Genomic DNA, 72089 nt, shown 5'->3' with positions numbered 1-72089 from the left:
AAGTGGAAGAGGCTCTTGCCTTTGCAGGAGAAACGAGTCGTCCCATCTGGCATCAAGCCTTTGCCCTGAGTGAGCCTAGAGAACAAGACATGGATACAACCGTTCAGAGGTGCTACACAGGCAAAGCCAGATTTTTGCTGTGGAGCTGCACCGAGGGAGGTATAACATTTACCTGACTTTTTGGCACAAGTTGGTTTTGGGATTTTTGCAGAACTTGCACTCTCCGCATTGTGGGACGTATAACGGTATGACTGTGTCCCCTAAAACACAAGCACATTGTTTTACAGGGGTCACATAGCTTCTTAATTATCATCTTCAAGGATTTATTACTTATTCTAAAAATAAATCATTTAGAATTTGGGGATCCATGGGAGCCTAGATTATATTTGAGCCAACAACAAGGCACTTTGCAAAGTAGGGTCAAGACCATACAATATTATAGAGAAACCAAACAGATCCTACAATGAGCAAACAATTTGGCAACTCTGCAGAGAAACAAAATCCTTTTATACAGGTAAAAAGCTCTAGAGCCTGAGTGAATGTGTGTTGTTGTGAGGGGAGAAAAGTGGGGGAGGAAGGGTTTTTAGTGTGATATAAGAGAAGAGAACCTGGTTGAAACTTGACGACTCCCTCTCCGACACTCTCCACGATACCGGCTCCCTCATGGCCCAGCACCACGGGGAAAACTCCCTCAGGGTCTGAGCCGCTCAGTGTGTAGGAGTCAGTGTGGCAGATCCCTGTGGCCACAACCTGAAATGACGGAGCAGCATCGGATCAACGCAGGATCATTTAAACTACAGACGTCGTTATTTGAGGATAAATATTTATATCAGCCGTGGACTACAGTGAAGTGATTTATAGGCGAACGTCGTCTATACAACTTTTAGATTTGATCACTCTGCCTTAAAATTCATCCCTAGTGACGCACATTAAACTCTTCATTGTGATACCCATAGGTCTTAATTTTTCTATCAAGCTGACTAATTTTCAATTCTATCAGAATAACTCTAACAACCACATGGACTTAATCACACCCATTCAACTAAATGGCTTTTACTTCAAGTCCCAGGAGTTTGCTCTGAACTTGGAGAATCTTCTCAAATTAAGTACAAGTCTACCCTCTGGACATTTTAGAAATTTGATCTTAAACCTTCCAACTTGTTCCAACAAGTTGCAATTGTTTTATTGAATGAGTATTTTTTATTTTATATATATTCTAATGTTTTGGAGATAGTTATTATGACTGTTATTTCACCAAAAACTGTGTTTGTTTTTTTCAAATTTTTGATAATCTTGTTCCTCTAATTTCCCTTATTTGTGTAAAATGTGAAAATGTTTATTGCTATACCCCTCTGTTGTTGTTTTTCCTTTTTTAACTCTTGTTTTTCTGCCTCAGGTCCAGTGTGTAAGATTTAGGTCAAAGGAAACTATCAGCAGATATTTAATGTAGAATAATCCTCATGATGTTTTCACTAGTCTGTTTCATCTAAATTGTATGAATTGTAGTTTTCTGTTTAAATAACAGCAAAGGACACTCCTACAACATCAATCTAGACTCTTACAACACATAGGAGGGAGGGTGCAAGGTGCACTGTAGGGTTGGAGAATAAACACAGAAAGTAATAAAGTAATTGATTGTAGATAATGATTGAAAAGTGGCTGTTAATCATATAAGTAGCTTATAAACAGTGTATATATAGCACACAGGTAGAGATAAAGAAGCTAATCTGAGATATATTGTTATCAGCGGTGTTTGGTGTGAAGGGTTTATTCCAACACTTTTATCTACTACACCCACCAATGCAGATTACGTTTTAATACTTATTAATAGGGCTACTTATTAATAAATGTGAGTGTAAACCCTGAGTCTTTACCTTGAGCCGAACCTCCCCAGCTTTAGGTGGCGCCACCTCCACCTCCTCCATCACGAGAGGTTTCCCAGCCTCCCATGCTACCGCAGCTCTGCACCGGATCACCTACAACACAACACAACATCTAAGGGCATCAGCTGGTCTGGTATCTGTCATCGCAACAAATCACTGCACACTTCGCCCACTCACTGCACCACAGGAAGTCGTCCAATTAAATGGATGAAGGAGGATAAAACACAGCTGGCTTCCTTTGGACGACAGACAAACAGGATATTGGACTGACTATCAGTTCTTCTACTCTGTTCTTTCCCACATTCTGACTATAACTGAACCTTACAGAACTTTCAGAGAGACTTTGACTTGTTGTGGAAATGTTGCAACGACACACAAACCTTTTCAATGGCATTGTCTTTGTGTGCAGATTGTGAAAGAGTGCAGCAGAGGGTCTGTTCAGATTCAGAGCCACCCTCCATGTCCGTCTACTGTAAACAATCCCTCTGCTCCATAAACATGACACTGAGCCGTGGAAATCCCGGAAGGGTTTTTTATGTTGACTGACTTGAATCTATTCCAACACTTACTGAAGTTCACTGAGCAGATATATGTGAGGAGAAGTCAACATGCTTACCTTCCCTGCAGTTGCCATGCTGTTTCATGAGCTGAGCCTCGCCCCCAGGCTGAGTTGTGGATCTTATCAGTGTGTGGACCAATCACAAAGCATGTCCGGATCTTTACACAATGTCCGTTTCCTTCCTTATATAAGATATGAGATTTCTTTCTCTATTGTTGCAAATTAAAATACAAGACTGTGTCACTTGGTTTGAAAGGTTGAAATTCTGGGATTTAAGATGTGGAAATACAGTTTAATTTAATAATTTATTTAAAGTAAAGTTTATCTGTAGCTTGTGATTTCAGAGTGTTTTAATAGTTATTACATTTTGTTATAATGCAGAACAGAAGAGAAGTATCTTAAGTTTTGCTCTTTATAATTGGATAAATACTAGAAACCATAAATACTAGAAAATGTGGAAAGGTAGGAGACCACACACATATATTCTGGAACTAGAGGAAATTCCATTTTGAAAAAGTATATTTCTTTAGATCCATAGTGGTTTTTGTTGGGAGCGTTAGCTAAAGACAAGTATAACATGAATCAAACATATTATGGATTATTTTTCTGACTGCCAAGAAAATGATAACTGTGAACTGGAAGGATGAAAAAAACCCACTATAAACCGGTGCAAAGGCTAAAACAAGTTTCCATAATGTAACAAATGACTCTAGTCTGCAAATAAATATTGAAGTTTTTATACAAAGATAGAACTGGATGAATTTATACCTGGATGCTGCTAATTGAGATGGGCTCCGTCAATGGCTGACATGTTTCAATGTAATGAACTGTGCTGTGGGGATCTCTCCTTGTGTTAACATTTGCTGATTTGACTATATACATATATATATGTGAGGGAGCAGCAAGCCAATTGACAGATGCAGAGCAGAGTGGACAGGACAGGTAATATAGTAAGTTACTGAATTCATAGAAAGCAACACAGTGGTCTTATGGTCACACCTATTGCACATCAAAGTTCCCGCTATGGTTTTACTTGCCTCTCGCTAGCACAGATTGGAAGTGAATGCGAGGCAAAGGTTCACATAGGTGTGACCAGGGCCCTCATGTGGAGAAATAGTCTACACTGCACCTATAAATCTACCACTGGCAGCTCTTTATCGGTTCAGTGACGTCATAGACCTCACATGGTTATTTTGTGAGGGATAAACTCATCCAGCAACAGCTTCTTGTTCAGGTGGGCTCAGGTACATCAACCTTACCAACTAGATAAAGAACTGTAGAATATAATTTAGTTTCCAGTGATTCATTTGTTTGTGATAGGATTCATATGAGTCTCACCTCTAATCAGAGAGTCCTTCCATGTGTCCAGAAGGCTTCTTAGACACTGTGAAGGATGAGGAGGTCCTGTTGGGGTCATAGTTATATAAATAAAATGATGCAGAGAATGGTGCAGACCAATCACATCCCTTTCTTTGCATCCTCCCTAATATTTTCACCGCATGAAGAATCCCTGGCTTAGAACACAGGTTATTATGTAATAGTTACATGAATGTATTGACCAGATGAAAACAAATCTCAGAGAGTAGTCCACTCCCCCATCATCTCAGCCACAACTTGACTGATAGTGTTATTATGATCCCTGTTGTTCCCAGAGTCGTGCCGAACACCTTGGCCTCCTCAAACTTCACTGAATCAATGTCAGTTGTTAAAATTCTCTTGGCTCCTGCAGCCTTGCAGCCGATGGCTTCAGCCAAACACAACACACGCGGAGCCTGATTCCACATAAAGATTTTGTGTTTAGTCAGTGTGGCTCTTAAGGTTTGAGGGTTAAAGAACGAGGATTTTCCTTTCAGAGCAGGAAGCATAACAGAAACGATCTTTCCTTTGTTTTCTATTCTGTTGTTTCAATCTTATACATGTATCAAAAATGAAACTTGCACAGCAGAGCAGTATTAACTGTCTCCGTATATAGTGCAAATCCCACAGATGAGGAGACAGCGTGTGCCCAGGGTCTGTGTATGAAGTACAGAGAATGGAATATAGTATTACCCGACAGGCTTCAAAGTGTTGTTTTTACATTTCAGTCAGACAAATCACGTTCAAACGTTTATTGCCGCAGTAGAACATAGTTTGTGTTTGGCGTCTAGGCTCCGACTTAATCACTCCCCCGATATGATTACACAGATATGATGGGAGTGACATACAGATAGTTGTAACCCCTCCGTCGGAGCCTACAGGTGGCTGCTGGGGTGTTGGAGGGGCTGAAGCAACTGGCAGCAAAATTGACGCAGCAGTGCGAGCAGAGGGGTTGATGGGAAATTTCTCTCTGCTTAAATAGGCCGCCTAATAAGGTGGGTGTGTATAATAGATGATTGTGGAGAATGGGGTGTGTCGGGTGATTGGAGCAGCGCAGCTCCAGTTGGCTGCCTGAACTAGCTCGCAGGGTGTCTGCAGGATTACTGAAAACCTGCTGAACTGATTTTTTTAAATTCTTTTTGTGGCGGGTTGGTGCATGACCCATTACATTTAGGAGCAGAGGTGGATAGATGGCAGAATTGGCAAAAACAGCCCCCTTGTTTACAGATGGTTCAATAGAACGTACTATAAATCAGTTGTACCTGTTGTTCCTTAAGGCTATTGCAGTTCATTACTTTCCTTGATTACAGTATTATTCCCTCTTGTTTGAATGTAAGTGACACTGAAGGATTTACCTTATTCATTCATAGGCTGTGTGTTGGCTATTTCAGAGGTCTGTTAAGCATCTGACACAATATTCAGACCTTAGTTCACAACTGTTTAGAATAAAATATTTTGAATTCAGCTCAATATAAAGCATTACAGCAACAAATTGAACGTTGGGCTTTTACTTTTAAGACAACTTGGTGATTCAGTGAATGTTGCTGCCATGAAGGAGATCAGCACCATGGACACCCATGAATGTCTGTGTTAGTCCCTGAAATTCAAATAATCAAATTATCTAAATGATCTGGTGGGACCGATATGAGCATTAATATTATTATTATGTTAATATTGACCGCAAGCCAACCACTGCTGTAGTGTATCCAAGGAGAAGACAACTCGGTCCAGAGACAGAGGCAGTGTGCCTGCCCTCAGACGGATACAGAGCACCGGTCACCTAAATTTAAATGAATTCCTTAATAAAACTATTAATATTGAAGGTATTGTATGTCCAATTCACACCACACTCAGCACTGCTCTTCCTCAGGCACATACCAAGCACAAGTGTGGAGTTGATTAGATGAATGGCTCGCTAGATAAACGTTTCACATACAGACAGACATTTAGAGCGGCCTACCAAATCCATTATCATATCAGGTGCCCAATGGATTTGTATTGCATATTCTGTGTTACACATTCTATCTCTAACAACATGTTGACAGCTCTGGTTTGGATTTCTCTGATGCAGTGCCTCCTCAAGAGTTATTTGGCCAACATGAACTTTATTTCCATATTACAAATGTATGTAGGATTAGCAACCATCAACTGTGTAAAAATGTAAAAAAGAACATGAGATATTTCTCATTGAGAGGCAGCTGGGAAAAGAGACAGAGAGAGTAAGCTGTCCTCAACCTGAGTTATTACATAACAGTTACATATGTTATTGCAGTAAAGGTAAAAAAAGTTTACGTAAATATCTATAAATTGATATGGACATAGTAAAATATTGCACATGAAGGCAGTGATACACCTAGTTACATTGCTTTTTGATGTTTTGATGGATTCTTTCCTATTTGTAGTGTGTATGTGCATAAATTCAGTGTATCAAAAATGTTGGCGATGCAGATATGTTGCATAAATAAAAACAACTGAAAACACACACACCTGTTTTATCAAGTGCGCACAAGCACATTATATTTACCTCAACCAGCTGAGGCCAGTTTTTGCTGAGAGGGGACTGAAGCTGCAGGGCAGGTATTAGGAGGAAACCGCAGTAGCTCCTCGACTGTATGATACCCTTTTGACCCAAGATTTATTGCTGCAGTATAAAACAGTTTGGCAAACACTGAAATTGGCAAGGACTGCAGCCATGTTATGAGCTCCCAGTTACCCAGATGAAGATGTGGAGGCTGTGTGGAAAAAACCAGCTGCAATCTAGCCACCATGCATGTTCCAGTCATCAGCAGCATAAGCTACACTTTCTAATAGCTACTGAGATTTACTGACTTATTGAAATGGAAGTTGGACAGGCAGGTCAACAAATTGGGGAAAAAAGCATATTTGCTTTCTTGCCTAGTTAGATGAGCAGATTGATGCAATGTTTGTTCTGTTGGTCTTCAGTCCGATAGTATTAAAGCAAAAATTTGAACGACTGTCTCTCAATAGTTTACCATAAAAATGTTCACAATCCACCATCCATGCTGCACATGGCCCATGAGACAGTAGGTCCCACAATTCCTAAATACAAAGTGAGCCTAGGATGTGCTAGCACCAAGCCAAGAGTCATTTCTACCCAAAACAGGTGGTGAAACCTCAGAGGGAGAACGTGTGAAGGAGCCTTGTGGCTGCTACAGAACTGTAAGAACCAGACAAAGTCAAATTGTTCAAAGCCTCCTTGGACATCTGAATATCCTGGTTAGTAACTGAAACTCCTCAGGCATTTGGCGAGCGGCTTCAGGAAAAAAAATTAAACAAAATAAACTGAACAAACAGTACTTGCTGAAGTTGTTCATCCTTATGTATGAGTCATAATGAGCTGTTTGTGTGAGGTGCCTCTGCTAGTCTCTGAAATAATGAGAGAGAAGTTTGATAAAATCAAATAATGAATACTTACTATGTTGGAGTGGGAACTAGATAGTTGAAATGGAGAGCTGGATTGAATGCCACATTATGGTATGGGTAATACTAACACAATATAAAATGATGAATACTGTCAATATCAGGATATTGTAAACATTTACAAATATCAAAAAGTTCCTAATTCAAATTACAAAGTAAATACATATAGGTCATTTCAACCCATGTCAGTAATTTGGATGTTGAAATACAAAACCTATTTTTGTACAGAAAGTAAGTAAGGAAAAATATAACTGATGAATTGTGGGCTTTTTAATATCGACCTGGTATATTAAACAATAATATAAAACAGGAAATTAATATGGCTTATTTTTGAGCCACGTTATTAGAAGGATAGTGATACAAATTTTTTTTTTTTACAGAAATGGAATTCTGAATCACAAAACTTATTGCAAATAGAAAACAAAAGCTAAATTGCTTCACTTTTAATACGTGTTGTTGATCAAAAGGGTTCCATCAGTTTGGTTTCAGAACATTCACACGTGTCCGGATGCTGTGGAGAAAAACAAAACCGACATTTGTCAAATGTTCATCTGTGTGGCTTGCTCGTAAACCCCAGAGGAAAGTATAAACCTACCATTTGCCCTGCTTCATCAGTTCAATGGCGTCATTGATCTGGTCCAAGGTCATGCTGTGAGTGATAAACTCATCCAGCTTCAGCTTCTTGTTCAAGTAGGCTTTAACCATCTCAGGCACAGCATCCTTACTCTTAAATCCTGAGCCACAGAGAACACACACTTAATACATTAAATACCAATCCAGTCATATCTTAAAAGTCCAGTGTGTAGGATCTATTTAAGGAAACACAATTAAATGTCCATAATCATGTATCATGTAACAATCAGTCTGTTTTAATCACCTTACCCTTCATCTATATCGGAATTCAGTCTTGTTAACACATTCCACCATGTTGTGCTGCCTTGTTACTACAGTAGCTCAGAATGGACAAAATAATTTGCTCTGGAGAGGGGCTTTTGTGTTTTCAGAGTAGGGTCCAGCTGCAGCCGCAACACAAACGTGAAGGAAGTTGAACGACAAATATGATTCATGGACTGGGTTGAGAAGAGATGACGAATATATTCAATTGATAGATATGAATAATGAACAACTACTATTTTTTTAAATATGTATATACAATTTGTGTTCTGCACAGTTCAGTTAAAGTTCATCTTGTGCATTTTAAAAGCAATGCTTTCTAAACAGGTATCCTAATGCCAATCAAGCTAACAATGAAGCATGTACATGTTTTTTTCTAGTTATGGTAGGCAACAATGAAATATTTAATCTACTATGATGTACAGTTATACATGAGTTTTTCTTTTTACTAATTAAATGTATAACCTACATTTGGATGTTGATGATTATACAATATATTTTTAATATTTGGGAAAATGCAATCAATGACTTTTTTCCTAATTTCTTTTTACTAATTGCTCGAAATAAAAAAATGTAATTGTTTCACTGAGCCTCTCTCCTCAGCTCACGTTAATATCAAGAAGGTGGTCCTTACTATTTTTAGAAAATGACATTTAAAGTAGTGTTTTAATTAAAGTGGATGGTCATGTCTGACTGAGATGGGTCTCACCTCCAAACAGAGAACCCTTCCAAGTGCGTCCGGCGATAAGCTGAATGGGTCGGAAAGCAATGTCATGCTTGTCTGTCCAGCCAACCAGCACACTGACACCCCAGCCTTTCACACAAGACTCCAAAGCACTGCGCTGGATGGAGAAACAGCACAAAGTCAGAGGGCAAGTATCCATGGGGGCTCAAATCCCCAGAGTAGAGATGCTGTCAAAATATGGGCTTTCATAAAACTTTAACTTTTTAATGCTTGAGTTAAAGTTCTTGAGAAATACTACAGATCTTCATCTCGGTGCCTCACCATGACTGCCACATTCCCAACGCATTCCAGAGAGAAGTCCACTCCTCCATCAGTCATCTCAGCCAGAACTTGGCTGATAGGTTTATCTTGATCGTTGGGGTTCAGGAAGTCAGTCGCACCGAACACTTTGGCCTTCTCAAACTTCTCTGGATTGATGTCAACAGCAAAGATCCTCTTGGCTCCAGCAGCTTTGCAGCCCATGACTGCAGCCAACCCCACAGCTCCCAGGCCAAACACAGCACATGTGGAGCCTGGTTCCACCTGAAGTGTCAAAAAGTCTGGTAAACATGGTTCTTTAAACAGCACTTCCTCATATTCCATACAATAATTAACACCAGTTAGCCCTGAATACAGTGGAGCCACAGATAGTTTAATCCATTTCATATGTCTTTTGTAGTAGTTTGACGGATTTCATTACCATGTTGGACTGTAAAACATACACACACCTTAGCAGTATTAACTGCTGCTCCAAATCCTGTGCAGACTCCACATCCAAGGAGCCAGACTTTGTCCAGAGGGGCAGCAGGGTCGATCTTAGCCACAGCAATCTGCTTCACCACAGTGTACTCTGAGAAGGTGCTTATTCCCACAAACTGCAGAATCTTCTGCCCCTGACATGTAAACCTGGAGTTTTTTATTGCCATCACATCATGACGATCAGCAGCCCTGTACAGAATTGCAATATGGCAAAAAAAAAAGAAAAAGACATGTTCTGTCATCAGATAGCACCGTATGTTGTGCCAACATAATTTGAGAGTGAAAACATGATTTGTGTTAGAAGGTCATTATATTTTTAGTTTCTATTATTCTGTTTGCAAAGATAAGCTCACCATCCACGAGCACACCGGTTGGTCTTGGGACTCTTACAGAAGTGACATTCTCTACACTGGGATATGTATAGAGGAATCACCTTGTCTCCTGAAATAATAATACATTTTGTGTAATACAGTATTATTGCCAACAAGTAAAAGGCAGATGTGAAGCTAAAAACAAAATACACCACTGTCACAAGTGTGGCCAATTTTTCTTTGACACCCTGCTTTCTTTGTGCCACAGTGGATCAACAAATTCATTTCTGAGATGTCCGAAAATTTCATCTGCTTAGTTAGAAGTTGACTCCCCAATCTCAGCTCCTTTTTTTTCTCACTGCGTCTGCGAAAATGTCAAAGCACATCAGTAGGAAATGTGGTGAAGTTTAATTTATCCACTTAACGTAACAAGGTGGGTTTTTCATATCATAGGATAGAACACACAATTTCTACCCCCAAGCCTTATTTCAGCAATCTAACCAAAGATAAGACATGAAAACCACAACAGCAAAAAAACCCATCTTATTTCTGGTGTTTATAACTCATCGTCGTAGCACTCTTAATGATTTGATCTAGGTATTGCTACAGCTACTTCTCCAACAGGGAACGAAACCTGAGTTAGTGGACAATTGAAAATTGAGAATGAATGCTTTAACTGACCTGACTGGAATTCAGTCACTCCAGACCCTACACTCTCAACAATGCCAGCTGCCTCATGTCCAAGGACGACTGGGAAGCCATCTTTATTCATGCTCTCAAACAGGTGGTAAAGGTCTGAACGACACACCCCAGTTGCCAGAATCTGCACAAAAGAAAATATTCAAAATATGAAAATATGCCAGAAAGGTATTGTTTGTTCTTTGTAGATGCACTGGCAGTCGAGTTCTATCCTGAATACAGAGAGGGTGGGATCGTAGACCGCGTTTAGACCTGGTATTGACAGAAGTAGGGAGATCGTATGGGATATGCTCTTTTAGCGGTGTGAAAAAAACCCCAAAACATCCCATTCACAATGAAGAATGGAGAACCACCTTCTCCGCTGCCATCCTCTGACAGTTTCCACCCACACATGTAAACAATGGACAAATCTGTATGGTGTGATTTGCTTAAAAAAACAATTTAATCTTCTTGATCAGAAATGATGTGTCTTTTTTTAGTCTAGTGCATCTTCTAAACCTGCCTGTTCTCTTGGTCTGTGTTGGTGCTCAGGAGCGACTTCAGAATTATTGGTGAGGTCAACAGACCTACACATACTGCAACTTTTGTATTGTTTGTGTCCTGAAAGTTGTGTGCAATGAAGATGTTTTTCATAAAATCTATCAGAATTGTCTTTATCACTGTTCACGTGTGTGGTTTATATAAGTTTGAATTATATATTTCAATGATATTATTCCTGATGGGGCAGTTTTGACTCGCTCACTGCTGTAGGTTATCAGAGGACGTAGAAGGAGACATGTTCAAGTCGGTCCACACGGTAACTCTAAACTCACCTTGATGCGGACCTCGTCGGCCTGGGGTGGGGCTACCTCTATCTCCTCAATCACCAAAGGCTTGTTGGGCTCCCAGGCCACTGCTGCCTTGCACCTGATGACCTAGAGGACCGTGACCCGACAAGAAATACCCAGCATGAAACGTCACACTCCTGCATGCTGCCCCAGGTAAACTACACTTGGATGGGTTTCTGAAAAAGTGCTATAAGGCAATTTCCAAAAAAACCCTCAAGCTTCTAACCCAAAATTTTATACATTTCAAGTGTCTTTGCATTTTATTTTGTCAATGTTGAGCTGAACAGTGGATACAATGTAACTCTGTGTGATTTCAGGTCAAACTGTCACCTGAAGGTGTCACTGTTTTATATTTTACATTTGAGTCTGCCATGGTGATTTATTTACAAGCATTTTAAAGACCGACTTATCAGAGAAATGTGAAAGCATCATGACCAACTAAAAATACATTTTTACACTGTGTGACGACTGTGCTTCTGAATGATCACACACAGAGATAAAATGCACCAAAGTTTGAAAACATAATGGTCACTTAAAAATGACATAATATTCCATAAAATATATATGAATGTAAGGTTTGTTGCATTGTTTTCTTATGTTTGTTTTCTTGCCTGACTTGACAATGCTGTGAAAAATTCATAAACACATCACAGCTGAACATCAAAGTTCCATAGAGAATAATGTTCCTACCTTGCCAGCTGTGGCCATTTCTGCAGCAAAGAGAGAGAGAAGTTGATGAAGAGTAAAGAGAAGTGCAGCCCTGCAAGAGAGACACACTATACTGGAATGAAAGCTTTTATTAAAGCTGCGGTGAAGAGCAGTTATGTAAACTTTCAGATGGGCTGGGACTTTGAATGTTGCTGATTCATTGTCAACATCTTTCAAGACAAATAAGTTCCAGCATAATAAGAATTCCTTACACCAAGATCTGGACACCAGATGAGAAGAGGCGAGAGAACAAAAACTTCTGCAGATCAGAACTGTATCAATCATGCAGATCCAGCATTTTCAACCTGAAATGTTTTCTGTTTTTCTGTTTTCTAAATCATTAGATTTTAAAAATAGTGACAACATATAACAACAGCTTAGCTAAGTATGAAACAATCATTCTGGAGAGAGTTTAACTCATAGTTGTAATTAAAGTAAAATAGTCTGATGAACTTTTACTCAAATGTTTTAAAAGAATACTGCAAACCAAAACCTTTCCCTTTGAAACAGGCCATTTCAAAATACAATGACCCGCCTACAGTGTTTAGGGGATTGTATTAGAGATGGAAGGGTGCATATGTTTTTTATTTGCTTTGCCTCAAAGTTACGACCCTAGCTCGTAGAGGGAAAGGGAAGTATGTAAACCAGTTGGAATTAGTAGTTGAAATTAAAGTTGTTTTTTAACATATAAGGTTTCAAACTATAGAAATGAGGCAAACGGAAACAAAAGCCAGCAAGTGTTGCTCAAACAAACATATAAATATAACCGATAGAGGACTCTAGCCTAGAGCCTAGAGCTGAGGATGCTTATAAAAAAAAAACAAATGCAAAAATAATCTCGACTAATAAACACTAAACCCTGTTATCAAAACACAAAGTGAGCAGCACCATGGAAACTAGTGAGAATTTACAGAAACACACTAAGTTTAACAGTCATACAATGAATTCACATCTGATGCCTGTAAAGACAAAACCAAGAACTAGTCAATAAGGACATTGGAACAATGATCTGTGACATGCTGCTAATCAACCACCCAAGTGAAGCATCAGCTGGAGCTTATATAGGGCAGATACTCTCTGGTGATTGGTTCGGCGTTATGGTGATCCGCCAATCAGAAAGAGGGAGATGAAACGCCGGTGTCGCTGAGTGAAGGCAGGCCACGCCTCCACCTGTTGGGCCCAATCCTGCACTGCACAGCCTACTTAACATAAATACACACAGAAGTGATATATGCCAAGGGGATAAACTGGCTCTCAATCAAAAAGAAACTACACAAATGTGTCTAAATAAAGATAAGAAAAGGCACATAAATCATTTTCAGAAATGTATATTCATATAATATTATGTGTCTGTTTTTCCAGACACCAGGGAGTTGTGTATTTGTCTGTTTTACGCAGGATTATGCAGAAACTACTCAAATGAACTCAACATACATGAACTTTCGTGGAGGGGTGGAAATCTGAAGTGACCAAGGTTACCTGACCCAATGTTTAAATATAAATAGTTATTACTTTTTTTGTAGGTAATGATCCTTACAAATGCAAATGTGTTGAGTTTTGAAATGTGTGGCTGGCAGATAGTCTGTTCCTTACAGCAAACATTTACAAAACCAAAAGTCATGGGTCATTTTTGATACACAAATTCTTTTTATTCAAAATGCAAGCAAAGAAAAATGGAAAATAAGAAGTTGTGATGATCTAAAACCAGTGATCAAGAAATCCATGGAATACTGAAACATGAAATTCATTAATTGCAAAGAAAACAAAAAACTAATTTCTCACTTTTGATCTTCGTTGTGTATCAAAGGGGTAAACATTTTTTGGTGCCCCAGTGGTGTCGTCACGGAGAAAAACTCACAACTGTCCGGATGCTGTGGAGCAAAATCCAAAAAGATACTTGTTAAATTTTCATTTGTATGACTTGCAAGTAAACCATGAATATAGAGGAAAGTATAAACCTACCATTTGCCATGCTTCATCAGTTCAATGGCGTCATTGATCTGCTCCAAGGTCATCTTGTGAGTGATAAACTCATCCAGCTTCACCTTTTTGTCCAAGTAGGCTTTAACCATCTCAGGCACACCATCCTTACTCTTAAATCCTGCACCACAGAGAACACACACTTAATTTATTAAGAACCAAAAGAGTCAATCTACAATCTATGAACAGGAACTGAAAATAATGTAAATACATGTTTTCATTACTGTATAATCACCTGGAACTAATAATCTGTTTTTGTCACTTTATGATGACATTCTTATACGTACATTATAAGTGGGTCCTATGTCCGCTGTGCTGCACAGTTGCCCACGCTAGCCAAAGGCTCTAGAGAGGGCCTTTTGGGTTTTTTACGTTACTGAGGACAACCATAGGCTCATCTACTTACACACTTGAAAGGGGAGTGAGAAGTGGGGTGTATCAAGTTGTCTGCAATCTGCAATTTCTCACAACTGGCTGCTAACAACAACCACATTACGAGGCAAATCTTTGCTTCTAATAAAAATAGCTTCTAAATAGCTCCAGTGTGTTTGTGCTCAGAGCAGACCAGTGGTTTTTAATCCATGCTGTCCTCTGGTTTAAAATGGAGACGACAAACTCCAAACTCTCTTCATATGTGGGGTTGTGTGCTAGTTATCAGCTGCGTATCCAGATACTGTTCTAGAAATCACTGATAGCTTACTCATGTCCTCTTCTGCTACCTGTGCTCGGAAAGAAATTACAAATCAAAACTATTGTGACTAAAAACGTTGTTTTAACACACGGTGTATTGAGCCCAGGTTTGCCAGATGGGAAATGTTCATTGTCACAAGCACGATTGGCTGAAAATACGTGATGTGAGAAGAGATGCGTAAATACAGACGTAATACTTATTTTACTATCCAGACTGCAACTGATGATACGAAGTTTCACAAAATTATCGTATTATCGTATGCAACACCTCGGCTCACGAATTTTCTTCCTCCTTTCTACTGCACAGATGCACAAGTTTTATTAGAAGGCACATCCGCCAAGAAGTGACTCACTTCTTTAAAAGGCATTAGGAGCTACAACAGCTGTCATCAATAAATACAAGAACGGCCTTTGGTTGCCAGTTGGCAAGAAAAGAATGCTGGCCTTACCTGAAACCTGAATGAACTCCCTAACTTTCCATTGTTGCTCTATTTGTTCCTTTCAGTGTTAACAACAGATGGAAACTTATGATGAGAATTATTTATTTTCCTTCTTGATCTTAACTAATATTTGCTCTTTGCATCGATTCATCTTATGAATTTATATCTCTTTTCATGTACTCTCTCCAAAGCTCACGTGAGGTAAGGACCACCTTCTTGTTACTGACAACTTTTAGAAAATGACATTTAAAGTAGTGTTTTAATTAAAGTGGATGGTCATGTCTGACTGAGATGGGTCTCACCTCCAAACAGAGAACCCTTCCAAGTGCGTCCGGCGATTAGCTGAATGGGTCGGAAAGCAACGTCATACATGTCCGTCCAGCCAACCAGCACACTGACACCCCAGCCTTTCACACAAGACTCCAAAGCACTGCGCTGGATGGAGAAACAGCACAAAGTCAGAGGGCAAGTATCCATGGGGGCTCAAATCCCCAGAGTAGAGATGCTGTCAAAATATGAGCTTTCGAAAAACTTTAACTTTTTAATGCTTGAGTTAAAGTTCTTGAGAAGTACTACAGATCTACTTCATCTCTGTGCCTCACCATGACTGCCACATTCCCAACGCATTCCAGAGAGAAGTCCACTCCTCCATCAGTCATCTCAGCCAGAACTTGGCTGATAGGTTTATCTTGATCGTTGGGGTTCAGGAAGTCAGTCGCACCGAACACTTTGGCCTTCTCAAACTTCTCTGGATTGATGTCAACAGCAAAAATCTTCTTGGCTCCAGCAGCTTTGCAGCCCATGACTGCAGCCAACCCCACAGCTCCCAGGCCAAACACAGCACATGTGGAGCCTGGTTCCACCTGAAGTGTCAAAAAGTCTGGTAAACATGGTTCTTTAAACAGCACTTTCTCATATTCCATATAACACCAGTTAGCCCTGAATACAGTGGAGCCACATTTCATATGTCTTGAGCTAGTGAGGATTTCATGTCCATTGTTGGATTGTAAAAAAGTCTGCCTTTAACACATGCACAACGCAGGGGGAGGTTTTCTGCACAGACGCGTTTACAACACCATCAGATCCTCGAAATTATTAAGGCAAGTGGTGGAGCTGCTGGGTGCAGCAGACAGAGGAAGGAAGTGATGTGTTAACTCTGCTGTGGGATCACGTGGTTTTCATTACCACGGACAGACACTGGTAACAGCTCTTATCGCCACAAACTACATCCTCTGTGTTTTCTATTCACACATGCAGGATCTGCGGAGTTCAGTTCATGTCTGATAGCAGCAGTAGCGATAGACACACACCTTAGCAGTATTAACTGCTGCTCCAAACCCTGTGCAGACTCCACATCCAAGGAGACAGACTTTCTCCAGAGGGGCAGCAGGGTCGATCTTAGCCACAGCCATCTGCTTCACCACAGTGTACTCTGAGAAGGTGCTGGTTCCCATAAACTGCAGAATCTTCTGCCCCTTACAGGTTAACCTGGAGTCTTTCATTGCCATCACATCATGATGACCATTAGCCCTGAACAGAGAAATGATTCATTATTTAGATGTGGATACAATCACAGACCAAATTTGCACAAATATCTGCAAAGGAAAGCTAAATGCAAACAAATTAAATGTATTTTTCGTTTCTGTCATGTAACAATAACCCGTAGCTCAAATTTTTGTATCAGCTGAGCGGGGGAGCATTGCTCAGGCAGCTCATGGCAGTTAAAAAGAAAAGTGAGCAGGCGGAGCAGAGAGTTTGTAAATTAAAGTGTAATGACTTGATCTGTGTTTAATTAAGTTTTGAGAAAAATCCACAATGTGTTGACTGATTATTTTGTACTCTCTCATCAATAACATTCTATTGAGGGGTATGAAAAATACAACAGATAAGCTCACCATCCATTTTCACACTGGTTGGTCTTGGGACTCTTACAAAAGCGACACTCTCTACACTGGGATATGAACAGAGGAATCACCTTGTCACCTGGAGTTCACAAAACGTGAATTTTAGGTCAATTCACAAAATTACATAATCATATTGCCGCCACTGTGGAAAAAGAAAAAAAAGCAGATTAGTAGCACTTTATTGCATCATCAGAACATATCAAATTACAAATATATCAAAATGAGGTATCTTATAACGTGAAAAATTACAACCAGACACTGATACGTTTTTTATTTTTCTGCCATGGCAGCTTCCTCCATATGAAATAACAATTGAACTGTGAAAAGGTTTGTTTTCTTATAATGGGCATAACGGCACAAATTGAGGGGTGCAGAGAAGTATTTTTGTACCCTAACCTGGAATTTAGTACCACCTTGCTTTCCAATGCCTTTTTTGGAGTTTACCATTGGCTGTTGGATTGAGGCAGAAATCTGTAACAAACAAAACTTAAAAATTTTGATCAGTTCTTCATAAATTTACCATTTCTTGGATTTTTGAAGAACTAAATATAACCGCCAGTGGTAAAAAGCTAATGTGAAGATTGTATGAATTGCCCTCCAGGGACAAATCAGTTGTTTTGAATTGAATTAAACTAATTCCACCACTGTCACATGACTTCAGCATCACCACCACTTACAAATTGAGAATGCATGCTTTGACTGACCTGGCTGGAATTCAGTCACACCTGGCCCAACGCTCTCGACAAAACCCGCTCCCTCATGGCCAAGGACAATTGGGAAGCCATCTTTATTCATGCCCTCAAACATGTGGTAAAGGTCCGTGTGGCACACCCCAGTTGCCAAGATCTGCACAAATAGAAGATATTCACAAAATGGGCAATTGAAATATAATCAAACAGTTATTCTGAAGGATTTTGAAGGTGGTGTCTCTTCAAAAACACACATACAAACGTAAAAGTGTGCAGAATGGATTAAACTTTATCTACATTGCCTCCAGGGTCAAGAAGCATATATTTGTGCATTATTTGAAAAAAAGAAGTGAATGTTTCTCACCTTGATGCGGACCTCGTCGGCCTGGGGTGGGGCTACCTCTATGTCCTCAATCACCAACGGCTTGTTGGGCTCCCAGGCCACTGCTGCCTTGCACCTGATGACCTAGAGGACAGTGACCCCACAAGAAATACCCAGCATGAAACGTCACACTCCTGCATGCTGCCCCAGGTAAACTACACTTGGATGGGTTTCTGGAAAAGTGCTATAAGGCAATTTCCAAAAAAGCTTTTAACCCAAAATTTTATAAATTTCAAGTGTGTTTGTATTTTATTTTGTCAATGTTAAGTTGAACAGTGGATAAAATGTAACTCTGTGTGATTTCAGGTCAAACTGTCACCTGAAGGTGTCACTGTTTTATATCACTAAGCATTTTTTATGTTAGGTTATCACTGTAGGGAGCAAAAAATTCTTGTTCTTGAACCTTTGTCAGTCTACACCCCCATTCATGCGTGCCAATATCAACAGCTGTGTGAACATGTCAGGATAGTTTCAGACTGTGTGCCAAGTCAAATCTGGACAAGAAATATAACTGATGCAGAGGGGACAGAAATAACTGATTTCACTATTATAAATGAATTATAGCAGTGAAAATAATCATTCTAAGCTAATAATTCACAAATCTTCAAAAAGAATAACATTAAAACTCTGCAGAGGAGGGCACTGCAACTGTTTACACCCATGCACACGTTGGCAACTGAATTATCACACACACACAGATCAAATGCATTCAAGTTTGAAACGATCTCTGTAAAATTACATTATATTCGGGTAAAATGTTTTAATGTGAGTTCTGTTGCATTGTTTTCTAATATGTGTGATCTTACCTGCCTGACTTGACAATATTGTGAAAAATTCATGAAAACATCACAGCCGAACATCAAAGTTCCATAGAGAATAATGTTCCTACCTTGCCAGCTGTGGCCATTTCTGCAGCAAAGAGAGAGAGAAGTTGATGAAGAGTGAAGAGAAGTGCAGCCCTGCAAGAAAGACACACTGTGCTGGACTTTAGCTTTATAAGGCTGCAATGAAGAGCAGTTATGCAATCGTTCAGATGGGCTGGGACTTAGAATATTGTTCTATCTATCGGTTCTCTGTGCGTCTGAAATTAAGGACATGATCTTTCAAAAAGGTTTATGAGGATTTTAAACTAAAACTAGGCCAGAATTCAGCTGTACGGTAGATTCCCTCAAATGCTCGTATGGTTAGGGTCGGGCTAGTGATTTTAAATTTACATTAGAGGAGATAAACACACTGTTTAAACTTATTACACCTTGTCAGTTATTTTCAAGATTCTTTTTATTCTTTTTTTGGTGTTGTGCTACAACCCCATGCCACCACTTCAACAAGTGGAAAAATGTTGTTATTATATATTTACATGTATTATTTTAAAAGGTCCTATACCTCAAAATCCTGCAAGGAGCTCTCACCAGCATATCAACCCAACCCTGATAAGCAACACTCTGACAGTGCTGAATGGTTACACCTACATCGTCAACAGTAAGACACTTAAATAACAGAGTTTCTCCAAACACAAAGCAAAATAAAACCGGATTAGACTAAACAGGTGGGACATTGGCCTCTTGCTGGATTACACAGTAGACTATTATGTTAATTCAGAAAAACTGAGCAGAATTTACTTTGCAAAATTCTTGTTAAATCAGAAAAGCATCTGTGTTTTTCAGAATTAACAAGAAGATTTTCATCATTATTTCAAAAAAAGCAGGCAGATTCTTCTTTTTCTCAAGTGAGTGCAATATGCTTCCATCAGTGCAGCGTGTGCCGGGGAAGGACTATCCCTCCTTTCAGACCTTCTGAAAGTTCTGTGGTCAGACGGGCATGAATCGGCAGCTTCCATTCAGAATTGGTCTCTTGTTAAAGTAGGCTACAAATATTTGTACCTTCAAGGGCCTATGATTCTCTTCATGACTTCTGACTCTTTATGAAAGAACTTTATTGTCCTGTCATGATTGATGTGAACATGCGTGACAGCCTCTTCAAAATTAACCCTTTGTATCATCAGGAAACTAAAGACGCTTTGTTCTGTTACATATAAACTTCTCAATTTACGTGATATTTGAAATCAATGCCTTGGGCCGGGTCATTAGCTCAGTTTAGTCCGCACTGCTACAGTCCTGTCTTGGGTGGGTCACCACAAAAGAAACGATAACGTTGTGAGGGGTAAAGTCTATCGTCCACAGATGACAGACAGAGGAAGTAGTCAGCATCCCCTCCCACAAAATAGTTCTAACGTCCCTCAACTCGATTATCACCCTAAATCAATCATGTAGAGGGCAAAGCAGCTCCCTCGTGCAACTCCAGGTGTAATGTCATGTTTCTCTGATACTCAGGGCCCAAGATGAAGATAGCGTGAAAACATATTACTGAAATTCTGTCTCTCATCACAAACAACATCTCCACATTGGACTATCACAGCACTGTTACCCACCTCACCCAGTGACAATTATCACCTCCACCTAAAGTTAAGGAACAAAAGAAATGGCTATAGGCAGCCGGTCAGAACCCTATAAACAAGGAAACTATTTAAACCAGTGGTGTCAAACTCGATCACAGAGAGGGCCAAAATTCAAAACTGGGACTACGTCGAGGGCCGAACAGGGTCAACATTTATTAAACAGGATAGACAGGATATTGGATAAACTGCAAAATAAAACATCTTTAGATTGGCTACACTCTTCTTTTACATGTGACAGAACCAGATGTTTGGCATCCTTTCTTGGCTGCTAGTTCATTAATGTTTGGGGTTAGGATCTGTCCTGTGGAAACCTTCAAGATGGAGTGAAGGTGTGCATCAGTGAGACGACTATTGTGTCTAGTGACGGGGCGCAGACAGCAGCACTCTGGAACACTCGAAAAATAATTTACCAACACCAAATACTTGGCAGGTGAGGAGGGGCACTCGTTCCGTGCGTGTCTAGCCGGGCATTGTGCATCGGCGGGCCAGTTAAGATAGACGTGATATTTTCTCGCAGGCCAGATATAATTGTACCACGGGCCGGAAGTGGCCCGCGGGCCTTGAGTTTGACATCTCTGGTTTAAACGTTTTACAGCTTCTACTACCTTGGAGAACACAGGAAACAGTACACAAAGGAATTACAAAAAGAAGCCACCAAAGATTATCTGTCATCCACAAACAGCCCACATCCTCTTCTACTGTTGTACAAAGGTATCATGCAACACCTTCTGCTTCACTGTTCCACTTGTCCACTGTTAGTCCAACAACACTAACACATGCATCCTCGAACTGCTCCCAAAATAACAGGTTTTACCACACCCAACCCTTCTGAGCTCAGTGGTGAGGCCATCGCTTGCATCGCGACCTTGGACGCACACGATGTCACTCACCCACTCAACTGCCTCTATAATGCCATCAAGACACAGGAACTGGTCGATAAGTTGCTGCTGTAACCTGCAGTCATAGTAGCACTTAATGATTAAACCTGCCGCTAACCTTAGGTAGGATTAATGTTTACGAGATGTCCTCTTTCTTATTGCTGCTGTTTAATGTGTACTGCTTGTTTGTCTCATGGGATGTGTTGTGTGGCGATGAATGTGCTCAGGTTGTACTTTTATCATTTGGTATTGGGTTTAAAAATTTAACAAGAGCACAAAACAGAATCCTGGAGTTATTTATATCTTCTGTCACAATCTTAGAAAACTAAAACCTTCTGGTTATGTGTGTAGCTCGCAGGAGAAGGAGAGGTTTTCTGGTGGAGACTGGAACTAACCAGAAGTGGATTAGAACATGTTGACGATAAATTGTTAGCCCAGGTGCTCTGTAACCTACTACACCTGTCATTTTCTGGGTGTAAAAGTCTAAATGAAAGACATTTAAGTGTTAAAGATTATCAAGATTATCAGACGCTAAACCCAAACCCACGCTAAAGTCTTACATAAAAGACAACACGCGGGCCTTTGAGCTCCTGATGGAGCCACATACTCCCATTCTCTACTTTAAAATTAGTCAAGATATTAACCATTAGCAGACCTGTTAGGAAACCTAACAATCCGTCTTGACCTCGCCCATTGAGCAGAAGATAAAACTCATGTCCAGCTCATCAGGTTGTCAGGGGCGGAGCAGGTAGACCAGAGAGACGCAAGGAGTTTTTTATTAACAAAAAGGCAAAAATACATTTCACAACAAATCTGGGCACATAAGACTAAAATAAAACTATAAAACTAAACTCAGGCAGCAACTGAAGACAAGTCAACAGAACAAACTGACACACAGGGGAAACATGAAACACATGAAGTGGCTGATCAGGCCACTCAAACACACAGGGAGGTAGACTGAAACATACTAAGAAACTAAGAAAACATAAATATCAAAACAGTAGTCACAAATGTAACCACTAAAAATCTGAATAAAACAATGCCCCTCCCCATGATTATGTGGAACATGGTGCAGTCCAATTACTAATCAAGACCATTTAAGTGTGTCCGCCCGGGCCTCCCTGGACCTCCAGCCAGGAACTGATAACTCAAAGAAAACGTAATTCATTCCCACAATATAAATACGTCGATAAAGAATGTTGTATAAAACCAAAATCCCTGTGCCCAGTTATTTATCTGTCCGTCGGTCAGTGTGTATTTTAAGTATGTACAAAAAGAAGTAAATTAAACAGATGAAAGAAAGGTGTTGCTGAGGCTCAGTGTGTGAATGAAGTTTTTTTTCCTTCTTACGGCTCTGTGTGTTTCCTGTACTGTGTCCCTGTTTTTCTCTGGTCTCTCCTGCAGCCTGATTAAACCGATCAGTCATCAACGAGGAGCACCTGCCAGTGGATTGAGGTTCTTTCAAAACCTGTGTCAGGATCAGAAGGGAGGCTTCCAGTGTGGGGACTGCTGGGCCTCAGCATGGGATTTGAACCTTGTGTGTATTGTGTTGTTGGATGATAAGACTTTATGATGTTGATTCGTGTCAGTGGTGGTCAGTGATTTTACATGTTGTTTACCTCATAGGGCCACATTATCGTGGGGTGTAACACATCTACATTTGCATTTATTATATTTATTTTTTGCTTACCTGCATTTGGCGTCAAATTGGATTAACAACAGCGTTTCCTCGCTTCCTTTTGCCCTTTTCAACTTCAATTTGTATGAAAAGTTCTACACAAGTTCAGTAATTGCTGAATTATATGGGTTTATGGTGGAGGATGTGAAAGCAACTAAAAAGATAAGGGAATGTGTGTTTGTTGTCATTTTTCTATTCATATAAATGATCAATGACTTTTAATTCATATGTACCAATTTACATTGAATTGAATTAAACAGGTTTCTTATATTTCTGTCCATGAACGTGATAAACAGTAGATCATCTTATTTCCTTGTGTTGAGTCAACAAATTAGAACACAATGCAAAACAGTTTTGTTTTTATTCGTTTAATGATTTAGTATCATTAACATGGGTGACACTTTACAAACAGTTTTCATTATTTTTTGATAATTATCATTTGCTGATATGTCGCAAATAGTGCGTTTACTATGATCAAATGCATGGCCATTAGTCAACACAGAACACACCCAGCACTAATAAGCACAGTTGTAGTAAAAGAAACCAATTAGACTTTAAGATGAACAATCCAAGTAAATGACACTTACTCTTGTCAGAATTCTTAGAAAATCATTGGCATCAAAAGGCACTGTATCAGAAGATACTTATCTCTGACGTGTGATAACATGCCGATGGAATAATTGCCTCCGTTATCGGCACGGCTCTGGTGCTTTCGAGAAATGCTGCCTTTAATAGTGGCGACAATCTTTCTCTGGTTACTTCATGGTAAACAAAATACTGTCATCAACCCTAACCCGTGGCAACAAAATAAACTTTGTACAAAATAGTGGGGCCCTCTTCCACAGTTCTCTTTCACCAACAAAGCTCACAGACCTTAAAAAAGGCAGGAAGGTTAATCTGCTTTGTTTATTTTAGACCAATGTGGTTTAATTGTTAAGATCATCTGGGAACATACTGTGGAAGTGTCACAACAGTACATCTTCTTATTTTTTGTGTAAGTACTAAAAATTCTGAAGGATTCTCTAAATTATATTTAAAGCTGCTTCATAAATCAGACATGAGGCGGTGAAGTTTGGAGACTTAACATATTATGTAAAGGACATTTTGATATTAAAATATGTCGTCAACGCCTGCTTTCCTCAGTACGACATCGTCACACTTTGCTTCGAGGATAATAACAAACAAATTCATTTCTATGACACAAGCACCACAGTTACAGTGACATCAATTTGAAATCAAACTAATTTAAAAAATCAACCTTCCTGGACCCTGACAGACACGTTAACTCAAACTTTCTCTGGAACTAAGCAGATTTGGATCACAACATTCAAAACAGGTCATCATAGCAGAAGTGTGTATATCACAGTATCTGGCTGTGGTGTAGAGCAGCTGTACATGCAGCGATACATGGAACAAGTGCTAACATGATATTGGCCAGATTGCACACGTGCAAGAGTAATTGTATGTATGTGGGACTTTTTTTTTTTTTTTTTTACGTGTATTTATTTATTTTTTTTACAGCTGCCTTCATATGGGAGTTTAAAATCTCCATAGCACATTGTAAAGATAACCCGAGAGTTCAATAGACAGACGGGTGTGTACATGGAAGCAAGAATAAAAGTGCAGCAACACACACAAACACTTTAAAATTATCAATGACGTTTGAGTCACAGCAGAAATATAACACTTTGTTTTGCAAGGCATTTTAACAATATCACAAAGCAATGAGGTCAGTACTAATAAGCACCAAGTACAGAGGCCCTTAAGTCCCAAACGGTGATTTTTTTTTTTTATCTTGTGCACGCAAGATAAATAACTTGTCCGCACACAATACATTGCTTTCATATGCATCTATCGTGGTTTAAGATACACACGGCCACCGTGATAGAGCGAACTCAGCTCATCAAGTTTTATTTTCACATGTCGTATAATGAAAGCTTTAAAAAGCTATGAAGCAACTTCCCTGGTTTAAATAGGTGCAGAATAGACTATACAAACATTAACTGTTTCCACACGGTTATCTTGTGCAAACAAGATATTTATCCTGTGCAATAAGGACACTTACTGTGTGGGAACGAGTCAATATCTTGTATTAAACATAATAAACTAGACCACGTTTCAAAATGCTTTACCGTGTCGGCAAGTAAAAAAACAGACTAGTCATAAAACCTGTTTTGAAATAGAAGAAATAAATAGTTTGATGTGTAAAAACCAATACAGGATGACAAATCAGAAATAGGGAAATTAAAAACCAAATCAAATCAGGGAAGGCTTCACGACATGTGTGTCCTAAAAAGAGATATCACTGACTCCCCCCTGCACCAAGATATTTATCTATACATATAAGTTATTTTGTGGGCACAAAAATCACACAAACATGTATATATATATATATATATATATCAATCACCTTTTAGGACTTTTGCGGCTCCGTACCCAAGACATGAAGTGGAAATGCAGGAAATGTCTATCAATGCTGAATTTCACCCAGTCTACTTTAGTCCTCTTAGTATTGTCCTGTCGGGCCTGGAGAGATTAGTATATAAATATAATTTTTTCTTCTCCATACCTCAAAATGACTAAACTGACCCTCTTACACTTACATAACACTGAGCCTTCCAATCATAAAAAAGGCTATTTTGACAGTTACAACTCCGCCCTTGTGATCTGTGAATTACGTTAAATGTAAGACTCTAAAATGGTACAAACAAGAACAAAAACACTGGATACACACAGGATGCCAGTGATGGTGACATGTAACAGAAGTGGTGAAAAGAGGCGGAAAACGTTCATGAGCATTGGGGATCAAATTTCATTTCTTACCATTTTTCAATGGCAGCAAATAAAAAAACTGAACTCAACTATACTCTACTTATAAGTAAATGTTCTAAGTTTGGATTGGTGGGATAAATATCAGCTGTAAATCTGATTGTTATTCTTAGTGAAAATGTCAGTGATCAATATTTCTTACTTGAAGGTCAGAAAAGACACTTCGTGTTTGGAGGAGTGGCTGGAGATTTGTCGGTTTCACTTTTCCCACTTAGAATCGAAACAGACATACTTGATGGTTTTTAATGGACGAAACCATGTGCAGCTGATTTTGGTTCAATTTGCATCCCAGCACCTCTACAATTTATTATTTTGACAGGTTCGAAGTTTTGTGTGTTTGAGACAAAAAGTAAAAATGACAGTTGACAGACTCGAGCTTCATCTAATTTCAGTAAAAGCTTTGACGGTATTGACTTTGGAACTTTTCGGAAGAAAGTAGATATGTCTATTTCCTGAAAGGTTTGCATTCCAAAAACTATTAATTGCTGTTCAGCACCTAATATTTGGCAATTGTTTTTGCACGCAACATTAATTGTCAGGAATTCCAGACATGGATGGAAAGTGAAGTCTTTCTATTTCAGGCACATTTCATTTTGTGTCATTTTATGTTCCAACAAACAGGCTCTGACTTTGTCGGTGGAGCTAAAGGAGCAGGGACTTGTATGGAATTTTGATTAAGGAACAATATCCCAGAAACGCAGAGGCATTTGGAAAGCTCACATCTGTCCACTTCACATACGTAACAGTAAGGTTTGACGTGATGAATGCCACAAGCACTGCAAACATACACACAAACACACATGTGCCACCCCCCTGAAACAAAATCTTAGATGCACACTTATAAAAGAGAAATAAAAAGTTCACAAACAAAGGCAGAGGTGCAGTTTTTTCAGTGAGTTTTCCACAGGTTTTGCATGTTTGGGTAAGGCAAAGTAGAATTAGTTTTAAATATTTTTCCTCTTGTATGAGTGGGGAGGGGTAAATTATGGCAAGCTAGTGACAAGGGGCACCTGTGCACATCTCGCTCCTTGTGGAAGACTTGTGATCCGTCTTGACCCGTTCGGTATTTTCTGGGGCAGCCGAGGCTCACGCCACTTGGTGAGAGGAGCGGACAGTCAGTCGTCAATGTCCTCGTACACGTTGTCGTCGAGAGGCCGCGCCAACGAGGGCTGTATTCTGTGCCGGGAGTACTTGAGCTGAAGCAGGTCTCCTACCTCACTGATGACACTCAGAGCCTGTGGAGACATTAATACAAGAAAAAAAAGCTGACAACGTGAAGGGCGATATGTGGCCTGAGCAAATTTAAAGATGCACCAAGCAGGATCTGGACAGAAAACTGTCTCAGAAGATTAAATCACAAACAGAAAAGACTTTAATGCTGCAGATGGACCAACTATTTCTAACCTACTGATAGGTGAGTCCGTTTTTATTCTTGCTGAAACTCAGAGTTGTAGTTTATTCAGAGTTAAATTAAAACGTCTCTGCATTCCAAGCTGTTAAACAGTTACAATTACAAAAACACACAAGGGCGACAAGGCAGATGTTACACCCGTCTAAAGCTAACACCCTGGAGGGATGATTTAAAAATGATTTGCCAGGGGAGGTGCACATTTACTAAAGTTCAGTTATGCAGGTTGCTTTTACAGTTTCAGACAGAAAACTGCAACCAGCATCACCACAGACCAATCAAACAGCTTGTTTTTTTCACTTAAAGCTGCATTTATAGGGTTTTGGCCACTTGGGGGCAGTGCAACAAGTTGGCAACACAACAGGCATGTACAATCACATTTTAAAGCTGATGTGGTGAATGTGTCAGATCATTTACTACTTGATTTTTAAACCAACATGTGTGCACAGACATTAGCATTGACTGTAATGCTAGCACCATAGTTCACACACTTGCTTAGGAACCCTGTAATCTAGAGTCTGCATCTACTACTACATACAAATCATCTCTGGACAAACACAGGAAATCTGAAAACAAAGACCATGACACCATTTGAGGACGTTATGGTGACACAGCTGGTCTGACAGGTAAATACTTTGTGCTTCAAAGATCACTAAGTGCGGCCGGGCGGACTTTCTGAGACTTCCACCAGTGGTCATGTGCTGAACTGAACCTCATGGACAAGTACTGTTCATTTACGACCAACATTTCCAGGGAATTAGGGGGATGCAAGGTGGCCAGACTGTGCAAGAGAATGTGGGATTAAATCAGGTAAACGAGTGACCATTTTCCTCTCTAGCATTCACTTGGATTATTGTATCTGACTTTCTAGTTAATGCATCTTGTACTCTACCTTCAGCTCTGCTTTAGTTCTGAGAAAGAATGTTCCCAGGCTTGTTTCTACCAGTGTGTGTCTGTTTGGTGCTGGACAGGTAGTGTACCGTGGTTCTCACAGAGAACACTTAGTTGTGGGCTATTTGTGTACTCCTACTACTACTATCCCACAGCTGAGGAGAGCTGCAGAGTCAGCTGATAATTATCCGTCTCCTTTCTCCTCACACATTGGAGCCATTAAGTCCACTGCCAGAAGTGATCAGTGCAACTGGAAGTGGATGCAGCTTCAAACGGGTTTGCAGCAACTGTGTCTATTCATCTCCATCCTCGTCTCTCCATTAGCTTTGTGTGTATTTCTGATTTGCACATGAAAAAACCAAAATCCAGTGGTGGAGAGAGTACTCAAACATTTGACTTAAGTAAAAGTACAAATAATTAGATAAAAAAGTAATAAAATAATTCTGCTGCGGAGATCACGTCATGTTTACGGCACCAGACATTGACATCTTCGCCGGTGTCTTCTGTGTGTATGAGGCCACTTTTTCACCCAGAGATATCTGTTTTCATTTTTGCATCTGTCGTGTCATCAACCCCCCCGACTCACTTGCGGTGGATCCCCTGCTGTGTTCACATATCGAATTCTCCTGACTCTCTATGGACGTATCTATAGATCAGTGTACGTCTGAAAACAGCTTTACTGTGACACTTGTCTACATGAGATGTTTCAGCTCAAGCACTCGGAGCTCAAACATCTCGTCCTGTACATCCTGTACCTCACACCTCAAATAGACAAGAATCTAATTTTAAGCTGCAAACCACGGCTCACTTCGCTGTTGTAGGTTACTCTGCTCATTTCATGGTCAACATCTGTTGTCACTTACTTCCACTGAGGTTGTGTTTCCATTGTGTGGCTTTTTTAGTTGTGCTGTAGCTTTTGCAGCTGTGTTTTCTGTTATTGCACTTTTGTGACACATCTCAGCTGCTGTAAACTCCCATCTCCTTACTGATTACTTTAAAAAACATTACAACAATGTGAACATGTAACACAACTCATATATGTTGCCAAGTAAAAGTGAAATAAATACCCCAAACAGGAATCTAAATGAATGGGTAGATACGTGAAAAATGTACTTAAGTACTATAACAAAGTAAATGTACTCGTGTTACAATCCACTACTGCCAAAATTGGAACAATGACTTGCCAACTCAGTAAATCGGTTCTTCCAAGGAGTACTTGTGTGTGATTGTCATGTGTTTAAAACTTGGATTTAATGGTCTTGACAGGGACAAAAATAAAATAAGTGCAGTAGTGAAGTAAGGAGAAGAAAAACCACAAGTGAAAATGACATATCAAAGTGTGAGGGAGTGACACAGAGGAAAGGTTAGTTTTTAACAGAAGTTTTAGCACCAGGACAGACAGACACCCCCCCCCCCCCTTTTTTTTCAATTCAAGAAGAACGGGAGCTTATAACAGCCCTGAATAGACACACAGACGGCATCAGAGGCAGCTGAGCCTCAAGGACACCCCAATTAGATATGAAATATAGGAAAGGTTCAGCCGCTGCGTGAGATGATCTATATTTATGTTTGAGTAAGACAAGAACTGAGGAGAATCTTAGTTTGAGGTGGTGAGTGGAAAAGGAAGAGCGGTCAGCTCTGCGGTGAGCTCACATCAGTAAAGTAGAGCGTCCCTGGTTGAGAAGAGTGGGCGGCTGTTTGATGTGATGCCAAGACCAATCAAAGCTCCGCGCTCATGTCGAGCAACACAAGTTAATTCATTTCAACTCCTAAAACTCACATCTCATATTGTGACAGGGCCTCCCTTATAATGATGTCAGAGCCAGAGAGGCGAGAGCGAATCAGTCTATTATATAATATATAGTACATAATACTGTGTCACCCAGCAGTGAGAAGTAATGTTTACCTTGTCCAGTATCTCTCTTGTGTGGGCGGCTGAGATGCAGAAGCGTGCCCGGGACTCGATGATGGGCGTGGCTGGGAAGCCCACGACCACCACACCGATGTTCCTCTTCAACATCTCCCTCCCAAACGCTCTGGTGGAACAAACATGGAGGAGATTAAAAAAAGATTAAAAAAAAGGGTTAGTCAGTTGTACAGAGTGGAGGATTTCAACAGCACTTCTAACAAAGAAGGGAACTGTCATGTTAATGTCAAGTGTATTGTTCATATTTCTTTCTCTTGTACTCGTGATTTAGTTTTTTCAAACTACTGTTCCCAAAGTCAAAAACTCAACTTTCACCTTTAAAGATAGAAAATACACAAATACATGAATACAAATACATAACAAACGTACTTTAGTCATTTCGAATGAAAATCTGTATTCTAGATTTCATGTGATGGTCATTTATTAGAATCTATGTCATGTGATAGATTCAAATCTGTACATAATGTGCTCTGTATTTAATCTGCCGGAAATGATTATTTCTTTTAAAAACAAAAAAAACATGGATCTCACAACTCTCACAGCTATGAGCAACAATTCAATTAAATCAAAGCGGCATCTGAAGAAATGAAAGTAATTGGAAACCGTCACTACTGACATTTCATTCAAACTAATTATTTTTTTAGAGACATCATCATTTTTCAAAAGGCACAGCTCCCCACTGCTATTTCAGAGAAATGAATCAACTGATAATTATTTCATCACTCTGATAATGATGTTATCAGAGACATTAAAAATAATTGTGTGAAATCCGGTTATTTTATTAATCACTGTGTATTGATGTAAACTGTCCAGAGGGAGTCGCCCCCCCCCCCTGAACAGCAGCCAGTTAAGAGCTCCAGGCTCACCCTATCTTGGCAGGCATGTAGAGCATCATGGGCACGACGGGAGAGTCGTCGTTGCCGTAGATGATGAAGCCCATTTCTCGAAGCCTCTTGCGGAAATAGACTGTGTTTTCTGCCAGCTGCCGAACACGTTCAAGGCCTAGAGATGATACGAAGAACACACACACATAATGTTATTAGAGGATATAAAACTACAATTCATACAATTTAGATGAAAGGAACTAGTGAAAACATCATGAGGATTATTCTACATTAAATTTCTGCCAATAGATCTCTTTCACCTAAATCTTACACACTGGACCTCGATAAATAGTCGATAAATACAGCTGACAATCGCAAAGACTTTTTTTTTTAACAAAAAAATCCTATAAGTATCCTGAAATGTTGTCTTCACCTCCCGTTCACTTCCAATCCGTGCAAGTGAGGAGGCGAAGACAGACAGACAGTCTGGGTCTGGTTTCAGTCAGCAGTAGAGGAATTACAGAAAACCTGGATGTATTTCACTAACTTTCTTTCTTGGGTTTGAGACCTTGTGAATTAACGTTAACTTGTTAAAGAGATCGGATGTTGTTAGAAGCAGATTGGGTCTGTGTCTCCCTGCCGGGTTCGGGCCCAGCAATTCTCGGTACTGCACAGGTCTGGGACACAGCTCACAAATGAGGGACGGGAAGGCGTTGCTGGTCTTTTTGGGTTCAGGTACGAATTTCTGGATGCATTAAGAGCTCTCAGCCTCAATATGATACATTCAAAGTCTGATTGATACCAACGAAAGTGAAATAGGTTTTACCACAGACACATGGACCTGTGACATTAGTTAGTAGGCTTAGTTTAACGTGTCTCAGTGGCTGGATGAAGACTTAAGACATGATGTCATTAATGAACGCACAGAAGTGCTCCGGTTCACACACAATGGCAGCCATCGGGTTATATAAAATTATTTTTTAAATGTGAGATAATTAATCTTGAAAAAATCCGTATTGTGCATCCCTCTTTAACTCATGTAATGCACACAGTCATAAAGGTTAGGGTGAAAACCTTTAAAAAATATATATAACCCTTTCAAATATGTTTTTCTTTATCATATTTGAAATCTCTAGAGATAAACAGAAAGGAAATCCTTTATAGCTCGGCTGATGATGCTTTGAAAAGAAGAGAATTGACAAGCAGCAGAAAACAATCACATTCATGAGATGCGTGTGAGAAAACATCATCCTCAAACATCCAGGCACCACTGGGAGGTATAGTTCGGAGCTTCGCTGTAATGTTTTTCTTCTCCCACAGGAGACTTCTTCACTGCGTTCTTTGAAAAGCGACGGTTGCATCAAACACAAGGCGCCAATCTCTGGTTTAGTGTGCACACATTTAGGTCCCTGACTACACACAGAGAACTATTACATGCTGACTGTTGCAGGTGAGAACAGATGACAAAGTCTACACCAGCTTCCAAAGTGAAAAACATTTTGGGAATAAAAAAGTAGCACAAGGGCAGATTCTTATCTAACTAACATTTATTTGAATGAGCTGCGCAACAGTGCAACTGAAGCCTCAAACAATCAAAGTCCAGGCTATTACTTTACACCTGTGTGTGTGTTTGTGTGTGTGTTACACATTGTTTGTGTGATCTCATTTTAATTCTTTATCTAAATTACCAGCCTCTTTTCTTACAGACTGACACCAGGGACATCAATTCAACCCAGTTAACTGAAATTACCTTCTTGAACTGACTTGATTGCCTGAGAGGGACTTCTATCAATGTGTTGCCTTTAGGTTTAAATTATAGATGTTTGTGAGACATTATCAGGACTGTCCTTATAACGACATATGGCCTTGGCTGACTTCAGCCAGTGGATGGAGATGGACTTGTGCACAGCCGGGGAGGATCAGCTCGAGAGAAGACAGTCAAATGGTAAATGATACAAATGTTCTGTCTTACTTTTCCAGTAAAACCCACTCAAATCACTTTCCTGTACAAGTGCATTCACACACACGCACGCACACACCCACATACACGCACGCACACAAACACACACATGTACACACACACGTACACACACGTACACGTACACACACACACAAACAAACACTCCAACAGCATTTCCAGACATACACAGCCATCAAGAGCAATTAGGAGTTCAGTGTGTTGTACAAGGCCGCTTTGAAATGCAGACTGAAGGAGCTGGGGATCGAACTAACCTTCTGGTAAGTGGACCACCCTCTCTACCTCCCTAGACACCTGCAAATATACACCAAATAAAATGTAGGACCCTCTGGTCTCTGACTGTTTCGGGGTGGTCGGTACACTGGTGTCACAGTAAAACATGACATGAATAAAGAGCCGACTTATATCAATAAGAAAAACATAGTCTAACATTTTATAGAATATAAGGACAAAACCTCATCAACGGACACGTTTTCTGGTCCACTGAAGTTTAAAGAGAAGAATGGAGGGCTCTAATGTTCACACATGGAGTAGACTACAGTATTATGCAATAGAGAGCAGCTAGGTTCACATTTTTCTGTACAAACCCAAGGAAAAAAACGCTTTTCAGTTTTGTTTCTGAACATAATCAGTTTGAAACATATTTGTCTTGTCTGTCCCTCACATGCCCAGTTATTGCTTGGTCCAAAACCCACATGTGGACAACAGGCGCCAGTGGAGCACCTCCCTAGAACTTGTAGGCGATGGAAAGACATCACGAGACACGTCAGGTTTAAATAATACCCTGATATTTATTTTAGGTCATATCCCTTTGACTGTTACTAAAAAAGAATCAGAGGTTACAGGTTTATAATAAACCTCCTGATACTAACTTCAAAGTTTCCTGCAGTGGGGAGAGGGATAATATGAACTTTACTTCTCCTGTTTGCAGAATAGCTGCTATCAGATGAGGTAATCCATGTAGGTCCATGTAGAATTGTACTGGTTTGCACTGACACCTGGTGGCTAATGATGACCATTGCAGAAACTAGGATTTAATTTATGTAAAGGTTATAAACAGCTTACATTACGCTGTGCTGATCGTGATGTGAACGTATAAGTTTCTTGAGAGAAGGATGATTTAGTGTTAATTTAAATAACCTACATTTTTAATTAATTACCTTTTTTTTTTAACCATTATTTTCTTTGAATGATTTCCCTTCTTTGTCCATTACTGTTTTCTAGTGAGATGCAGTGCTTTCTACAGATTTCATCAATGTAGTCACTCTTGATCTATTCTCACGTCAAAACTTTCAATCAGACATCCATCATCCATTCCCGGAGTAAAACATCTGAGCCTTGTCATGGCCTGCTCCCATAAATCTTTAAATGTGTCATAAATGGAATTTGTTTGAGTTTAGCATTTGAAAGAACTGATGTCAATAACTTTATTCAGTATGACAGCCTCTATAGTGAACACATCAGAGGACTCATCTTGTTTGTGACAGGAAAACACCAAAAGCTTCTTTGTGCTTGTTTTGCTTCACAAACTTTGACTTTGTCTTTTTGTATCTGTCAGAACTGGTTCATTACTTTGTGTCACAAACATCTCCACGGTTTCTCTTATAAATTCAAAAAGAGCTGCTCTTAACAACTGACTCCTGTTGGAATTAAGAGTCTTTAGAAATTCTTTTCAGGGGTCAGTGAAAAATTAGGACTGGTGTAATAAGAGATATCGAGGGAATTAGATCCAGTTAATGATGCTTCAGAGATAAAAGGTTTTTACACATTATGTGAGAAAAAAACAGACTTACCTATTGTTGTGCCATCCTCTCCCATAATGCACTTCATTGAAGTGATAATTTGCTCCACCACAGGAGGAGACATGGAGGTGGCGTAGGCTGCACTGTGGGAATGGGAGCGCAGGTACTCAATAAGATCCTAAAGCCAGCAGATACACAGGAGGTTTGAGTAAATATACAGGAACAACACTGATCGTATCACTCTACACTCTCTACCCTGAGCACAGGGTACTTCAGATATACTTCTTTAAAACAAAACATGGAAACCTGTGTTTCCTATTGTTTGAGAATATGCTTGTGGTGCTGGGTGACATAGCTCATTTACTGAACCAACATTTTACAGATGTCCCCTTCACACCTCACATGAAGATTAATTGTTAATGCTATAATTTACAGATGTTTCCTAAACTCCCTACACAGCTGCTCAGAGACTCTAGTTTCCACTCAGTTACTGCAGTGAATACATCACACACAGGTCTGTGTCCATGAATGAGTTAGTTTGAAATAAGGTCTTCTGATTAACCCAAACTGAATCCGAATGATTTTATATATTATATTTAAAAAAAAAAGACTTCTGAGATTTGTGTCCTGCCAAATCCAGGTTATTTGCAGCACCATTTTGTCAGCTACATCCTGCAGCTTGACAACACCTTCCTACACTTATAATCATGCATTATGTCAGCTCTAAATAAAAACTGAGACTGCAGTGAAGGTGTTAAGAGGAGGTGACATGACGCCACTTGTCATTTTCAAGTTGTTTTAGACTCAGCTACACATCTGCAGCTGCTCACATCTTGACGTATGCAGATCTGAGATGTCACAATCTGTTCAGCACTTCACTGGAACAAAAAGTTGTTTATGTCTTGAAATCAGGATGAACCTTGTTTTGAATAGCTGCTGTCATACAGCGACGTGACATGGAACAGGCCTAATGCAGCGTGGAAGACCTGACGTGCTGTGAACGCACATTGCTGGGATGACAGCTGTCAAAAAATGTCACGACACTAACTTTTGATCTTGAGAGATAAAAAGCACCGAAAGCACTATTGATAAAAATAGAGTATATTTAATAAGCATATTTGATTTTCACTGGGTCATTTGACTATTTCCAGTGAATCTTGTGACTTGCTGACCTGAATTTAGCTGATGCTACTGAATACAGCCTCTTTTATCTTTGAAAACACATGCCCCAAAAAGAATGTAGCCCACGATCCTTCATCCTCACCCGTTTCCCTGCAATGTATCCCCCTGCGGCGCCAAAGCTCTTGGTTAATGTGCCCATCATGACATCCACGTCGCTTGGATCTAGACCAAAGTAATCGACCACGCCTCTCCCTCTCAGCCCCAGGGCCCCGATGCTGTGGGCTTCGTCGATGTAAAGGTAAGCCCGGTAGCGCTTCTTGAGGGCGATCACTTCTGGCAGGCGGACTATGCTGCCCTCCATGCTGCAGGGAGGAAGAGGCAAAGTCTTACAGTCAGTGTCACACAAATGTCCTGATGTGTCCATGTTCATTTTTTTCCTGAAATGTGAGCTCGAGGAAGAACTCTGTGTGTTCCCCAGCTGCTTCATCAGACACACATAACTCATTCAGTATCATCTACCTACTAATCACACAAAAGCCTGTCTGTCTGTTTGTCTGTGGAACACATATCTCACCAACTGTTGCAAAATTGCCCGAGGAACTGCAGTGTCACATTCTGGACATTGAATATAAGTCAAATTTGAATAAACAGACGATCAGTGCACTGGAGCAGTGAGTGGGGGAGGGGCAGTGTGTCTTCAGGCTGTAGACGAGCTGAACATGTCCTCAGATAAACTACAGCAGTGGGTCAAACCTCGGGTCAGAATCGCCAGCAGGTCATTTTGATAATTACTTTTCCATTTCCCCACATTGAACAGACAATAACAGGTGTCACGAGCGCTGATCTCCGTCATGGCAACAGCATTCATAGAATCACTTCCTGTTCAGCAATTTGTCTACAAAGTAAAAGCACAGTATTTGTTTTGTTGCTACAATGCTTTATATTAAGCTGAATTACAGAGCTTTTATTTTAAAAAGTTGTGAACCGGAAAACTTTTTCAGTTGTTAAAGGCAAAGTCTGTGTAACGTCCAAGGAGAAGGATTGTGCTCTAACATGGTGGTTTTGACAGTTTGACAGATATGCACCCATGCGGTCTGGCCACATTTTGGTGCTTGACACCTTAAAAAAAAAGATAATTAAAGCATCTATGTAACAAGGAGAATGGATTAATTACCTGTAAATGCCCTCCACCACTATGAGGATCTTCTTCCATGGTCTGTGAGTCCTGGGCTGCCCGTGAACTATGGCTTCTCTCAGCAGTTTCTCAAGGCTCAGCATATCTAACAGGAACATCGAGAGACAGATACATTCAAAACAACTCCTATTTTTACACCATTCAAAAAACTAAAAACATACTTATGGGTTTATTTATGGATTTGGTTTGTTTGTGGCAGAAGCTGACAAGACAAGCTACATTTACAAACTGACTAAGGAGTAGAAATTGACAAATTTAGGAGTGTGATTTATTTATTTATCTATTGAAGTTAATGGCTAACATTAGATGTGAAAAGGTTGCTAACCATTAACTTCTAATAACACAGCTATAAGTAATTAAAATTAAACATTACAGAGAAGTACAAGATTATTGTTGTGTATTTTAGATGCTAATCCAGTTGGACTTTTCATTAAATATGACACTAATCATGTTATCTGTTCAAAAAAGATGATTTATTTGATTATATATACTATATTAATCAAAGTAGTGGCCAATCATTTTAATAATTCTAATAATACACACAAATATATACATATAATCTGTGTTTCACGTGCCATAATAATAAGAGCTAACTTTATTTTATGTTTAATACATTTAGTATAATTATCTCAAAGATGCTTTCTGTTATTTTGGGTAGTTCTTATCACACTGATGAGCGTCCAAGTGTGAGCGAAGGGAAAAAGTGAAATGTGATGATTGACAGCTGAGACTGATTGGTGTGTGTATTGCTGGCAACTCAATACCACAGCTCCGTGCCCCAAACACTACTGCCCAGACTCCTCATCATCTTTATTCAGTCTATGGGATAAACACAGTCCAATTATTTGAACTATGCACCTTTTTCAGCTATCTGTCCATCAACGTTTCAGTAAAACATGACTGTGTGACTAAGAGCCAGTGTTAAAAATATCCCGTTCCTGAAAATGAAGATGCTATTCACTTATTTCATCATCATTTATGCTTTTCCAACATTGTCATGTCAAAACATCTTCAAGAAATAGGCCTAATGCTTAATATAAAGTACTAAAGTAAAGAACTAAATAATAAACATTTTGGTTGACCTCTAAAATGAAACTCAATGTAGCTTAGTCCACTTTTTCAAATAATAATCTGAGAGCATTGAACCATAGAGCCATAGAAGGCAGAGCTACCTCCTCAGCAGTGATTGGGACATTATAATGTGACATATTTTCCTCTGTATAAATGAACGTGGTGAGAACAAAGGTGACATACAGCATTTGGAAGGCTACGTAAAATAAAAACATCATTACTCGGGGTGTATCGATGACATGGGAACATAAAAGTAATGAGAGAAAGTGAAGATAAAGCCAAACCACTTGAGCCGAGGAACTAAAATAGACACAAGAATGTAGCTGGAGAGAGAAAATAAATGGAGCTATAAATGTAATTTAAAGTCAGACTGAGACGACGTGTTTGTAAGCACACACTCACTGTTGTGTTTGAAGACTCTGATGGTGGACCCAGAGAGTCTGGCTCCCAGGACCAGTGACGCATGGTTCAGTTCATCACTCAGGATCAGACAGCCCTGCAGGACACCACACCAACATCAATTAGCATAGATTATCTATATATATTTGTTTTTATCTTAATCAAGTACTACACTACATAATCTGTTTTGTACGAATGATTTTATCGACTGCTTTGTTTGCTATTTAAGGGAGGCCGCTGAGCAGGTAGCAGAAGTAGTAGTGCTGTACCAAACACCATCAAAACTATGTGTTGAACGTATCCGCTCTGCCAAGGAACCACCTGAGGGCTTACCTTGCCAACCAGCGCTGGTATGTTCATAGAGTTGGTCGCGAACCCCATCCCAAACGTCATAGCTGACTCCACGCCGAGGAACTTCGCCATCAATTTCTCCATCTCCTCGTGACTGTCCAGGTTGCCTGAGACACATGGGAGGTCACCATGAGCACAAACCAATTTGTGGAACAAAGTACAGTGAACAGTTACTTCATTACTGTACCTTTTCTCTACAAAATGTGTGTTACATGTGTGTTATGTTACATGTTCACATTGTTACCTCAACCGAGGAGGTTATGTTTTCTCCTGTGTTTGTTTGTTTCAACCTATTTTCAAGAAATCAAGTGGATGGTGGAAGAACCCATTAAGTTCTGGCGCTGATCTCGATAATTGTTTTCATTTTCTTTAACATTGAGCATTTTTAATTTTTTTAGTTGATTTCTCAGAGAGAGTGAGTGACAGTGTGTGCAATCTGGTGTAAATCCAATATATAATACAGTGCATCTATGGGAAACACTTTTTATTCTATGAGGGGCAATTGGGGGTTAGGTATCTTGCCCAAGGACATTTTAGCACGCAGATGGATGAGACTGGGATCAAACTGCCGTAAGGTTAGAGGACAACTGCTCTACCCCCTCAGCCACAGCCACCCTTTAATGAGGGCAATGTTGGGCCTTAGCCAATGTCTACAGAGTGCTGTTCTAGTTTAATATATTTTTTAAACTACCAGAGTTGGCAGGTCATGATGATGAAATAGACACATACACAAAATGTTTGAATACTTCCTCTACCACTGCTAATAAGAACCTCTGAAGACCAGTGGCCTCAGAAAGTACATTATTATACGTAAAAAACAGAAAACTGAACAAAGTACTCACAAAGTAAATTACAGCTACATAATGTCTGACAGCTGCAATCTTTCATCTATCTTAAAACTCAATATGCCTCAATATACACACACACACACACACACACACACACACACACACACACACACACACACACACACACACACACACACACACACACACACACACACACACACACACACACACACACAATCAAAGTGTGTGGACACTATCAGTCAATATCTGCAAACCAGATGGTGGACTTCACTTCCTCCAGGCTCATCCAGAGTTAATTTGACCTGCTCTGCCTGGCATATATTTTTAAGTAAATACAAACCACTGTAGAGACCTTGGTCCTTATTTACAAGTTCTTAAAGCTATGTACTTTGGTAATCTCTGGTTGCTTTAGACTAATTAACTACATTTCCATAATTTTGTCTATTTACAAATGTTTAATTGGAAAAAGAACCGTTGCAAAATGTAAATAAATATTTAAGGTGAACAATGCTCTTTTGAGCTTTTGCCAGAAAAGCTGTGGAGCAATATTTCTTATGAGTGGGCCTTCATTTTGTTTGCACTGTGCACATGCAGATAGGAAGGGAAAGATGATCAATTTGAAATAGAGAAAAGGTTTTTTTAGAAACTGTGCTGAAACAATGAGTTGGTGATTCAAACAGCTGATCGTCAGAAAACAAGTAAAACATTTGATAAATGAATACAGTGTATTTACAGCTGATCAGGATGCCTCTGGGTAAGGTGGGTGGTAACTGGGGGCCCACTGGCAAAGATATCTGCCCCCCGTTTTGCCTATCTTGGGGCCTTTTCTTAAATTTAAACATATCGGACTGACATAGACATTCACTCGTGTCTCTAGTGCTGAGCTTCATCATCAATCATAGATTCACTTCCTGTTTGGTGATAAAGTAAAAGCATATTGTTAGCATATTTTATTTTGAAAATCTGTTGTAACAAGATTACACACTAATAAGTGAACAGATTTCAATGAAACTTGGTAGAGGGATGCAGTATGAGTCAGGAGAAAAAAATTATAATTTTGGTGCAGATACAGAAAGTACAGAAGAGTGTTTCCCTTTTCTTCTGGACTGTTGGGCCTTCACTGAGGAATGTGCTCGACAGAGTCCCATTCTGGTTATGTACATATTTATGATTGCGTGACAGCTCTTAGTTTCAATCCAAGTATGGTTATAGAAACAATTGATTCTGATAAGTGACACTGACTTTACTCACATAATTCATAGATTCTTACAAGCCTCCAAAGGCTTTGTCAGAAAAAAGTTTGTTGTGCAGCAGAAATTGAACTACGATATTAAACAGATATCAATATCAATCCCTCAGGGGCAGCAGGAATAGTGGGTGTGTTTTGGTGAGTGTTTGTACCCATCTCCTGCCTGGTGCTTGCAACTCCGACGCCGTACTTCATGGTGACCTCTGCCGCAGAGTCGACACACGGACCTGTGTTCTCAGCAAAGCCCAGGTAATTATAGGAGCCCAGGTTAATCACATCCAGCAAAGCCCGACCTGTGTACCTGGGAGGGAGAATCGCACAGAGGAATCAATCAATGAGAGGAAGCTGCTGTTTTTTCAAGCATAGTGCTAGTACCAAAACAATATATTGAAAAAGATTGTAAAACTGGACTGCACCAAAGTGCTCTTTGTTTTTCAAATCTGACATAATGTGAGATGCAGCTGTCCCCTCTTTCTCTGACAGGAACCACATGATCTCTATTTTCTGCTTTTCTTCCTTTCTTGCCATAGTGTGTGAGGGCTGACCTCACACGTGCAGCTCCGCTGCGGCTGCTCCTCAAACCAGTGAGGAGTCATGATGACAAAACAGAAAGATGTCTTACTGTCACAAGTGTGCATCAGTAAAGTGAGCTACATATGACCTAGCTTAGGCCAAAGCAGAAGGAGACAATGCAAGTGGAACATGATCCGATATGTTGACACTTGCAGGCGGTCATGTGTGAGAGAAGTAGACTTGGCTCATTTCACTTCAGCCATGTAGCGAAGAAGAGACATGGATTTACATTTCAGACTAGATACAACTGTGATCGCATCTAATCTGCACTGTGGGTATTGTTGTTGAGATTATAAAGAGTAGAGTGTGCGTTCAGGGTTTACAGATGTTTAATATGTCGCTGTTCTGAAACTCATTTATGAAGAACACAGTCCAGAGTTCTTAGTCTGAAGCCCTGCTGCTTTCGAGGTTTTATAACCTTGTTTTTTGAATATCTTTGAAAAAAGGTTTGACAAAATAAGAGATGTGAAGATGTGATGAGCATCAGTTCCACTGCTCTCTCATTTGTTGAATCTATCATCTATTAAATAAGTACACAGATTAATCCATTATGTCTGCTAATGCTGGAACAATTACTGCTTTCTCGATGAGCTGATGGACGAATCAATTTTCATCGTATGACGATTAGAATGTATAGGTTGATATAATTATTATTAACACAGAATCATGTGTCTTGATTTTGGATCAATTAGAGACAGAGGGACAAGCTACCAGTTTGTTCTTGTTGTATTTACTTAAGTGCATATTAACATATTTGTCGTGTTCATTGCCTGTGTAGGATGCTACTCCCACAGAGCTCACTTATGTTGATACAGTTAAGTTTGTTAACATACTGTTTAATGAGTAGTGTTTTACAATGAAACCACTTTTATCTGGTGAATCTGGTTACCTAATTTCCCTGCAGACCACACACGTCCATCCTATGCGCACCAATAAACTGGTAAAATAAAGTTCTGCCTTCTTCGCCTCACCTACAAATGCACTGAAAGTAAACAGGTGACCAGTGCTGTACAGCAGCGGTGACGTTGTCCATCACGAAAACGGTGCATTTACGCCGACAACCGATTCACATACTGAGGGGAGCTTCACTGAACTTAGAATACACAGATGAACAGCTCTTAGTGCTACAGCAGCTTCAGGGGATATGTGGACTGAGGCCAGCAGCAGGCCTTTACTTGTTGTGGTTCAATTATATATAAGTCAAGTTTCAGAAAGAAATCTGCAACCAGCATCACCACAGGCCGAGTAAACAGCCCATTCCAAACAGGCAGGTTTAGAATGGGCACTGACTATACACATATGTTTAAATCTCAAAGGCCAATTTCATTTAGTGCTCAAAAAATGTGTTTTATATTGTACTAACTTATGCTTGTCTCAGTGGTAGGTCAAATCCTGCTCACTGTTTTGCTGTCCAGTAGCGTTACTCAGTACTAAGTCCTTTCTCTGAAATGAAACATGTCTGTCTCTTCTGTGCCTGAAGCAGATAGAAGTGTTAGCACAGCCAGAACTTGGCCTCGACTGAGATATTCTCTCTTGCTGTTGTCCCATAGTGATGTCTGGCTCTGCACTGTCTGAATACCTGGAGGCCAATTTGTGAAGTAATATAATTTATTGTATAGTCATGAATAAAAGGTAAAAGTCTTCCTCACTCAAACGTCCAGTTGTAGTCTTGGGACACTCTTTCCAGCAGGTCCATTTTGGCCCCGGGGGCGCTGCATATGGGCCTGCTACAGTTGTCTCGGATCCGCATGTAGAGGTTCCTGGTGTAGAAGTTCTCAAAATCCTGGTAGAGTGGCACAAAGTCCTAGACATGGGCGAGTAAGGAGAGCACAGTGAATGGGAGTGTGGAGGCTCGTGACTGGCAGAGTTTAGGAATTTCCCGCTATAGCGCGCTTGTTTTATGGAGTATAAAAACTACATGTGCCTTTAAAACTACATGCCTCTCATACTTTTGGAAAGCTTAGCTGGAAGGAATTTAATCTCTGGAAATATAAAACATGACTGGGAGAGGCTATTTTCCTCGCTTCTTGGAGGGGACATCTGTGGGATATCCTCGGGCTGATTTGATAACTTCCCTGCGACTATTCCATGAGCTTCCTTTCCTCAACATACCCAAACACTTAAAACAATGGGCGTCGTTATCAAACCTTACATAACTGAGGAAAAACAATCTCAGCAGTGGGGGACACGTTCCAAATGGGCTGATAACTCCACCACTGGATGTGCATTGACACAAATGCTCTCTTAAACTTTCACACTGCACATGATTGTGAAGAAAAGCACCTAAAGGAGAATATTTCAAATATTATTAAACCTCACTGAGTTTGACTGTGAGGCTCACAGACCTTCCTGAATATTCCAGACTTTTCTCACCATCTATTTCCTGTTTGGGATATTATCACAAGATTACATTTTAACTTCTTTGGTAAACTTCACTTAAAAATGTGTAATGTTAATTTCCCAGGGATGTGCAGTGTCACATTTGGTGCCATTTGGAAACTTGATACTTTATTATGTATAGCAAGCAACCAGCACTCTGCAGCAGTCAGTAGACATGTCTGCCTCTACATCCGCAGATAAATTAAAAAAAGATCTGTCCAACTGATTATTTTGATGATTTGATCTTTATTTTTACTTTACCTTAGCTGACAGACATTTACCGGTAACGCGGGTGTCAATCTCCATCATTGCAACATTCATAGAATCACTTCAACTTTTTAGCAAAGTAAAAGCATAGCATTTGTTTTGTTGCTACCAAGCTTTATATTAAGCTGAATTGCAAAACTTTTATTTTGAAAAGTTGTGAACTTCGGTCTGAAGAATGTGCTCATTGCTTAACATACCTCGGAAATAGCTGACACACAATGTATGAAAAAAAAATAACAACAGTTCAGTGACTCATTCAAACTTGACTCTATAAATCTTCATTGGAGATTAACCAGGTAGGATGAACACAACGTTTTCTAACTTCACTCTGCACCATAGACTGTTTATAAAAAGCTCCTCACACAATGTCGAGCACACAAATGATAAGAATTATCAAAAGTTAATTGTTGGTTTGGTTTGATGAGGACTGATTAATAAGCTTCTAATGTTTGGAATCTTTGCTGTGTGAAAATATCACCTTGGTTAAGTCGGGTAAATAAAAATTACAAATGGATCAGGTTTTACTTTCCATTCCTTGCTGCTGTTGTTTATGTGTTGAGTCACCAGGCAACAAAATTAGAGCTCCGTCTAACAAATTAGTTCAACAGCCTGAAACGCTCCTTATTTCCTTTTTTCTTGGCAGCAACTTTGCAATAAAAAGATCAATTTCCTTGTGTGGGAAGAAATAACACACCCAGGGTAATTAGATGTGTGATGATTGATCACTCCAAAGCTGTTTATGTTAGAAAAAGCTTCTCCACCATTGTCAGATGATTTTTTTTTTTTACTCTCATTCCTGCATTTGTTTGTCTTCCTGTAACTGAACACATTGCTTCTGAGGCTTCTCTCACCTTATGCTCTTCCCTCTCTCTGGCGATGTGGCAACTCTCGATCTTCCAGTGACGGAGGAAGTCACGAAGGTACCCGAAGATCGTCAGGATGCCGTAGCCCATGTAGGTGAGCACCGCCACCAGCATGGGCGTCTCCTCAAACGACTCGATAAATGGCTGATTGTACAGGCTGCCATCATGGGAGGATGTGTGGACCTAAACAACATGGAGAACAGTCAAATCTACTGAGAAAACAAGAAAAACACAAGGAATTCTAAACTATGGTGATGAAGACGAAAGGATTATTGAAGCAATTGCTTTGGATGTTAATATTCTGTTAACTTAAGTTGGAATGAGTCTTTATTTGAAATGTTTTCTTTATAGTGTTTCAGAGAAGTAACATTTCAGTCCATCTGTTTGGCAGGTTGCTTCTACAGTATCATTTTGAAAATAGGCAATGTCTACCGAGAGGTTATGTTTTAATCTGTTCGTGTCATTGTTAGTTAGCGGGATTACACAAACACTACGTGACTGATTTATATGAAAATTTGTTAAGGGCTGAGGCATGACCCAAGGAAGAATCCATTACAATCTGGAGCAGATACAGGAATTTAATTTCACTTCCTCTAACATGGCGAGAGAGGGCATAAGCCTTGGCGGAAGTATTCGCTCTAGTATTAAATTACTTAACTCTCATAATACATAACGTTATTTGTGAAATACATATAGGTGTGTGAAATCAAAAATATATTACAATGTCTCTGGATGTGAAATGTTAAAAACCCAAATATCCAATCTGATGGTGAAGAAACAGAATCAGAGGAGCCATGGCAGTTACCTAATATATACTGGCCAGAACAGATTCTCCCCACAATAAGACTAACTACAGTAATACTAATACTGCAGTATTTGGAATATTCTTGATATAAATGTGCACTATGATCTCCTGTGACTCCCTCTCCTGTGGTTAAAAAAAAAAAAAAAGACACTCTTTTGTTGTTGTTGCTGGAGGTTTGTGTAATTTACTCAGAGGTGACTTATAGCATGTGCAGCTAAATTGTAAGTGGGAGGAAGATAAGGACGCAGCATTGAGTTCTTCAGCTATAGAGGGAAGAAAGCACTGAGGTCTGACTGCCAAATAAGAGAAGAGCTGGCTGCATTGATGGAAATCTGTGAACTCAGTGATCTCTAATGCAATAATAAACTGTACAAGTATCAAACTTTCACACAGAAAATCCGCTTTACATGTTGGTTTTCTCAATTTTGACAAGTGGATGGACAGAAACCTGCGACTCACACAAGTTGTGGACAGAGGGGAGCCATCATGCTCATGACTATTAGGCGCTACATGTGACCGGTCATGCCTCTCTCTCAAATACCTTAGAGAGCAGCAGCGCTGACATCTGCATGAACTGTGATCAGCTGAGGTTCAGTCCCCATGTGCTCGCTTTCTGAGCCCGTACCAACCCAGTGGAGCTGCAGACACAGGTGATGACAAAACCTGTCCACTCCCTGTCTCTCCTTTTATTTTACTTAAGAATCTCAAACTGGAGATGACTATAAATATATATATATATATATATATATATATACATATACTTTGCTTCTGCTGACAGTTTCCCCACTGAATTATCATTATCACTCAATGACTGACGGTCACCGAAAATGTTTTTGCCTTAGTGATGTAGAAGAAAAAACTGATTCAAAAGGAATTTCGAAGACGTAGAATTCTACTGTTCAACTTTTCACTCCACTTTGCTTTTCATTTTGCTTATCAGACTGAAATGACTGTACCACATGTCTATGAGTGTGGGACCCATGTGTGCTACATTATCTACTCATGTATTCAGAGGGGATCTGTTAATTGGGACAGGCACAGAGGGTGCACCAGAGTGTGGAAATTTCATTAGCGTCTTTGGAAACTGCTGGTTTACAGCATGCATGCAGCCTCAATAGCAGCATCTCTGAATGAACATGAGCACCAGCTCAGTGTCTCCATAACCACTTAACCTATCACAGCTTCAGGCTTCAGATGTAAAGGCAGTTAACCACTTCAAGAAACAAACAAAAGACAGCCAGGCAGGTTTTAGAGCAAACATGTGATCAGTCCCAAGTGGTTTTACTGACCCTGGTGGTATGTGCATCATTAAACACTGAGATAATATTCTGAAACTGTTAGGAGTTATACGAGGGGTGGATCCAGCGGTGAGGCAAGGGGGCACTGGTCCCTGCTGATAGCTGATTGGCCCCAGAAGTGCCCCTGTTCTGTCTGTAGTTCTTGTCACACATATGAGGATGCATCAGTAGTAAACCTTCGCCCCTTGTTAACTTCCAATCCATGCAAGCAAGGAGGCAAATAAAACATTTACTTCCTGTGCCAAGAAAAACATAGCAATGGGTGACTGCCAATCGAACACCGATCAGGGGCGATCAGACTGAACACGGCTTTACCAGCCACACTAATAATAAACATGAGAATTTGTCAGGAATCTTAACTTCCTCAGCTTTTTTTTTTTAAGTAAACAATGTGCTCGAACAAGGAGCAATCTTCAAAATATGAAATGATCTAATATTTAAGGATGTGTGGCCTCCAAACTATAGAGCTGAAAATAACGGAATCACTTAAATGTGCACCTCACTTGATCAGGAATCATGAATGGATGTTGAACATACAATTGGTCTCTCTGTGTCAGCCACTGAGTCATACTAAAAAAAGGATTCCTGACTACACAGACTTGTATTGTGAAATGTCAACTTTCAAAGATGTCACTACGACCTTCCTCTTGTGAAACAAACGGGATGGCGGTGTAGCGCAGCATAGACCCATTCATAAAGTTGAGATTTTTGATGCATTGCAATAATGCTCTGTAAACAACAAGTATGCCGAACGGAGGACCGTCTCCGAAGGACTCGAAGAGACACGTTGATTCACGCCGTGGAGGAGAAGAGGAATCAGCAAAGGGCGGAAACTCTATAATCCGATGAGTTTTGAAAGGACTTTGGTGTCTTGTCTCGACAACAAAATGAGATTTTCTGCATTATCAGGGCATTCAATCGTTGATCCTGTCATTTTCGTTAACTACGATGACAACATGTCAGCCAGCCGCGTTACAGCAGCCTCTCCTCCCCACCCCAACCGTCCCATCCCCGGGCCTCACCTCCTCCTCCTCGGGGTGGCAGTGGCGCTTGTGCTGCCGCTCGTGGCAGCGGTGGAGGCTCCTCAGCAAGCCGTTACTCTCCGGCTTCAGTCCGTTCTTCACCCGCTGACACACTTCCCCGGCGGCCGGCTTGGTGGCGGGGCTCTCAGTCATCGCTGGCCGACGGTTGTGCAGCCGGGACGGCAACTTGCATGAAGCGAACACGGGGCTGTGGCCGCGGTGCGGAGCGGTGACAGCACCGGAGATGCGGACGTTTTCCAGCCGCGCTGAAAAACTCTCGTCAGGCACCGTCACTCACACATGCGACACACGCGCGCGCACGCCCACATGCACGCGCTCACCCACGCACTGTGAAACCTGAACATGCAGACGTCGAACACCGGAAGTCAACGCCCACAAATCAGATCGGAGGCTGCATGAGGGGGCGGGGCCACGTCCTACACATATAACAGAGGGCGTGGCTCAGTGAGCTTGATTCACATTTTCCAATGTTTATATTCAAATGATTAGGATCAAAGGCAAATTATAATGACATGTACTGTTTTTAAAACAACAAATGCATTGCATACACTGAACTCGGTCCGGTTTTATAACTTTAACATACATGTTATATTAGTTGTTTAGTCATTTTCAAACTTAGATAACTTAGTAATTTAACTGCATGGCTTGGCCAAGTCTGTTTTTGGTTGGTAGCACACATTCATCACTTTAAAACAGTTTTTGTTTGTTTTCTGTAATTATTTACTATTATTACTTAGCATTATTTGACTTTTGTTGATTTATATATATATATTTAAACTACCACAGAGTATTAGGGCCATTTGGGGGAAACAATCTGATTTTAAAGAACAAGGCTGTAATTTTTTACGCTAAATTAAGCCGCAATTTTCCGAAAACAAAGTTGTAGTATTATGAGAAATAAGGTCCACTTGCCTGAATACACATGTACAAATCCTGAAGATACCATCACCTATATGGCTGAGAATCTTTTAAGAATAATTAACACTGAAGGAATCCAGACTGGAATGAAGGCAATGGAGGACAGGGAAACAAATGATCCCACGCTACCTTACATTGTCATCAATCTCTGTTGTTGTATTGAGAGTTTCCTGTAGGCAGAAAGTTACATCTTGTACAAAATAATGACAGAACCTCAACCTTAAGGAAGATTAAAAGAAATTAAGTGATGTAAAAAGCCTTGAAATTCTCAATAATTGAAACTAAAGCACACATTTTCAGACAGTCCCAAAATATTTAAATTACTTTAAATAAGTGTTAACTTTTGCAGTACCTATACAAACCAACAAGCTGACAAAACCTCACATGGAAATAGAGAAATAAATGTATGGAAATAAATGCATGAAAATATTGTTGCATGTTGCATCAAATTATTGTGTGTGCCATTTGGAGCATATTCCTTTAGCTTTTATTTAATTCATTCTTTTTTTTAAAGAATCTATATGACTTGCTATGGAAAGACTTATATAATATAGCATAAGTGTATTATCATTACATTTTGTGTTTGCATGAGGGTGGTGCTGACAAGTCAAACAAGATCATTTACATTAGTATGGAGAGTAATTAAGGACATCAGTCTCAGAATCAAGTGGTCAATGTTTCTCTTTGGACTCAACTCTTTGCTCTGCTGTACAAGACACATATGCAGCAAGTAAATTTAAGTGTGGTACTGATTCTTAAGTCAACCTTTATTCATCTTTATAATAACTAGAATAAAAATCCCAGTCCTTTTGATAACATTGCAACCACAGCAGAACTCATCATTACTTGTGTGGCTGCTCCCTCTAGTGGATTTACGGTGCAGTGGTACCAACATATGTAGAGTGGGATAACGTTTGAGGTTTAATTGCTGTTGACATTGGCTGAACTGACCTGCAGAGCCTTCACCTCCAGAACACATGATAAAGAGCAGCAGTGAGGGGACCTATACTGTATTTATATTTTTTTTTAATCACCAATGCCATTTATAGTATAGCTAATGGCTAAAAATTAGAATTCATATCTTTCAAAAGGACACTTTAACATGCAGATTGGAGAAAGTCGAGGCTGCTCTCCTTATACCTGACGGTCCATTGAGATATAGAGAAGATAAAGCATGCAGAGTGGTTTTGCCAGCGATAATGCCACGCCACTGTTTCCTCTCCACGTGTCAGGAAACAATTTGTCCGCTGCTGCCTCCTCCAGCTTTCAAGGCACAGAACTGCTGTTTCATGTTTCATGAGAGATGGGCCGAACCCCCTCAGGTCTGGAATGCAGCATTCTTGGTTCAGCTGCTCTTCAGTGGGAAAATGTAGCTAAATTATTCAACTGTGAACCGTCTGTGTTTGATGAGACAAACCCTCATAATCTGTTCAGAATCCTACACATTTCAGTTTTCATGTTATCTCAGGTTCTGGTTTGTTTTTAGGCCTTACAACGATTTCCACGAGCCTTGTTGAAGGAAGTTAGTTGTACAGTGAGGATGGGGATGATGTTTTCTCATCACTTACAGCTGTGGAGTTGAATTATTTTAGAGTGGCCTGTTAAGTAAAAGGACCCTGCAGACTTTCTTATTCTTGAAGAATTTGGATTGTGAACTGTGTAGTTCTGGCTCTTGCTCAGGATTATTTCCGTATGTGAAACTAATTTAACTTCTACACTACATTTGAATCCTCCTAACAAATTACATGTTTCTTCATTTCATATAAGCTTTGCACTGTTAAGCCTATAAAGCTGATTAATGATAATGCATACACTATAGGGGAATATATACATACTGTGGGGATAGATAACAACAGCATTTCTTTTCTGTAAGCAGGAAGTGCATATAAGCTGTCAGACATCAGTCAGGTGGGAGTTGGGACACTATAATATACAGGAGAGGTTTCCTTTCCACCACCCGTACGAACAGCCAAGATGGAATAAAATCTTATTATGTCATAATCTACATTTGTCCCATTTTCATTCAGCATTGGTGATGAAATGTTCACCATTCTGTCAGGGTTTGGTTTTTGCAGGACCCAAAGCAGAACAAAGGGCCATACAGGTATGTGTGAGTTTAAATAATAAAAACAGGTTTATAGTCTCAGTCGCCAACTAGGCAGGATGACAGCAGGCAAGACGACAAACGTAAAGTGTACATTTCTTTATTTTCATCTATTTTCTAACTACACAGGTCTCATTCAATAATGTAATAAGTTTCAGACAGATATTCGTACCCCCCCCCCTCATTTGACACTGCAGGAAAAATAAAAGATACAACGTTCAAGACAAGTCTCTCCACGTGCAGCAACAAACATGAAATAACTGGAACAAACATGGCACCAACTGTGTAGATGGTCTACTTGTGACCCTTTTGGTTTGTGGCTGTTTTTGCACTCCACGTTTGTGTAGGTCACCTGTGTTAGTGTTGTGTTAAGGTAGATTGAGTGTGGCTGCTTGTGTGCCTGCTGCTCACTTTTAATCCAGCAGCAGTAATTGGTTGGCCCTTCTGTATTGTGAAATTGTTTGTGCCACCAGTAGAAGTCCCTTATTTACATTTTGCTGCATTAGATGCATATTTACATCAGGTTTAGATTTGAAGTCTTGTGTGCTGAGAGTCATATATAAATGCAGTCAGCACCTGTTCTGTGTCCCTGTTTTTCTCTGGTCTCTCCTGCAGCCTGATTAAACCGATCAGTCATCAATGAGGAGCACCTGCCAGTGGATTGAGGTTCTTTAAAAACCTGTGTCAGGATCAGAAGCGAGGCTTCCAGTGTGGGGACTGCTGGGCCTCAGCATGGGATTTGAACCTTGTGTGTATTGTGTTGTTGGATGATAATAAATCCCATGGTTCTGCTGTTTTTAAAGACTTTATGATGTTGATTCGTATCAATGGTGGTCAGTTTACATGTTATTCACCTTTTAGGGCTGCATAATCGTGGGGCGTAACAATTGTCACAAAAATCATAGACAGTGACAATTCTTATACCACATGCAGAATAGTTATTTTGGAGTCTGTACATCTATTCTCACCTTCCCACCTCTGACCCACAATGCTACAGTCCATCAGTTTCTTATTAATTCTAGTCATAATCCAAATGACCACACACATAAAGCACACAAAAATATAAATTGTGAGGTGATGCATTTGACAATTTGCAAGTTAGCACAGCTTCACCAGTACAATGGAAGGTGTTGGGCAAGAAGAAACATGTCAGCTCAGCAATGCAATAGCGAAATGAAAATAAAAGCAATGTAGTCAAATACAATAGGCTACAACACAAAACTAAATCTATATGGATTCAAAGTTGCAGTATGACAGAAATGGGAAATGAAGTAACAACTTTAACTGTATGGAGTGTGTGTGAGTAGTTATTGCACAGTGGAGTTACATTGTGTGTTGTACTGTGTTTGCCTAGAGGCTGGTTGACAGCTGATGTCTGCATGGAGTGGTGATGTAGTTAAGACAATGGGCGAAAAAGCCTCTTGACATTGGATTTGAACAACCATGTCATGATGGTGATGATTATTAGTAAAGCTGAAATAACTAAAATTCATAAAATGAGCCTCTACCCACCAGCCCCTGACTACACAGACCAAGAATCAAATATTTAATTTCAGTAAACTTTAAATTACTGCTGAATTACTGCATCACTCGCCTGTCCTCTCCACAGTTATCAATCTTTGGACCACTGGGTTCAGATGTGAGACACTTTCTCTGTATGTACAGGACGGCTTTGGGTTCTTGTGGATTTGCACCAAGGTTTGCAATAATCAATAGCTGAGTTGCCTGCTGACTCTGTATGAAGTGTAAATGAGCCCGTTCAGATGATGTGCAGGGGATTTGTTTTGTTTTAAATATTACTTTTTATGTAGACCCAGTCCACCCTCAAGGACTTTCAGGCGTGTTCCCAGCAAGTCGGTGAAGGCTCAGGCCTGTCCCACTGTGAAATTGTGAAGTGCTTCAGTGCTCTCGTGCAGAGCTTCTGAGCCCTTTATGCACACTTTCCGTAAGACTCTGCCAAGGGGAGTTACCCAAAGCATAGCATTGTGGGGGTTAAACAAAAACCAAATGGCAATGTAAAAATAAACCAACAAGCATGGATGGAGCAACAAGTCCTGACGTTGACATTACAAGCAAAAAGTTCTCATGTAAGTGTAAGCACAAAGTTCCAATCCGATTCATAACCACAACTTGTGTCATGGCATTTAAATAACAAAAAGTAAATCAATAATCTAAAACCTATTTTGTATGACAAGAACCTGGACCTTTGTCAAGTCCACTCCCCTTTGATCCCACAAGGATTTCATTCACTGTTGCTGTACGGCAGAGTTTTCTCAGAAGCAGGGACGTGCACAGACATTTTGGTGGGCAGGGGCTCAGATGAGAAAAAGGGCACATCTCAAAATTATTTATAAAAGAAATGTTTCACATCCAACAGTTAAATAATAAAACCCTTAATACACTTACATCCACACAATTGTCAAATACTCAACAGTAGTAGGATGAATAGTTATTAGATGAGGAGCCTTCCATCAAATGATGTAGTTACTGTTTAAGGCAAACTAAATCACTAGAGGGATTTTAATGTGAAACAGCTGAAGGAAGTGGCGGGTTTGGATTAACAGCATATTGTAGAAACTTTAACAAGGCAAAGAGGAGCTGATCAAAACAAGACTTGGTAGTAAAATCCGACCACTTTTACTAATACTAGTCTGTTTTACACTAATTGAGGAAGTATGTAAGCATGACTATAAACACATTTACCCCAGTGCAAGATTTCTCTGGGTAGATTTTGCGTCCTCCTGTTCGGCTTTTAGACACTTGACAGCTGCAGGACTTTTCCTGCGACTGGGCGTGGTCCACCACGAAGCCACGCCCAGTCACAGAAAAGGTCCTGCGCCTGTCAAGTTTTCGTGGCTGGTAGACCACACCCAGTTAGTCATCTTTTCATGATTTTCCACCCTATTCTTATATACTTGGTGATTTTCTTTTAGCAATCGATAACACATTGCTCTGTGATGTGACAAACTCAGAAAAGAAATTATAAATTGCTTTACACAGTGTTTAAAGTCCCTCCTCTCATGAATTTGTCCCTCTATAACTTTTTAAAAAGTAAAATACAAATTTTGAGTGAAGTAAGCAGTCATCGCCACGGATGAGTATTTCTCTGCAATGTCAGTTTGAAAAAAATGTATTCAAGTAAACAAGGTATATGATGCCACAAACCACAGAAATCAATCCTGTGAACTTGTTTGTGAGGCTCAGTGGTTAGAAAACACTGTGAGGGTGCGGAGACAGGGAGACGGGGAGCGGGGACGGGTCCACATTTACAGATCCCAGGCGTGAAATGAAGAATTACATTTACAATTGAGTTTTAGGCCAAGAGGGGAATTTTTTCATGACAAAACTTTTGAATAGATACATTTGGGAAACAAAAAAAGTTTGAGTGGCTGTGATAAGCTGCTGGATTTGTAATTTAGATTTTGATCAAACATTAGATCAAGTCACACCACTCCACCCTGCAATGTTTAAACCCTCTTCTTCTTCCCCTCTGTGCTGTGCAGTAAAGGAGCATTTTATTTAAATTTTCTAGCTGGATGCTACGTATCATTGATGGATCTAACCTCCTCCTCACCTTGTCACCTCTATAAGCCCCGAAAATCCATGCTCCACACTAGATGGCTGTATGGGACGGATGTGGAGATGCTGTGTGTTTCGTGAGCAGAGAAAATGTCGGAGGAAAAAGACACAACATTGGTGTTTTTGTAAAGTGGCCTTGAACTGAGCTCTGAGGTAATGTTATAATTAGTTCTCACGGGGATTAATCTCCTCTCCGACTGTCTGCTGGTTCTGTCTCCCTCTTTTCTCTCCTCCCATGTGCCTCTCTGTCTCTGCCCCCATCTCTCCTTCAAACCCTCTTCCTCTCTTCTCCACTGCCCTGTGGTAGTGGGGGATGGTCAGTGTCGGTTGCAAGAGGGAGAGAGTGGGCAGGTGGCTCAGGGATTGGTGCCAGGGAGAGAGTCTGATTGTGTACAGGTGTACTGTGTTTGCTAATGACTCTCTCCCCCCCTTATTAGCAGTAGCGTGCTGGGACAAAGAGAGAGGCGCTGGAGGACAAGAGACACGGACTGAGATCTGCGGATGTATATGTGTGTGTGAATTAAAAAAATAAAGCAACTTAACTGAACCCTGTCAGACATCGTTTATAACGAGGAACCCACTGTAGCACGCTCGTGCCACCGCGGGTTCCAGCACGCTGCTGCTAATAAGGGGGGGAGAGAGTCATTAGCTAACACAGTACACCTGTACACAATCAGACTCTCTCCCTGGCACCAATCCCTGAGCCACCTGCCCACTCTCTCCCTCTTGCAACAGACACTGACCATCCCCCACTACCACATGCCCCTTGCTCTCTTTCTTTTCCCGTCTCTGAGGCACAGGTGTGACTTCTTTCCTCCGGACCCATTTGTCACCTCACAACACAAGGGAGTAGATAAGAGAGGATGTGATAATCGCTGAATTAGAATAGATGAAATGTTGAAATCTGAAGAGGAGAGTCAACAGGAAAAGAAAGTTTAATTCTGTGCTCTAGAGTAAGATGGTGTTTTGGCCCAGGAGCTGAAACAGGATTCAATCAATACAGACTTGGGAGGAAGGTACGTCTGCTATTATTATTCTCTGCCCGATTTGACCATTTTCTGTGACTTTAAAAATATGAAATATCGTGAAAGATGACATGAAAAAAACAGTGTAGTGTTGATCGGGTGTAAATCAAATGTTCAAATGCATTTTTGTACAAAATCAAGGGTAAGAGTCCAAACTCATCAATCAATCCAACCTTTCTGCAGCCTGCATCAGTAGCTCGCAGGAGTATTCACCATTGTGCATTTGACTTTGAATAAGATTTGTTTTTCAAATCATCAAATCAAAGCAAATTTAATTTGTATAGCTCGTATTCACAAAGCTTTACAATCTGTCCAGAAGGTGCAACATCCTCTGTCCTTAACCCTCAACTAGAGTGAGGAAAAACGTTAAAAACAGCAAAAGTTTAACGGCGTAGAAATGCAGAAACCTCAGGGAGAGTCACAAGTGAGGGATCTCTCTCCCAGGTGGACAGAAGTGCAGTAGATGTCACGAGTTACAGAGCACATCAACGAAATAATACTATATTATACAACAGAAATGAGAGAAGTGGTATATTTATACAAAAGGAAAAGTCGAACAGAGATGAAAGAAGACTCTGTTTGACACAGAAAATTAGCTAAACTGCTTAATTCAGTGTTGCACATCTGGACCCCCATGGCTGACAGTATTTTTGAGGGGATTTTCTTATGCTGCCACAAGATGGCGGTCCAGTATAACTAATAAGTCACAGATTCAGCTGTGAGGCTTTGGAAACAAATAAAATGGGACAGGTTTTAAAATCTGCCCAAAAATGAACAAAATATGAGGATAGAGTCTAGCAGCTGATTCTGAACCATTGTTATGATCCTCCAACATAACAACAAGGGCCTTGAATCCACAGTTAAAATCATGAGGCTACATTTGAATGATAAATAACCTTTTTCAATTTGGACGATTATTAAATAACCTTGGTTTGAATTTTTTTTTAAAAAGGAATCACAAACCTAAAGATTTAAAGATCTGTCATTGATGGAGAAGCTTATACATACATTGGATTTAATCTCTTAAAATACTGTTGGGATTAAAAGGGACTGTAGGCCTTTTCCACAGCAGATTTTTAGACATGGCAGAAAAAACATGTGTAATTAACATGTAGTAATGACAGTTTGACACTGAGCCAGGATGTATAACACCAGCACCATGAACCGAAACAACTGCATTGATTTTCACCATCATTAAGAGGAACAGTCACACATTCTATGATAGCATAAATCCTAGTCCTTTAGTCAGTGATAAATGAATTCAGATTCAGGGTGATGCCACAACACAAACATACCAGTGTCTCCAGAAACAAGAGGAATACCCTGCGTCACTTTGTCGAGGTTTAGTTAAGGCCATTATGATAAGATTTGTTGAATCACAGTGCTGCGAACTAAATCCCGATAACCCTGTTTTAAATTAGTTTCCTTCTTAAGTTGAAACTGAAAGACATCAAAAAGAACAAGGGGCCAGTGTCATTGTGTCGCTCTCCCTCTCTGTCTCACACAAACTCACTGATCATCTGATAACGTCAGACTGACCATCTGCAGCACCAGGAGAAATCCTGGTCCCACATCCGGTCAAGATTCTACAGTCTTCATCAGGCAGGACGGTTTCAGCTTTAACTCAGTAGATTATTATTATTTTGCTTGTGCATGCACACACACAGACACACACACGTAGGAGTGAGAACAATACCAAAATGAAGGTAATGGTTAATGACGCATGACTGAGAACGATTTAGAATCAACAACCCCCTCCCCCTCCAGTAAAGATTTACAAACCCCTTTGTAAACTATACTTTAAGTTATTTATACTGAAGAAGGGCCTCTGAATACATTGTGAAACATGCACACAAATACACAAACTCAAATGATGGCAGAGAATTTATGGGAAAAAGGATCTCCCTTTAAAAAATAAACAAAGAGCCGTCTAATTTTCTCTGTTCATTTCAAAATTTCTGATTCGAGTTTTCTCAGTTCTCTTTCTCCCCTTTCTCCTACTACTCTCTTTTCCTGCCTTTTCCTCTCAATCCCCCCCAATAGCACCTTTAGCCTTTTTAGACAAAAGCAGTGAAATGAAGATGTACAGAAAGTGTAAAGAGTTTTACTGTGACCATCCTTCTCTTCTGCTCTTTTTAACACTATAAGGGACATTACATTAAATATAACCTAGATCCCAGCTCAGGGCAGCCTTTGTACAGTAAAACCCCCAGAATGACCCCGCCTGTGGGTATTACTCTAAGTATATGCAGGCTGGTCCCTGGATGATATAAACCACTGCCCCCTCAGAATGACCCTTTTGGATATTACATCCGCTTTATTCAGGCGTGTTGTTGGACAGCCTGTGCATGGCCCCTGCAGCGATTATTGTTATGGTCACTAATTACAGTCGGGCAAGCTGAGATGACTAGTGTGGCTCTTAAACTAAATATAATCAGGCATGTCCAAGGCCAGCCTTTTTATGACCATGTCAGGATATGGTTCAAGGTACACCAGTTTTATTCAGCTGTGAGGGACTGTAAACAGCTCTGTGGTGAAGCCCCCAGGGCTGCCAAAGCCCCCACAGGATAGCACATGAACCAAATACAGGAACGTCCCCCGGTAGCCTCTTTATATTATAGAACCTTTTAAGTATTAATACCAGGGCACCATGACATTGACTTTGTGGAATAATATGGAAATTGTGTCCAAGACAGGGAAGGTCAGGAAACTTGATACTATCACAAGGGAACTAGAATGGCACTTAGTAAAGCACATATACCACTGCCAAGGTCAAACCATTCTACACATGTCTGTAAGGTCTTAAAATAGAAAAAAGGTAGTAGTCTGGTATTCTGCACCGAATTGTACAGAATGAAAGATAAATATATCAGATTTTTTACATGAGGATTCAGGCATACAAATTATGCAAATATGCACAATGTTAAAGATAAAAAGATGAGGAAAAATATTAATTGAACACTTGCATAATCCTGCTGACGAATAAACCCACTAACTGACACAAGTTAACTATTTTGTTACTTGGTTTAGATAATTGAGATATACTTTAAATGATCTTCTTTCCCTTCTTAAAGTATATAGCCATTTCTAGGCCAAATCGATTAGGAACCACTGCTTTTAAACTTTTTAAACTCAAGCTACATTAACAGAAGAGGAAATTATAAAATTTTAAGCAGCACACTCTGGAAAGTCATGAATGTTATATCATGGCCACAGTGGGATTTAGTAATACTTGATAGATTTGTGTTTGGAGAGGAAACTTCTCACACTGGGTCGGCGTCAGGCCAACATCACTTCTTATTTTTCCCACAGAGCCCCTGAGGGAATGTCAAGGTATACAGCTGAGTTGTTGCTCCTCACTTTGCTAAGCGAGGGACAAGAAATGTGATGCAGGGGGGAGAAAGCAGCAGTGACAGTAAGTGGGGGAGAAGAGAGACGGGAACATGAAACCCGGTCGTAGAATTGTGAAGGGCGGGGACGAGAAAGACAGAAGATCTTATTACTGTCTACAGGTTCTAACTCATCACAGCAACTGTGTGTCATTCAAGCCATGCTGATAAACAGTAATGTTATCAAATGGTTTGACCCTGGGCAGTCAGTGACTCATAACACAGCATGTTCATGTACATATATATATATATGATATTGCGACTTCTTGCTGATCTTGTCTCGCGATACAAGTTATTGCAAGATGAGATCAGCGAGATCAGGAATAACTAGGAGGAGGATAACATGATATTTAAGCTACAAATATGGTTTAAATGAAGCAGTTTTGAGTCAAATGTGAATGTCGGGGGTTTTAATGACACCACAGGAGCAGTACGGAGGCATTTTCTTTTCTTTTTTGTGTGTTTTATTGAATGTCTATCATTTTTAATGTGACTTTAAGTACAAGTGAATATCTACACTGGTATTAAGAATACTACTTTTACCTAAATAAGTGCTTTGTCCAGTATTTTGTTCAGAATAATAGATAATTATTTATTACCACTTTTCTATTGTAGAACATAGTTAAAACCTGTGAAGGGTTGGTGATGCAGCAGCCTCAGCCTCTGCAGCACCACAGGACATGTCCAAGTTACCGAATCCACTTTACACCAACTGGAATAATTTGGTGGCAGCCAGAGATTCTCAGCCAAAAGACTGAGCCTGTTTAATAACCATTAACACCCGGTAACGTGGTGAAACAGCTTCCTCCTGTAAATCATTGGCAAGTTCCACAGTGACAGAAACAGAGCGTCCCCATAACCATAGGAAGTCACTTCCACACTTGCCTGCATGCACACAGTGTGAGAGGAGAGGGGAGGACTGAGAGTCTGAATAACTCACTGCGGCAGGCTGCTGTTGTGGTGCTGGGCTGCTCTGTCTTGTCCTGTCTGTCCCTTGCACGGTGACTTTATCAGTTATTTGTTTTTCTCTATAAGAAAGTATGCAGATGTGGAAATGTCTCACCTCTACAGCTGTTTGTTTTTAGTTTTTCTGTTTTTTTTTTAGTTATATTAGGGGAAACGTCTGAATTATTTCCATGCCAGTTTGTGGAGGGGTGGGGCATGACCCAAGGAAGGGCCTCAGGAGGTGGATCCCAGATTTGATATCACTCTCTTTAACATTTTTCATAATTTCTCAGAGAACATCTCATGGATCTTGATGGAAAAAAAATCAGGCATGTTTAGTGGACTGATAGTGTATGTAGTTTCATGAGGGGACTCTTTTTTGTCAGCTTCTGAAAATTGTAAAAGGATCATTGATATGCTGCTCAAATCTTTGCTCCCCCTCACTAAATAATCAGGATGCAACTCCTCCACTTGCTCCTTTGCTCAGGTGCCTATATTCATAACTTCTAATTTCACCATATGGAGCAGGTTATTTCTGAGATACAAGATCACCACAACACACTATACCTACTGACCAATCAATTCTCCTGGACAATAGAATCACTATTCGTAGAGGATCCTGTGGAGCTCGATGTGTGGATTGTGAGAGGTTCTCTTAGGATGGCAAGAGTTTTCAAACCCCAGCAACCCTCTTTTGACTTCCTGACTATTTCTTTATATGAACTACCCTCATTATTGGAGAGGGCCAGCTCCTCAGCAGGAGTGCACTCCTGTGTAAGAGGCTCCCTCCTGTCTTCATTCCTTTTTTATCCTGTTGGCTGCAGCAACGTCAAAGACATTTCATTGTGCTTTTGTACAGAGACCTCATCCTACACCGATACAAACATTAAAGCCTTGTACACGTTAACCTCATACAATATTTGCTCTGTTTGACACGTGCATCTGAAAAGTTGAAAATTGTCATACTTACCAAACATGGTCATACACAGCTGTTCATCCTGCATTTGTCATTTTAGCCTGGATTATGTTTAACTTGTCTGTAATTGTCAAATATTATAGTTTGCTCTTTCTTTGTAAAAAATGCAGTTTAGGTTTGACTTACGCCCGGGCCACAATGAATACATGAGCGTGTGCGTCCACAATGCCTGCATGAGCAGCGTGTCTCACGCATGTGAACACGCATGTTAGGTTTAGTGAATCCAGTTCATGAAAAAGATGAAAAAGATGGGCATGTTGAACTTGCTTTATAATGCAGGCCTCGTGTGAACGTCTTTACCACACCATGCACTCCATATTTTCGGAAAAACTTCTGAAATCTGGAACCTTGCTGAGAAATCACCTGCATGCTTAATTTGAGTTCCCTCAGTTCACTGCACCTACGACACTAATGTGCATTTAATGCAGTGGACTGTTTTATATATTGACCAAACACATCATTAAACAAGAAGCTGCTGCTCATGTCTTGATTATTTCATCCTACACTATAAGGCCTTTGAAGACATCCCTCCACTCATACTTCTGTGTACTCTCTTGGTCTACTTCAAGAAGAAAATCATATTGCTACACAGTGATGTATTAGACTATACTGCTCTTCCGTGTACCAGCAGTTTCTTATCTGTTTCAACATGACAAAGCATCTGTGCACGGAAACAAAGCTATTATAAGAAATGGGTTTCAGTTTGTTATGAAGGAACTTGAGTGGCCTGCACAGAGGTCCTACGCCTCTGGAATGAAACGGATCGTTGACCGTTTGCCAGGCCTTATCGGCCAACACCAGGGCTGACCTAATTAGTACTCCTGTGGCTGAATTGGATCAACTCCCTGCAGCTCGGCTGTAAAAGTTTTGCCTTCCAAAAAAAGTGGATATGGCTGCAGGTGTTTTTTTTTTCCATAGATGAAATGTTTCCGTGTGTCAGGAAACAACTCTTTAACTCAATATTATAGCTAAAGCTGCACTGTATCCATTGTTACAATCTCCCTTTCTGTCCACCTAATTTCAATTTGTGCTTTGTTTGCCTCATCCTGCCTCCTCTGCATTGCCCACCCTCTGTCCCACTTCCTTTCATTCCTTTTCAAAGAGACACCCTCCGCCACTTTGATCCTCCATCCTCAGCTTTTAATTTCTTCAAAATTAAATCAGCCTCTCTGAAACCTGCCTCTTTTTAAGTGATACTCTTAATTGCCTGGAGAAGAAAAACATGCGCTAACCTCCCTCCAATGGGAGGCCGTACGGAGGTCAACAATAGCAACAAAGAGCAGTGCATGAAATGGAAGGGAGCTCTTCAGCATGTTGAAATGTGTGCCAAAATATTAGTGGTTACTCTTTGAAGAATACCATCTCAGAAAGAAGTGAGGGTATTATCCTCATCATGGGCATAATCAGTGTGCCTAACTATTCATATAGTTGTACCAGCACGTAATCTAGCTTTACTAGTTTTTCACTGCACCTTTTGGCACCGCACTAATACACCTTCAGTTTACTGTTTCTGATGACTTGCGATTAGTGTTGGCGTTTATAGTTTAAGTGTAAAGTGAGCACAGGTCAGCAGGAGTGTACTCACACTTTTAGTTTCCACTGTTCGACACCTTTCACTTCCTCTTCTCCCTCATCATCACCTCTGCTCACTCACACCCTGACATGTGTGTGTTACAAGCAAGCTCTAATAATTACATTATAACTGAACTACAAGGAGTGCATGAAGAGGTTTTACAAAATAAATCATGTAGGGTAAAGAGTGGAGGAATAATAAAGGTGTGTAGATGAAATCAGTGGCCCTAATGCAACTAGGGTTGGTATTAAGCCTATTAAAGGTTCAGTGTGTAGAATTTAGTGACATCTAGAGGTGAAGGTGCATGTTGCAGCTGAATACTCCTTACCTCACCCTCCCCTTCCCAACCTGAAAGAGAACCTGTGGTTTTTAGTTTGTCCAGTTTGGATGGCAGTAAAAAAACATGGCGGCTTCCACAGAGAGGACCCCCCTCCATGTACATATGAAGTTTTTAAATATAAAGAGCCATTCTATGGTAAAGAAAACAACTATTCATACATTTAGATGAAACACACCAGTGAAAACATCACTGGGATTATTTTATATTCAAAATCCCTCTCACCTAAATTTTACACACTGGACCTTTAGGCACCAGTTCCTTCACGGCAGTTACCTGCAGGATTCACTGGGATGTGCTGCAAACGTCTGAAGACAATTCTGTGTAAAGGGAGGAACATTTCAAACTTGATGAAGCACTCGTTAATATTTGCATATTTATGTTCATATGGTCGTAAGTTCTGCACCGTGTAGGCACCAGACCCATTTTAAAAGTATTGATTTAGTTCTGGTATTAAAGAAAGCTACTCTGTAACTTGGTCACATTTTGCTTGTTGTGAAATGTGTAAACAAAATCAAAGGCTTTTTCTAGTTTTATATTGATTGAAATGCTTCCATAAAGGTAACATAAGTGTTTTTTTCATAGCAGTAACCACATGGTGTCTCCTTGCTTTTTGATTTGCTCTAGCTGTGTAGATCACCTGCAATAATGGACATTTTGCAGAATTAAAAAGAATTACTGCCACCTAGTGTTCTATATTTACTGCCTGCCATTTGATGTGTTTCAAAACAGTTTGAAATAGCCACATGCATATTTTATTAGGATTCAGTTTTAAACCAGCTTATCCATGCTATTATCCAATCAACCAATCAAGTGGCAGTTCTGTGGAAGGAAACCACTCGTTAATGAGAACTGGTATGCAGCTGATGTAAAGCGCTGTAGTAACTCAGATAACCACTCTTCAACTGTAGTGGGCAGAAAAACAATGTGTTGAACTCTGAAGAGGACGGTTCTATAACAGCAGACGGTTCTGACTCCACCATACTCTCATTTGTCCCACCACAGTTTCATAATGAACCATATTTTTCCATAATAACAGAAGTGATCTCTAACTTTGCTCTGTTGCTGCATTGTGTAGCTGTGTGCAGCGCTATTCAGCACGTTGTTACCGTCCATGCAGACAGTCCGAGCTCATAGTTTTATCTACGGTTGTGCACGTAAGTCTTGTCACTCAGAATCCGTGGGGTGTGAGAGGGACGTTTGTGCATGTGCACATGCTCCCCCACTTCCACCATAGCGTTAAAGAGTTCTATGGGAAACCCTGAACAGCATGAATCCATTTAGCCAACCTGCCTCGTGTCAACAGTCCACACTGTTGCTGGTAGTGTGATGGTGTGTTGCTCGGCACACCTTTGCCCCCCAACAAAATTATCTAATAATTAATACACAAATAAAATGTTAATATGCAATTAATATCATTATATTTTAGAATACATTCACTTTAAATACTGTAGAGACATATCAATTTGTAGTTAATCATGTTTATTATCAATTAATATATGCTGGCCCATCCCTGGCCGCTGTAGATTCCCTTTGTAAATGTTAACTGAGTGTACAGTTAGATTTAAAGCAGACTGCAGACAGTTGCTACAGCTTTGTGCTTCAGGGTATTCACCATGATAAAGATCCATATTACCTTTTTCTCCTTGTTGATGAATATTAACCAATTTAACACTCTGATGACTACCTGAAACTTACAGATGATGTTGGTTGTATCCGGGAGTATGAATATGTGTTAAATATTTAAGGGGTGTGAAAATACAGGTGCTACAAACAGCTCAATAAAATGAATCCACTTGACATCCTGTAGATTAAACTTTAATGGCTGTTAGTGAAAGAGATGGTGTTGTCTGCACACATGCGTGTGTGTGTGTGTGTACGAGAGTGAATCTGTTGGATACCTGATATATTTAACTTTCATGGCTGCTTGGTTTGAGCTGGTTATTCCTCTCACAGCATGTGAATGAGTGCAGCGCCGTATAGGCCATATGTGCTATGTCTGTGTGCTGCAGTGTATACAACAAAGCAGGCGAGGGTGAGTGTTTGCAGTTTGTTTGTTAAAGCCTGCATGCAAAACACCCCTGTGTGTGTATATGTGTGTGTATCCCAATGTGATCATAGATACGTTGGTACAGGAAACTCCAAGGCAGGAAAAGTTTTTCTTCACTGAGATTTACAGTTATATCAGGTCACAGTAATGGGATTTCACCTTAACTGCTATAGTGGAAATGTCAAGTTTGACACAGAAACAGATGACAGAATAAAACAGCTGTCTCTCTCACCCCCCCCTCTCTCTCTCCAAGAACCTGTCAGTCTGTCAACGAGGTGCCTTCAAACAACAACCAGTGCAAATGAGATTGCATTGCTTTGTATGTGCATGCCTGTGTACTTGTTGGTACGTATATATGATATGTGGGGAATGCAGAGAAGACATTATGCCTGGTAATTTAAATGTAATCTTAATTCAATCCTACTACTATAATGAATAACTATAATTGAATGTGCTGGTGTAAAACGTTTGTCAATGAAACATTTCTTCAGTCAGTTGACAAAGAAAAAAACAAATGAATGTACTGATTGATATAAAAATTATATTAGATTAATATATTAAAAATGAATCATTAGTTGCAGCCTTAAACTCAATTCAACAGCTCTTGACTTATTTCACTCAAAAACATGCTGTGACCTGCTGTAAATGTAACTTGTTCTAAATCAACAAAAAGAAGAGGATGCATCCTCTGGGGACCATGAATGTCTGCCAAGTTTAATGGTAACTTCAGGATTTGAAACAAACGTCTTGTGCTTCAAAGTTAAAACATAGAAAATAACAGAAGAGCCTATAGGGGCACAAAGACAAGTGATCAAATAATGTGTTTTTTTACACAAACAAAAATGATATGAACACACACACACACACACACACACACACACACACACACACACACACACACACTGTGTACATTTTGATTAGAAACGTGTGGTGTACAGTGGATTGGGATTATATGGCTCACTGACTCACTCTGCAGTTGGGCAATCTCTCTCCCACGAGTGCTCATGTTGACAGAGGTGTTGAAAGAAACACATTTTCTCATCCCCCTTCCATCATCTTCATCGTAAACTGCATCAAATCCAGCTTTGGTGCCATGAACGAAAACACAAAATCTATAATAATCGAAAAAGAAATGACACTCCATCCATCCATTATCTACGTATTACATAAACATAAACATGAGTGCGACTGATGATCACAGAGACCGGATAACATGCTGCTTTCCTCCATTGTGTCTGCAATTTGTCTTGTCATGTTAGACGATATTTTTACTCTTGTGTCTCGCCCTGCCTGCTCACAGTGACCTGGAAGGTTCCCTGGCCTTTGTTTTCTCCTGCGATGTATCTGTGCACGCCTCCATGATTTACTGTGTTCTTGTTCAAGGTCAGGGTTGACCATTACAAAAGGCGACTTCCTTCCTTGCTTTTGCCCTTTGCAGAACCTGCAGTACATTAAGTTGCCTTTAAAAATGAGCCATGGGGGGCGGCGTATAACTCAACACATCCAGGGTTTGCCTCGTCCACAGCATCCCAGGTTTGATTCAGTCCCGTAGTCCTTTGCTGCATGTCTTTCCCCACTCACTGAGACTTCAGTTCCTGTGGTATCTTTGACTGGTATTGTAAAATAATAACATCAGCGTATTAGAGAGTAGAGTTACCATGTCAATGCAATTGTCCCATTGTCTCACTTTACACTTTAACATTAAACACCATCACTGATCACACGTTATCAGGACACGTACAGTACTGACGTTTACTTTGTGTTTGTTTGATTCTCTCAAGTTTATGAGACGAATGTTGAAAGCCGCTACACAACACGAGATGCAACTTGACTCGCACAGACAGGACATCACGGTTAAGGGGACCGGAACGATCCAGAGTCATTATACGACATCATTGATTACTACTTTAGATTATAGGACTAGATGGTGAATATCCCATGTGAGTTCAATAGAATAAAATGAACATTTTAAATAAAATAAAAATAATGCCTTAAAAATAATGGACCTTACTTTGTAAAGGGCCTTGAGATAATGTATATTATGATGTGGCACTATACAAAACAAATTAAATAGAATTTTTATTCACATTTGCACTAAACACATCTAATGTTGGTCACAAAAGTGGGAGAAATTGTTGCACTGTCGAGCACTAAATCTGTGTGAGAGTTGTAAATAGAGATGAAGTGGTTACTGGTATCAGGGTAAATGGTAAAATCCTGACTGAACTGTTCGTACTGTTTCACTGTTAGTGGTCAAGTTGCATGTTGCAGCTGAACACCCCTCACCTCACCCTCTCTTTCCAAACATGAACGAGAACCTGTGGTAGCTCCAGTTGTCATAAAAACTCAAAAGGTGTTTAGTTTGTCCAGTTTGGACTACTTTAAAAAACATGGTGGCCTCTGTAGAGAGGACCTGATATAAAGATCTAGGTTAAAGAAAACAACAATTTGCACAATTCAGATGAAACACACTAGTGAAAACATCACTAGGATTATTTTATATTCAATTTCTGCCAATAGATCCCGTTCACCTAAATCTCCCACACTTGACCTTTAAACCTGCAGTTGTTTAGCATGGTGATTTGGCACCAACCAAAGTTAACGACTGCCAATACACAGGCGCAGCAAGCAATGTGGATTTGTTATGTGTGATAGAAATGTGGTGGAAAGACACAGAACACAGATATTTCCTACGAAGGACCCAGAACAGAAACCTTCAAACCAAATAAGCACCAGATTCATATTCACGCTTTAATAATAGGCTGGGTATACCGCAGGGTTTTAAGGTTGCAGTAATTAAACTTCTGCTCAAATGGCCTACTCATGACCCAAATGTTTCAGCCAAGTGTGAGCCCATATCAAACCTCCCCTTCATTTCTACAGTCCTGGAAAAGGGTGTAGCAAACTAGTTAAGTGATTTTTTTCACAGCAATGGTTTATTAAGACTCTGGATTCAGGTTACATCACAGCTAATTATCACTCATAAATTTCACTGTGGGAATTTACCACCAGGTAGTAAACTTCCAACACCAGTGTTTCCGATAACAGTGCACATTCCTCAAGAAAAGACAGAGTCTGTGCAGTGTTTGGGATGTGTGACAGTAGATCTCACTGTAGCCACTCCCCCCCCCCCCCCCCCCCCCCGCTGCACATGAAGCTGTTTCCAGTGTTTAAATACCAAGAATATGACGGTCACTTCTTATGGTAATATAAAAGATCATTTTGTTCTGTTGCTTCATTATAAATTGTTTCTCTGTCTCTCTCTCACTGAGAGGACAGTGACCTTGTTGGTCACTGTCCTGTCGTCATGTGATAAACCTGTCATCATGTGATGGGACTCTGTAAAACACAAACAATAGAAGGATAAAAACTATGTAGAGGTCAGGCGCGGTGTTACCCTGTCAAAACAGTTTGGTTGCCTGGTTCGCACAGAAAAAACCGCATGGTGCTTTGGTCCACTGTGTGGAGCAGACACCTCACATAACTAGTGACCTGAGCACTACTTCTGATACACAAACATGAATCAATTCAGTTTTATGCCTATACAAGTACAGACAGTGTGGCCGGTGGTCAAGTTGTATAATCGGTGTGTTCTTTAACATGATAACACCATCTACTGTGGCAGCCCTATTTTTCACACCCTTTCTCTGAAGTCGTAACACAGTTGTGTATCAGACCAATGCTTCCATCCCTGTAGGCATACTGCTAGTACTGCTAAAAATGAGTACAAGGTAAGAAATACTCAAACATGTTTTCATGTTTTCTTACCCTCTGAATAAACTTTTAATGCCTGGGACAAATTAAACGCATTGTTTAGTAGGAAATGTGTTGTTACAGAGGCAGTCAGTGTCAACACAGTGTGTCTGAGTTATTCAGCAAATGAACACAGTGAGACACACACACACAAACACACACACACATTGAACGAGGCAGTATCACTGAAGTTCACCTGGCTCTCTCCAACATTTAAGAAGCTCTCAGAGAGTTCTGCTTTAATGTAACTGCAGTAACTGTCCCATTAGTGCTGCTGTCATTATGAGAGCAGGAGAAAGAAAGTCCATGTTCACTAACACGAGCTGTTCAGTTTGTAAGTGAACAAGATCTCCTCCTTCAGACTGCATGAAGAGCAGCTGCTATTCTGGGAATAAAGACAGTTCACTGCTCCTTTATGGAATGATTTTTCTAATTTATCTTTCTTGAAAATAGTAATTTGTTCAGTTTATCTGCCAATTTCCATGTATTCTATTTATTTTGACAAAATGATAGTGTTTGCTCAACAACAATGATCTTCTTGGTGCTATGGTTCTTCACACTCACTGAGCACTATATTAGGAACACCTGCATATCGGCTTATTCATGCAATTATCAAATGAATCATGTGCAGCAGAGCACAAACTCGTTCAGATCCCGGATGGTTTGAGTGTTTCTGAAACTGTCAATCTCCTGGGATTTTCACACGCAACTCAAAATGGAGCAAAATGGAGCAAAAAGGGCGGCTGCACACTAGGATTTTCAACTCTTGACAAATTTTAAAAAAGACCACAGACGTACAGATTTAACCGATTCTGAATCTTATAATCTTCAAAACGCACACACTGCATGATTTGACCAGAACGTCAGACCACACACTTGCTGTTTGTAGGAAATAATTTCAAAGAAGCAACTCCAGAGACAGAAAGTCATGATATCTTCATTTTTCTTTATGATGGTTGGATTTAAGGTGCATTACCGCCACCGTCTGAGCTAGAGTCTGGAAACTAATGTGATCGAACAAGAGTTAAGAGGAAAAATACAACGAAACAAAAAGGACCGACGTCCTGTGTTTTGCAGCGAAAAAAAGGATGTAGTCATGGCTGACAAGGTTCATACATTTTGCAGTGCGAGCTGGAGGCGACTTTGAAATGTACTGTTGTTTTAAGTCGCAGCTGTACAAGTACGCAACATTCGTTCAGTGAAGCTTCCTGGTCAGCTTGTTCTCTTGCTCCCGTTCTCTCTCCCTCGCTCTTGCAGGTTTCTGTCGGAGCTGATGTGGAATCGACATCGGGGAGGCGCCGACTCCATCGGCAGCATTAAGATTATTTTGTAAACCCCTCACACTTCAGGATTGTTTGGGCAGATAATTGGCCGAGGAAGAGCAGAAAAACAACATGTTGAAAAGTGAACCTTGAGGTGGATGGTCTACAACAGCAGAGACTATGACACTGCTGCTCACCACAGTGACCAACCTGCCTGGTGTCAGATCCAGACTGCTGCTGGTGGTGTGATGGTGTACGGGATGTTTCCTCGACTCTCCATCTATTGAATTGATCGAGTATTGTTCTAACAACATGGCAACATAACCTAGCATCATAATACGCAATTCTCTGTACTAAATCCTTAACATATATTATAGTATGTGCTCACATCAGAACAGTAAGTCTATGTTGTGATGTTTTTATTTATTGAATTATATTATTACAAAATGCCTTTATTTTAAATTCATGTTTGTGTGTTCAATTTCTAAAGAAGTATGTTCAAGAATTGTACTTTAAAAAAGCTAAACTTATTTTTCTCTGACACCCATGCACTCATATACAAAATGAAAGTCCCACACTGGTTTTCTGGACGTGATGGTGAGTTCAGCGTCCTCTCCAGTCAGATGTGAATCCAGTATTAACCTTTATGATGTGGATGAGTGAGTAATTGGCAGCATGAATGTACAGCTGACAAATCTGCAGGAACCTTTTCGATGTAATCATTTCAACATTGAGAAAAGAAATTGAGAAAAGTTTCCAACCTTTTAAACTTACGCCATGACGAGCAAAGTGTAGAGGGAGGCTGATGTTGAAACCACTGCTGCATATACCAGTGACTAAACACCAAATTTGTTGTCTCAGTAATCATTATTTGGCTCCGGAAACAACTAATGAAAAAGTAATGACGACGACAGAGAAACAACAAACAGCATAAACAGCTCCTCGAGTGTTTGGGTTTACAACTGCTGTTGTATACGTGAACAGATGGCTTAAGAAATAACAAAGGAACAAATACAATTTTAATGTTCCCCGTGGGGTCACTGAGTTATTACAACAGTATAAAAAAAAAAACGCTACAACAAAGAAAATTTATGGAATATAAATCAGCGTAGAGCAGATTGGATGTCGATGTAGATTTAAGTAAAACATGAGCCGGTATAAAAAAACAATAAATGTGCACATCAAGCACGTGTGAGGAATATTATTATTATTATAATACCAACACAATGTAGGCAAAGTGAAAATACATTGGATAAAAGATCCATTTACTCTTCAGCAAGCAAGGCGGTCATTATCACAAAATTAATCCTAACTGAGTGAATCAGTTGATGCAATGCGGACCTCATGGCCCTGAACAGCAGCCTGTACATCTTCCTGCTCATTACACAGCTACCAACCAAAAACATTCATCTTTTGGCACAAAAACAACTTCATTACAAGCTCAAGTCATTTACACGCTTTTGCCAATGAGCTAATTTAACATGCCTGCGGCCATGCAAACATTTGTAACCGAAATCCTCGGCTTCGTTCTGGCACTCGCGGTGGGCTCCTGATTATTAGGGGGGGTAGCTGTCAGACAAGATGAGGGCTGAGGCACAGAGTTGCTCTGGCGGTGATAAGCCGTGGGATACAAGTGTCCTATTGGAGGAGAGACACACTTCACCTGAATTATTCCTTTTTGTCATTGCTGCTGCAGGTGTTGCTCACCTGCTCCCTGGTGAGTTTCACACTGACTCGGAGGCGGAGAGGTGGAGATTCCCACAGTATATACAGTATTCCTACTGCATAGACTGTATATAACGATGGATAATGCGTCTCCACTGCCTCCCACCATCCAAAAATGAAGCCAGAATATTCAGGATACAATTGCTCCCAGCTTTTCATTTGAAGTTTGAGTC

At 40.1% G+C, this 72089-nt stretch overlaps 4 protein-coding genes and 1 long non-coding RNA gene across 6 annotated transcripts in view; 1 reads left to right on the top strand and 4 right to left on the bottom strand.

Annotated features, from left to right (window-relative positions):
• The window catches only part of LOC109627864 (alcohol dehydrogenase class-3 chain L), a 9151-nt gene extending 6526 nt beyond the window's left edge, over positions 1–2625 (bottom strand). The window contains exons 1-5 of one of the 2 annotated variants that reach the window (XM_069535280.1): positions 2500–2625; positions 1875–1976; positions 609–750; positions 173–260; positions 1–75 (exon numbers count right to left, since the gene is read on the bottom strand). The exon at positions 1–75 is cut by the window's left edge and continues 145 nt beyond it. In XM_069535280.1, coding sequence (XP_069391381.1) covers positions 1–75; positions 173–260; positions 609–750; positions 1875–1976; positions 2500–2517 — 425 coding nt within the window. In that variant the 5' untranslated portion in view covers positions 2518–2625. Of the gene's footprint in view, positions 76–172; positions 261–608; positions 751–1874; positions 1977–2263; positions 2407–2499 lie in introns of those variants that run through there. The other variant, XM_069535279.1, reaches the window with a different exon arrangement.
• Positions 2626–5883: 3258 nt separating this feature from the next.
• LOC138412185 (alcohol dehydrogenase 1-like) lies at positions 5884–12292 on the bottom strand. Its single transcript, XM_069535278.1, has 9 exons — positions 12144–12292; positions 11439–11540; positions 10609–10750; positions 9970–10057; positions 9586–9805; positions 9140–9400; positions 8843–8975; positions 7835–7973; positions 5884–7750 (listed from the first exon to the last, which is right to left on the bottom strand). Exons 1-9 carry the CDS (start codon positions 12159–12161, stop codon positions 7714–7716), a joined length of 1140 nt encoding a protein of 379 aa, XP_069391379.1. The 5' UTR covers positions 12162–12292; the 3' UTR covers positions 5884–7713.
• A 1493-nt stretch (positions 12293–13785) lies between these two features.
• Positions 13786–19288, bottom strand: LOC109628007 (alcohol dehydrogenase 1-like). Its single transcript, XM_020084858.2, has 9 exons — positions 19136–19288; positions 18229–18330; positions 17880–18021; positions 17167–17254; positions 16582–16801; positions 15874–16134; positions 15574–15706; positions 14124–14262; positions 13786–14032 (listed from the first exon to the last, which is right to left on the bottom strand). Exons 1-9 carry the CDS (start codon positions 19151–19153, stop codon positions 14002–14004), a joined length of 1134 nt encoding a protein of 377 aa, XP_019940417.2. The 5' UTR covers positions 19154–19288; the 3' UTR covers positions 13786–14001.
• A 4321-nt stretch (positions 19289–23609) lies between these two features.
• On the bottom strand, positions 23610–48624 carry LOC109628005 (serine palmitoyltransferase 2-like). The gene is made up of 12 exons (XM_020084856.2): positions 48260–48624; positions 45123–45317; positions 43275–43429; positions 41205–41353; positions 38977–39101; positions 38647–38740; positions 37153–37258; positions 36121–36340; positions 34908–35034; positions 31179–31314; positions 30292–30421; positions 23610–27321 (listed from the first exon to the last, which is right to left on the bottom strand). Exons 1-12 carry the CDS (start codon positions 48410–48412, stop codon positions 27202–27204), a joined length of 1710 nt encoding a protein of 569 aa, XP_019940415.1. The 5' UTR covers positions 48413–48624; the 3' UTR covers positions 23610–27201.
• Positions 48625–55634: 7010 nt separating this feature from the next.
• LOC138412450 (uncharacterized) lies at positions 55635–70641 on the top strand. Its single transcript, XR_011244819.1, has 2 exons — positions 55635–55897; positions 70187–70641. It is a non-coding gene; the product is annotated as an uncharacterized lncRNA (long non-coding RNA).
• Positions 70642–72089: the final 1448 nt, after the last annotated feature.

The sequence above is a fragment of the Paralichthys olivaceus genome, chromosome 12 (genome assembly GCF_024713975.1).
Source record: "Paralichthys olivaceus isolate ysfri-2021 chromosome 12, ASM2471397v2, whole genome shotgun sequence".
In the NCBI taxonomy this organism is placed as follows: domain Eukaryota; kingdom Metazoa; phylum Chordata; class Actinopteri; order Pleuronectiformes; family Paralichthyidae; genus Paralichthys; species Paralichthys olivaceus.
This window is presented reverse-complemented; position numbering and strand designations above follow the sequence as displayed.

What these genes read in the sequence shown, in the direction of transcription:
- LOC138412185 (XM_069535278.1), bottom strand. An exon ending in TTGGGAATGTGGCAGTCATG is followed by an intron (nt 8,976 to 9,139) that starts GTGAGGCACCGA and finishes TTCTCCATCCAG; the next exon opens with CGCAGTGCTTTGGAGTCTTG. An exon ending in CTGATGAAGCAGGGCAAATG is followed by an intron (nt 7,751 to 7,834) that starts GTAGGTTTATAC and finishes TTTTCTCCACAG; the next exon opens with CATCCGGACACGTGTGAATG.
- LOC109628007 (XM_020084858.2), bottom strand. An exon ending in TGTGACTGAATTCCAGCCAG is followed by an intron (nt 17,255 to 17,879) that starts GTCAGTCAAAGC and finishes TGTGAACTCCAG; the next exon opens with GTGACAAGGTGATTCCTCTG. An exon ending in TTGGGAATGTGGCAGTCATG is followed by an intron (nt 15,707 to 15,873) that starts GTGAGGCACAGA and finishes TTCTCCATCCAG; the next exon opens with CGCAGTGCTTTGGAGTCTTG.
- LOC109628005 (XM_020084856.2), bottom strand. Translation starts at nt 48,412, where the DNA reads ATGACTGAGAGCCCCGCCACCAAGCCGGCCGCCGGGGAAGTGTGTCAG. An exon ending in AAGCACCAGGCAGGAGATGG is followed by an intron (nt 39,102 to 41,204) that starts GTACAAACACTC and finishes CATGTGTCTCAG; the next exon opens with GCAACCTGGACAGTCACGAG. An exon ending in TACCAGCGCTGGTTGGCAAG is followed by an intron (nt 38,741 to 38,976) that starts GTAAGCCCTCAG and finishes GGTGTCCTGCAG; the next exon opens with GGCTGTCTGATCCTGAGTGA.